Source organism: Arachis ipaensis, chromosome B6, assembly GCF_059453495.1.
Source record: "Arachis ipaensis isolate K30076 ecotype BB chromosome B6, ASM5945349v1, whole genome shotgun sequence".
Classification (NCBI taxonomy): Eukaryota; Viridiplantae; Streptophyta; class Magnoliopsida; order Fabales; family Fabaceae; genus Arachis; species Arachis ipaensis.
The window spans coordinates 1234707-1306795 of record NC_142441.1 but is presented as its reverse complement, the minus strand read 5'-3'; the positions used below and the strand labels follow the sequence as shown (position 1 = coordinate 1306795).

General features: G+C 31.3%; 6 protein-coding genes and 1 non-coding gene across 9 annotated transcripts; 4 read left to right on the top strand and 3 right to left on the bottom strand.

Annotated features, from left to right (window-relative positions):
• Positions 1-910: 910 nt before the first annotated feature.
• Positions 911-1894, bottom strand: LOC148554397 (uncharacterized). The gene has a single exon (XM_088492218.1). It carries the CDS (start codon positions 1892-1894, stop codon positions 911-913), a length of 984 nt encoding a protein of 327 aa, XP_088348344.1.
• Positions 1895-3977: 2083 nt separating this feature from the next.
• Positions 3978-4051, top strand: TRNAT-AGU (transfer RNA threonine (anticodon AGU)). The gene has a single exon. It is a non-coding gene; the product is annotated as a tRNA-Thr (tRNA).
• Positions 4052-5739: 1688 nt separating this feature from the next.
• Positions 5740-9100, bottom strand: LOC107645255 (Galactose oxidase/kelch repeat superfamily protein). The gene is made up of 2 exons (XM_016349243.3): positions 7944-9100; positions 5740-6314 (listed from the first exon to the last, which is right to left on the bottom strand). The coding sequence occupies exons 1-2, from the start codon at positions 8909-8911 to the stop codon at positions 6023-6025; spliced, it is 1260 nt and encodes a 419-aa protein (XP_016204729.3). The 5' UTR covers positions 8912-9100; the 3' UTR covers positions 5740-6022.
• Positions 9101-24164: 15064 nt separating this feature from the next.
• LOC107647878 (uncharacterized) lies at positions 24165-24877 on the top strand. The gene has a single exon (XM_016351926.3). It carries the CDS (start codon positions 24179-24181, stop codon positions 24653-24655), a length of 477 nt encoding a protein of 158 aa, XP_016207412.1. The 5' UTR covers positions 24165-24178; the 3' UTR covers positions 24656-24877.
• A 1608-nt stretch (positions 24878-26485) lies between these two features.
• Positions 26486-29672, bottom strand: LOC107645256 (bet1-like SNARE 1-1). Of its 2 annotated transcripts, none has more exons than XM_016349245.3 (6): positions 29584-29672; positions 29384-29443; positions 27501-27654; positions 27060-27116; positions 26927-26986; positions 26486-26699 (listed from the first exon to the last, which is right to left on the bottom strand). In XM_016349245.3, the coding sequence occupies exons 2-6, from the start codon at positions 29395-29397 to the stop codon at positions 26610-26612; spliced, it is 375 nt and encodes a 124-aa protein (XP_016204731.1). In that variant the 5' UTR covers positions 29398-29443; positions 29584-29672; the 3' UTR covers positions 26486-26609. The 2 variants fall into 2 exon arrangements, with proteins under 2 accessions (XP_016204731.1, XP_016204732.1); XM_016349246.3 differs by having other exon boundaries at positions 29384-29503; positions 29584-29617.
• Positions 29673-53051: 23379 nt separating this feature from the next.
• Positions 53052-60655, top strand: PARP1 (poly(ADP-ribose) polymerase 2). 2 transcript variants are annotated; one of them, XM_016349247.3, is made up of 20 exons: positions 53052-53333; positions 54067-54116; positions 54209-54398; positions 54560-54719; positions 54835-55177; positions 55603-55798; positions 55872-56027; positions 56169-56229; positions 56346-56406; positions 56506-56757; positions 57218-57452; positions 57555-57667; positions 57737-57813; positions 57949-58106; positions 58482-58673; positions 58760-58868; positions 59258-59340; positions 59450-59587; positions 59722-59904; positions 60356-60655. In XM_016349247.3, the coding sequence occupies exons 1-20, from the start codon at positions 53181-53183 to the stop codon at positions 60401-60403; spliced, it is 2958 nt and encodes a 985-aa protein (XP_016204733.1). In that variant the 5' UTR covers positions 53052-53180; the 3' UTR covers positions 60404-60655. The 2 variants fall into 2 exon arrangements, with proteins under 2 accessions (XP_016204733.1, XP_088345592.1); XM_088489466.1 differs by having other exon boundaries at positions 53091-53333; positions 54578-54719.
• Positions 60656-64977: 4322 nt separating this feature from the next.
• On the top strand, positions 64978-66617 carry LOC107645258 (LOB domain-containing protein 16). The gene is made up of 2 exons (XM_016349248.3): positions 64978-65391; positions 66114-66617. Exons 1-2 carry the CDS (start codon positions 65083-65085, stop codon positions 66498-66500), a joined length of 696 nt encoding a protein of 231 aa, XP_016204734.1. The 5' UTR covers positions 64978-65082; the 3' UTR covers positions 66501-66617.
• The last annotated feature ends 5472 nt before the right edge of the window (positions 66618-72089 follow it).

Genomic DNA, 72089 nt, shown 5'->3' with positions numbered 1-72089 from the left:
TTGGAAAGGACCATACAAAATCAAGGAGGTCTTAGGAAAAGGCTATTATAAGGTGACCGACTTAGGCGGCACCGAGTTACCAAGGTCATGGCATGCTTGTAATATGAAAAGGTACTACAGTTAAAAGCAAACCCTACTCCCTGATGTACTCTTTTCCCAGCTTCATGATTTTTTCCCAGAATCAAAGGGTTTTTTCTGAAGAAGGGTTTTTAACGAGGCATCACAGTAGGGGCTAAGGGAAATAAATTAGCAAAAGCCCTTAGTAGCAATAAGGTACCTCCTCAATTAATAAAGAACTCTTTCATTTTAAATATCTCTTTCAAAATTCCCTTTTAAATTTTCTTTCTACGAAACGCGCCGATTTAAGCTCAACAAAACGTAAAAATCCCATGAACCGACCTAGATGGTCGTCAGGATAAAACGACGAGGTACAAGTCGGTGTAAAGAGGCTATAGAAGTCGATCATGATAAACTCGGGATCGGTCCGACTCACAGGGCGGAATGCGAAACCGAGTACAATTAAAATGAATCGCAAAAGTAGCCTAAGTCACGAAAAACTCAATAAAACAAAATTGAGTACTAGGAATACCAAAAGAGATAAGGAAAAACTAAGAAAAAGGCTGCTTTGAGAATCAAGGAAATTCAGAAAAGCAAGCAAGTCCCAAAGAAAAGGTTTTCTCCACAAAAGATCAAAGAGTCAAATAAACCACGAAAAGCATGTGCGCATAAGGTAACTCAAAACCCTTATCCAAAAAGGGCATTTATTTAACGCTAAATTAAACCCCTATTAAAAAGGGGCATCACTGTTTTGTTTACGGCCTTAAAAGGCCAAAATTGTTCAAAACACCAACAAATAAAGTTAAAGAGTTCAAAAAGAGGGGCCCACAAGCCGGGCCCCGATAGCCAAAAATCACTTTTTTAGATCACCACCAGCAGGATCAGGGGGAACGCCAGGGGTAGGAGTTGGAGAGGAAGTCGGAGGAACGGTAGAAGAACTCGGAGCGTCCTTAGAGCGAGGAGGGGACTCTACGATCCTCTGCCCCCGAGTCTTTAAATCAGACTCAGATTCCACTATGGGGACAGGAGGATCCACGATGGCACCATCAATAACAACCTTATCAGGGTCCAAAGGAGAAAGGTCCAAGTCAGGAGCAATAACCCCGACCTGTTCCTTGAAAATCCTCCAGGCTTCATCAGCACCATCCGCAATAGAGTCCTCCAACTCGGTGTAGGCCTTCCGAGCGTTCAGTAAGTCGTTCTTTACAGACACAAGATCAGCAAATAAACTATTGTAGCTGGCTTGCGCTGCCTTCCTCAACTCCACCTCCATGTTGCATTGGGCTTGCAACTTCTGCCCCTTCTCTCGGAGGCTGTTCCTCTCCCCCTCCAGTTTGGCGACTTTCCCCTCCAACTCCTTCTCATGCTCCTGATATATACGGAGCCTACCCTCCAGCTCCTCGACCCTCGAGGTCGTCCCTAAAGAGCTGATGGGAGTCTTCTCAAATATATCCAAGAGTTTGCCACAAACCCCCGCCGTCTTGAGACTCTCCTCAACCACAGTAGTGAGGTAGTGCCGAACAGAAACATCATCCATACTCATACGAGCATGAGGATAGATGTTCTTTCGGACGAACGCAAGAGCGTCCGCCTCACCAGAAGCGCCAGACTCTAAGGTCTTGCGCTTCTTTGGCTCTGGTTCGGGAGTAGGTCGGACGGAAGGGGGTGGCAGAGAGGAAGCAGAGGAAGAAATTACAATAGGCTGAGAAGGAGTCCCAACGTTCCGAGGAGCAGGAGGAGGAGAGACAACCATCCTAACACCTCCAGACCTGGCTCGAGACTTTGCCTTGGCTTCCTGAACCCTCTGGTAAGACTCTTGAGCGTTTTTCTTTGCCATCTCTACAAAAAACAAATTGGTAGCCAAAATCAGACAAAGTCGGTAAAAGAAATTGCAAGTCGGAAACAAGCAAGAAACGCAAAAAGCTACCTAATTGTGACTGGACAAAGGACGGCGACCCCTGGAGAAATTTTTTAGTATCCAAGTATGGGGCCCTCCCCCACGCTTCTCGGAGGAACCCCACAATGGCTGCTTCTACCTCAGTTAAATCATCCAGACCATATTTCTCGCAAGGGGAGGCCTCCAGCCAATATAAAGGAAATCGGGGAGAAGAATGATCATCCAGGAAAAAGGGGTGGTGACCCTCTACAGCTTGCACTTTGAAAAAGTAGTTCTTGAAGTCATGAAAGGACTCGTCAAAAAGGGTAAAAAGTCTCCGACCTTGTATGGCTCGGAACGACACCCACTGTTGTTTATTGTTTAGCCCACTGAAGGGTTTTGTCATATGGAAAAGATGGAAGAAAATCTTTAAAGAAGTCGGGAACTCTAAAGCCTGGCTGACAAATTGATAAATTTTCAAAAAACCCCAAGAGTTGGGGTGAAGCTGGGTGGGAGCGACTCGACAGTGACGCAAAACAGATATCTCAAAATTCGAAAAAGGAAGAAAAACACCCAAACGGGTGATCATGCACTCATACATAAAGAAAAAATGAGGGGCCGCCTCATCGACTCTTCCAAAACAAACCCGGTCTTCAGGACCCGGGACTACCAATTCGTATTTTGGTTCGTCATCCTCAGAAGTACAAATTCTGTGATGAGTGCGAAGGTTGGTAATGAACTCAGAATCGACTGAGGGCTCCTCCCCTAAGACCGTGACATCAACCCAGTGAGAGAGAGCATCTACAGAAGCCATTTCTTTTTATAAAAAAGGGGGGTAACAAACCTACAAGGGGAAAAGAAATGTCACCAACACGGTCTCTAAAGGGAGGAGGATGCGAAACTAAAGTCTACCAATCAAATTTATCTACAAAGGCATATTAAAGAACTAACCTTTATCCGGAAATAAGGGTTGGAAGCAAAAAGCCTTTGAAGACGCAAGAACGCAGCACGAACGAAGGCAAGGAAAATTTGAAAGATCGCAGAAACGAAACAACGAAAGAGAGGGAAAATATTTATAAGAACGTTAGGGGCATAACGGTAAAATCGGGGCAATCATTAATGAGGATGCACCGTTACCAAGGCTATTAAATCCCTACGCACACCCCTAACGGACACGACGCTTGATTAGACGTAACTGTCAGAACCAAAAGGTCACGAAAAATCACGTCGGTTCTCAAACCATCACATCGGTCCTCTCACAAATCGGCTACGACCCCGAGTTGAATACTCGAACCCAACTCTTAAAAATAAATTGGGCTCGAGTAGGGGCACTGTTCATACCCTGGCCCAATAAATAGGACCCAGGATCCAAGCAAAGAAGCCCAACCCAAAGGGGTTGGCCCTCCCCCAGTACCGGCCTTCATCCCCAGAAGTCGGTACTGAACACGACCTACTCCAAAGAAGTCGGATACGAGGGTTAGCTGGCAGATAACACTCATTCGAATGAGTAACCGCCCCTAGAAACTCTCTAACCACTTCATAGAGCCATATCTTAACCTCCCTAAGATATGGGAACGGTTATCCACCTAAAAAGGTGGCACTACTTCAGCGGTGGTTATTGGTTCACCACTATAAATATCTTGACATCCCTCAGGTATCACTAAGTCCCAATACATTCTCAACTTGCTCACGCTCTTGCTAACTTAGGCATTGGAGTGTCATTGCAGGTACCACCCCCCATTCTTCCAGACGCACAAGTCGAACGGAGGAACACCGAGTTTCAGGTGCACCAGCTGGCCACCTCCCTCACACGTTTGGGTCAACCAACGTCATCCGGCCCACTAATCTCCGGTTACCCACCGTAACAAATCCAAACTGTAAAATTTGAATTTGATTAAATTGGATTTAAAAATAAAATTAAACTCATAAAATTAACTGCAATGAATTATATATATAATTCAAATTGCATCATGCGAAATTGCGAAGACCCTTGTCAAAGTTTCCACAAGCATGTTTTTTCCTATTAATAAATCAATTCCCATGTGCTCTCGTAGCTCAGTTGGTTAGAGCACCCGTTTAGTAAGCGGGAGGTCTTGAGTTCGACTCTCAACGAGAGCAAACATTGTTTATATTTTAATTTTAAGATCATACTTTCTGATTATTGTTCTAATCACTTAATTGTACTTATTAGCATCTTCTTTAAAACTTTAACTTAAGAAATGTGGTTTTTTGCTTTTTCCTTAGTTGGTAAATTGAAGTCAAGAAATTGGCGAAGTGTCACTTGTAACTTTTGAACTATGAACTAAACTAAGTAACTAAGAGTATAATCCAAGACGAAGATTTCCGCGGCCATATAGAGTCATATGCGATGGCTACTACAAGGTTTAATTTAGTGATGACATCACGTCACAAAAATTCTTGTTGGTCTAACTTGATCAATTTTCTTAGGCTGCGCTGCTACATACAGGTACGTGGAAAACCCAAACATAAATTCAAAGGGAAGAGCTGCTATAATATAACGTGCAATACTTAGAGGCAATGTATCACGTTTTTTATAATATATTTATATACTTACTTTACTTCGTGCTCCATTTTTTAGGAAAAGAGAAAGAAGGCTCTTGGATCCGAAAGAAACCGAACTTTTAAAGGATTTATGCTACGTGTACACTAAAATTAGCTACCAAAGTCAGCCACCAGTATAAAATACATATTAGAATACAAATACACATTGAAAATAAATTAAACCACACATATATTTATACACAAATACATTGGTGGCTGATTTTAGTAGCTGATTTTGGTGTACAAATAGCATATCTCACGTTTCAAATATCTAATTCTTGAGTCTTGACTATACATGTCAAAGGAATGGATGCATCTACAGAGGAAGTTCTAAACCTATTGAACTCAGGAAGAAAGAACCCAAGAATTGAATGAGCTCTGCCTCTTTGACCCATTGCAGCTATATGTTTTGACCAAAACTAACCTCCTTTCTTTTCTTTTTTTTCCATATATAAATAATAAATATTAAATCGATAAACTTGAATAATGTAACTTAGTTATCCTTTGAATTTCCGTTCGGGTCTTCAGTTGTAAACTTTTTGCCTCTTAACTAGCAGCAACATTTAATTAAAAAGTGTACCAACAATTTGAATGATTCAATGTCAGTGAATTGTGGTAGTAGATTGAGCATGCATATTTCGGTGGTTATACAATTTTAACAAGATTTATAAGTTACTAATATATAAAAGAATATGACTTTAATTTTAGTAATATTTTTAAGTATTACTAAAACTAATTAGCTACTATAATTACCGGCCCCATATACTCTACTTATCTACTATTTTAGATTGGGACTTAGCATTGACAGAGTCACATAGACCTATTCCTTTTTATTTGTCTCTCATTTTTCCCAAAGTATTGCAGAGTAGTTTTCTGGTGTACACTAATTTTCACTTGACGATAAGGAGGTAATGTTACATATATGCTTACAAGAAAATAACTTGTATTTATGAAATGTTGAGAAATTTACACTTATTTTTCACCTCAACATATCCTCTAATGAATATGAATATGACGCTGCGATGTGAGGATAATGTGTTGTAATCCCTCAAAAAAGGTGAAAACTCAGGTGAAGTCGACTTTACATGAAGTTGATATCTGAGAACCGTTAGATGAAAATTTAATCATTTCATCTAACGGTTCTCAGATATCAACTTCACGTAAAGTCGACTGTACCTGAGTTTTCACCCTAAAAAAAGGAACATGAAAACATGAAGTGAACAGCATAAAGTCAAGCAACAATCTGAAACATACATCCATTTCATTTATTTACTAGATACAAATAGTCTGTACCTCAGGGTTAACACAATTCAGTAATATATGATACAATATCCCATATATATCCAAATACAGATGGTATGACAGAAGAACCATCCCTGTACTAAATATGTTACTACTAGGTACATAAATATACAAATAGGCCGCCAGCAAAGCAACAAGGTGGATCAAATGATGTAATGCACAAGCAATTTGGTGGAGATTCATAAACTATACAAATAAGATGCAATGCAGTGCAGTTCATAAAGCTCACAGACAAATTGAGCTCAATATAGTAGTATTGATATCAATAGGATAACTGAAAGGTGACTTTGTGACAAGAGACCTCCATGTCTTCTTTTTTGGGTTGTAAATTTGAATGTACAATGTTCCAGCCCTCCTATGCTGTCTGGACCTTCGTGTTTCTGTCATGTCAACGATGCATAAATGTGTCAGTACATACAGCTCTCCATTTACAACTACAACACCGAACGAGGAATTGTACGGCGCTTTTCTTGGAACACGAGATTCACACAGCCAACGATTTGTTGACATATCATATCTGCAAACAGTATTCATCAATAAGGACAAGTCAGTTACAGATTTGTAACTTCAGAAGCTTTGGATCTGTAATTAACATGTACACAAGCGGACATCAAGAATGCTGCATGGAAGAAACAAACTCATGCAATACAAAGATTAATAATGAAGGAAACAAACTCAGAGGCATGGAAATACATTAGGGTACAGTATTTGAATGAAAAATGCAATCATACAAGAATCTTGCAGTATTTTATAACAGACTCTCTTCTGCTCATTCCATCAACAACAACAACAAAGCCTTATCCCACTAGGTAGGCTTCTACTCATTCCATCATCAAAATAAAAATATTTGAATAAATGAAAACTCAAATATGTGGGAAGATAGCAAGAACATTTCCCACTGCATAATAAGGGGTCAGTTAAGCAAGAACATCTCTAATCACTGGCAAAAAGTGAAAAATTATCAATTAAGTGATGAACTATTAATAGTTAAATAGTTTTGAAAGAAACCTTGAAATCCATCAATAATTTCTTAACTGCATTCAACAAAGACGGCCATCATCACCAATCACCCCCTCATTAAACTTCTTCCTAGTGAATAGCCTAAATAGATAGTATTTTTCCAATCCTAATAAGCAAAACTTCAACAATGCAGCAAAATCGGTTGGGTCCCTCCATTAGTATGTGAACCAGCCTATTCCAATATTAGCACCTAAATCAAAATAATAGCATATCAAACACTCTATCTCTATCATGTTCCCTGAAATTTAGGATTCATATGTGGCCCCTAGATACCCTTACAAGGTATAGAGTGGGAATACGAAATAATTTTTTTTTATAAAAAAAACAACTTCTAGGCCGTAGGCTAAAAAATTCATTAATGAGTCCTTTTTTACGTTATTTCGTACTATTTGTATTGTACAATTCCTTTGTTTGTGGGATTATTACCTTTCACATACAAATTGGTGTCTTTTTTTCGATTTTTATTCATTCGGGACTGACGGGGCTAATAGGTTTTTGGTTTACACGTCCTATTGCAGCAAATGCTTGTCTGAGATGGAGTTAAATTAGTAACATCAAACCCCAATACTTTTATTGCATGCTCCCGTCCCCCAGAAACTCAGCTAGCAAAATAGAACTCGGTACTCTTATCTTCCTTACATACTTAACCACCCTATTTGCCAAAGGAACGCTGATTCAATAATACCAATTCGAATATTCTTATTCATGATTTTAAGGGCTTGGAGGCTCTACCTAAATTGGGCATGGTGGGGGGTGATGGATAAATCCCACTCATCTCTGTTCTTCCCTCTCCCCAACAGACCTACCAACATTGTTTGGATGTTCTGTATGTTTATTAGTGGTCACCTAACCAAAACCAAACACTCATCGCAAGAAACAACTCATTGATACTCAATACCTTCGAAATATATGGCCAATACACACATCAATAATTTGATTAATATACAACTATACAGATAAAATCTCAATTAATAATGAACATCAAAGTCAGTTAAGGTAATGCAGAAGCATAAACATCATAACTGCTGATAGCAACTCTATGAAGCTAAACTACCATTCAATTCCTATGATTCATCATAATTCATAACAATCATAAAAATAGAAAACAATGAAGTAAAGAAAGTACCTCAAAATCTCATCTCCATCGAGCATGTAAACACCTGGATAATCACTCTTATCATCATCATCATTCTCAACAACAACAATTTTCCCAGCCCTGACTCTCTCCCCATCACCCCACATATCCCCAACCTCTCTCCAACCACCATCACCATCCAATTCCATCACCGCCGCATCCCTATAATACTCATCCACCGGAAACACTCCCGAAATCGTCCTCGACGCACCGTAACCTCCCATCGCCCAAAATTCCCTCCCTCCACCGCTCACAAAGCCAACGCAACCCGCTCGAAACCCCGGCAGCCCTTCTATAGGGTACCACCGGTCCCTCCGCGCGTCATATCGCTCCGCCGCGCGGATCCTCGTCCCTGCAGCAGCAAACATCGTGTGCCTAGACCCTCCGCCGGCGACAAGAATCTGTCCAGAGCGCGGAACCACGGCGCAGGCGAAGCTGCCGCGCGGAGAGAGCATGGGGGCGCGTGGACGCCACGTGAAGTCGCGGAGGCTGAGGCGAAAGGTAGCGGAGGAAGGGGAAGGGCGGTCGATAGGGAAAGAGCGCGTGTCGAAGAGGGATCCGCCGAGGACGTAGAGGTGGTGGCCGAGAGGGACTGCGGCGAAGTTGCAGAGACCGTAGACCTGAGGGTTGCAGGGCATGGGTGGAAGAGGGCACCATGCGTGGTTCTGCGGGTCGAAGAGAAAGGGGGAAGCGATGGATGGGTCCTGCGGGAAGATGCAGAGGAGGTGGTTGCGGCGGCGGTGGAGGAAAGTGGAGAAGAAAGGCTTGGAGGAGAGGACGCGGTTCCATGACTTACATGTTTGCTTGATACGCGCGTGGTGAGAGTATGGCACCATCGACAGAATCAGGGATCCGACATCGTTCGGGAGGCCCGGGATTAGGGTTAGGGATTGCTGCTCCCTCGCCGTTGATGGTGGTTGTCGCGCTCCAGGAGGCGATTCCGGAGTAGTATCGATCATTTCTTCTTTTTTTTTTTTAATTATTTTTTTGTTATTATTTTTAATATCCTTCCTTTCCTTTTGTGTGGATTTGTTTTTGTGATTACTCACTGACTGTGGTGTGTGTCTGTGCGTTGATGTGGCAACGCTGAGGAGTTTGATGTGTTGTGTTCGTTCTCCTATTTACTTTGTCAAACAAATCTTAGCGATAAAGAAAAAGGCAAATACCTTTTCCTTTCTTCTTTAAACAAACGACGTTGTCAGAAAATAAACACGTTTGTTTACAGAGATAGTACACTGAGATATAAAATTGTGTTTGGCAAAAAAATATAGATAGAAATAATGTATTTAGAGACATTAAATTAGTATATTTTATGTGATAGAAAATATACAAAAATACTAATAAAGAATACAATTTATTTTTTATTTTTTATTTTATTATTTTTGTTAATTTTTCATTTTTTCATCTCAAATTTTTTGAATGAAAAAAAAAATAAATTGAATTTTCATAATTTATTCTAGTTTATTACCAAACAAAATACAAAAACACAAAATTTTATATCTTTGTCCATCAATGTCTTATCTTATCATATTCTCTTATCATATCCTATTCTTAGAAATAAACACAGTCTATGTGTTAAATGTTGATGGCACAAAAAATTATCGTATGAAATTGATAGTAAAAAATTATTAAATAATAATTTAATTAAATTTATTAAATTATTATCGATTAATTTTGCATGTACGTAATTTTTTATTACAAAAAAATTATGGATAGTTAATTTTAGTAAAAATTTATGTGTTCATGAAAAATGATTCAAAATTTATTTATTCTTAATTTTATTTCCTTTCCTTTTATGCATGAAATTGTGAAACAGGATAATAGGTAAAGTGAAGCAGTTGTTGACGTTCTCTTATACTATAATTTCATAACTGATATGCCTTTTTCTTTTTAATAAAAAAAAAACTGTACGAGTGGAGTATATCGGAAAAATAAACATTCACAAAATTAAAAAATACATCCTCATATTATCATTGGTATTACAGTAATGCTAAAAAACTAAATTTTTTAAGTTAACATCAGTAATTTTTTAAAATATTATTAAATTTATCTTAAATTTTAAATTCTTTAGCTTAAACTCTAAACATGAAAAATTTTCCATCCGAATTTAGCTTTGTCCGTCCACAAGGAGGAAGGTAACCGAGCTATAAGCACCTCTACCCTTGACTGTCTTATTGACTGCATCTTTAGAATAGATTTTGTGTATTGAATAATAATTTCTTCTGCATTCACTGGTAGAAAGAAGGAGAGAAAATTTCTCTGTTTCTCCAATTTTAGATCATCCAAGTACAAGCATGCATATGATCATATGACTATATGAGTATAGTATATTTTTTTTTTTTTTTGGGACGAAAGGATATTCGTAATTTCGTATAGTGTGAGTGACACTACCTCTTTTTTTTTTTTTGGTCAGGTAGTGACACTACCTCTTATTTTGGGCTTCACGTACAGTTAGACCAAAAACATATTGAATCGCAGATAGATTTCAGGCCCAAAATAAAATCAGAGGGCAAAGCCTTTTCATTTTTTGTCAACGGGATAAAACGCTTCATCTGAAGTCATCAATCTTGATGATCAAAATATTCACATTTCTCTTTACTGAAGATCGATCCCGTAATATTGATTTTTGTGGTTACATTTGTACCCGTCACATTTTATCAGGTAAATGTGTACCTAGCATAAATGACAACAATTTTCGAGCGTTGACTATTCTCTAAGTACATGCAACATAGTGTAAGTAAGTAACGGCTAGTTTGGATAACTAACTTAATTAAGTTTTTTTTGATAAAATAACTTAAATAATAAATGACTCTGTTAAAAATAATTTATAAATAAGTTATTTTGTGTTTGTATTTTTAACTCTAAAAATACTTATTTTATAGAAATATAATGAAAAGTATAAGTATTATGAGAGGTTTTTAACTTCTCTATAAGCTCCAAAATAGCTTCTTAAAAGGTTGTAATTTGGTTTTGAAAATTGCACCAGACATTAATACTACTACTTTTCATAAGTCAAAAATTAAAAAAAGCTACTTCCAGAATTTCCCAAACAGACCCTAAGTATTACCTATTCTCTTATTACAGTAACAAATTATAAGTGTATGAAATAATTAAGTGTATGAATTACCAGGCTAATTTTTTTTATATTGATTAAATATATTTGTATACATTGTTATTGAAAAATTAGGTGTTTTTTTATATGGTGTTTTATTCAAATCGGACAGTTCGATTTGTTTGATAAAAAAAAATATAAATCGGAAGGTCCGATTTACTTAAAGAAAAAATTAAACTCCAAATCGGAGGATCCAATTTGTATTTTTTATTTTTTTTACTTGTTAAAATAAAAATCGGACGGTCTGATTTTAACATTAAAATTTTTTTTATTTTCAAAATCACAAATTGAACCGTCCGATTTTGTGATTGTTTATTTAAAAAACAAAACAATGCAAACAAATCAGTGTCTCCAATTTGTGTCATCCCATAGCCAAATAAAACACCTCTTTCCTCACACCATATTGTCATACACGTTTCTCTCTTCCACACGAAAAATCAAAAGCTCTGCATTACCGCTCTGCATTACCATGGTAGTGCTGTGGATTCGAGACTTAGGCTTGGTTTGGTAAAGCTTTTTGAATAGGTGCTTGTGCTTTTTTAAAAGTTCAAGCTTCTCATTTTGTGTTTGGTAAATAAAAAAGATTATGTGCTTGTGCTTGCAGCTTTTAAAAGATCGGGGTACTTTTGAAAGCACTTAGGATAGAGTTTTTTAAAATTGGCTTGTGTTTTTCAAAATTTAAAAGTCTAATATGACCTCATATGTTAAATAATTTTTAAATTTAATATTTGTGTTTATGTCTATTATAGTATTTTTAAATTTTAAAAGCTATTTTACCAAACACAATTAATATTGCTTATGCTTATTAAAAACTATGTTTTATTTAATTTACCAAATATAAATGCTACAACTTTTAAAAAGTCATCTTTTAAAAGTTAACTTTTATAAACTACTTTTAAAAAGTAAAAATTTTACCAAACTAAGCCTGAATAAGACGACGACCACCCATCACCACTTCTACCCATCACCACTTCTAGAAAGAAGAAAAGGAAAATAAAATGACAAAGGAGAGAGAGAGTGTGTGCAGTGAGTTGTTTTGTGTTGAAATTTAGTGATCGATCGAGACTATTAGATTTTATTGATGGTAACTGATATATCATATATAACTTTATTTTATAAGCGATTTCTTTGAAGAAAGTTCATATATTTTTTTTCGAAAAAAGTATAGGTAATTAACAACATTTTTGAACAATGTGTGAATAATGTAAATTAATAAGGTTAAAAGAGTAAATTAATCTTAAATTTAACAATTCCGCTATGTTACCAACAATATTTTTGCCAATTTCTGTCAACTCTTATTTATGATTGTGTTTAACAGAAGTGTCTTTATAGATGTGTCTAACAAAAATATTTTGTTTATGACTGTGTCTAATGAAAGTGTCTTTATATATATATTTTCTAGATACGTCTTCTTATACATGTGTTTAAAATATAATAATTAATTATTATTGACAATAAATTGACAAATAATATATTAATACCCTATACTTTTTCTAAATTTAATTGTTTACCCCCTTTCTCTCATAACGGGAGCATAACGAAGCTTGTTAGCTTTAATTTCCTCACCTAAATTTATTATATAAAAAGATATGAGCATATATATTGCATTTACGAGATTTAACAAGAAGATTTAAAACTAATACTAACAGAAAATATATAAGAAAAAAAACTCTTAACTGCGCCTGTAATATATAGTAGTTGAGTGCAATGGTAGTAGAAGTATTATCTGCAAATAGCTTTAACGTTAGATGCTGGTTGAGACGAAAAAATAAAAAGGGAAATAGCACTTTTTTTCACACATTCAGCTTTCCGATCCATCCATTATTTCTTCTACCTGATAACTAAGCAACCATCCAAATAACATATAGCTATATATGTAGCTTTGATATGAAGTACCCTTCCTCAGATCTACTTCCCTTTCTCTCTCATCAGCACGCATCCGTCTGTCAAAGGTTAGCTTCAATATCGAACATTACACATCATATATATATAGTTCTTAACTGGATCTCCTTCTTATGCACGTTTTCTTACAGAATAATGTTGTTATATTGTTTTTGCTTGACACAGCATGTGAGTGGAATAAGAAGAGAGAAGCTCCATGGAAGGGAAGTATTATGTGGCAAGAAACAACAAGAAGCAGCACAAAGAGGACAACAATAACAATAATAATACAAGCTTTGAAATGGAGGAGCAGCATCGTAGTAGTATTTGTTCATCATCGTGGCCTGCGAGGAACTATGGGTGTAGCTTTTGCAAGAGAGAGTTCAAATCCGCACAAGCATTGGGTGGACACATGAATGTTCATAGAAGAGATAGGGCAAGATTGAGATCATCATCATCATCATCATCAATATGGCTTTCTGATAAACCTAATAAACCTAACCCTAGCAGCATCCTAAAGCCTAATAATAACAAGCACCCAATAATACCTTCCTCTTCATCTCTTTATTATAGCCCTAGTAGCATTACTTTGTGCTCTTATTCTTCTTCAGCTTCCACAAGTAGCTGCGATAAGAAACCAACACTCATCACATCACACCTTCTTCCTCCCCCTCAAACGATCAGTAACAACACCACAGTCACAGCAAGGTGGAGTAGTAATGCTATAATGGAAGATGATGATGAGCACAACCACAACATCGCCTTGGAATTGGGAATAGGCTTGCTTAAGCACCCAACTAACAACTTAGATTTGGAGCTTCGATTAGGCCAATGATCTATTGTTTTTAAAATTTCTATATAAGCACACTACTATGGATGCTTTTTCACCTTCAATTAAAAAGAAAAAACTTGATACATAGTTATTTAATTTAGTAACCTATATATATTATTAGGTGAAAACTCAGGTGAAGTCGACTTAACGTGAACTTGATATCTGAAAGCCGTTAGATAAAAGTCAAATCATCTAATGGCTCTCAAATATCGACTTCACGTGAAGTCGACTGCATCTGAGTTTTCAACATATTATTAGTATTAACTAAAAATTTTTAGTGAGTGGTTTCTTCTAGTTCCTTGGGTTTGTGGAACTCGGACAATCTTGCTACTTATATTTTCTTTCTTTCCTTAGCTTCTTTTCTACATTATTTCTAGAGCATGTACTCTAGAGTGTTGATCCGGTAGTAGCTGTTTGATGTAATGGACAAGCTAAGAGATCAGATTGATTGAAATTGAAGGGTAGCCATTGATGGAATTCGGGGGATTCTTGATCACATTTTCAACATTGCTAGCTAGCTGTATAGTTCTCATCAATTAGTTGAAATAGTCAGATTATTCTTATCTTGATGCTCTATCTCTGTCTTCGTCAGTACCAAACTCTTCTCCTTATACATATATATTAACTAACCTGAAAAGATGTTTATACATTTTTTTATATACATCTCTATTATATAAATTTTTATAATATAATGTCTTTTCTTACAATTTATTAATTTTTTTTAATATTTAAAAAAATAACAATGTTAGGAACCAATAGGGTACCAGTAAAAAATTAGTCAAATGTTATGCTAGGTATTAGGATGTTTCTTCTACTAAGTATCAGAATGTTTCTTTTTCATACTAAATAGATATTTTTTATATATTTTATAAATTTTTTTATATACTAAGAATCGGAATTGTTAGAAGTTTCGTGATCTGCGCCCCTATTTCTCAAAATTTTAATTTGGGGTGAGAAGTAATTAATATCAAATATTATAAATTAAAAACAAATAAAATTAATTAAATATAACTATAAATTAGTTAAATTATTTACTTTTTGATTGACCTATTTTTTTTTTTACCAAAGATAAGAGATTCGAACCCACAATCCCTTAATTGAGTATAAGGAGACTATACCATTTGAGCTTCCATATATTTTTTCTAAAATTATATATATATATATATAATATTTTCTTTAACTAATTAAGCGCCTCTGACAAACAATCAAAACACACTTCTTGTTCCCTTTGACCAAATATATATATACATATATGAATATTTGGTATATATTTCCTATAAAATACTATAATACGAGTAGGTTATAATAATTAGCTTCCACAATTAAGCCTCCCATATATATATTATGATTGAACTTCTTCAATTTTCATCAATAGCTAACTTCCACTTGCAAGTTGCATATTCCCAAGACTTGTAAATAACATGCATATATCTATAGTACCATTTGTTAAGCAGGCTAGCAAGGGGTATTGAATGGACTTTGCTGAATTTGAAAAGCTCCGTGCTCTTCTTGTTCAGATACCAAAAAATATATACAGCCAGAAACAAACTTATATGAGATTACGTAAGCATAATAATATATGTATCTATATATATATAGGAGTAGAACGAAAAGGAAGACCACCCAGAAAATGTCAGGGGACTCAGGAGGGACATTCAACATGTTATGAATTTTATGTCTTTTTCAGAGATAAACTGTCAATCAGATCAAACAAGATAGAGAGAGAAATCAAAGGTGTGTTCGAAAAATATTTATATTATTAAAATATTAATACAAAATTTACTTTTACTCTTTTAACTAATATTTTTAGAATATCTATTAACTAAAATTATATTGTTATAGCACGTATTAATTAGAGAAAAAAGTTTAAAGGTAAATAAAATTTATTATCTTTTGTCAACATTTTTAATTGTCAGTCTAATTTTTTTAATCTACTAATTTAACAACATATTTTTAGCTCATAATTTTAAATATTGATGATTAACTAATAACTGCTAGCAAAAAATAATAAATTATACTGATCTTTTAATATTTATTTTAATTAAATAAATAATACAACGTGTATTATTAGTATTATACAAAAAGAATATTTAAAGAGTACATGATGTGGTTTAGCTTGAGAGAGGGATAGATTGATGTATTGTAAACTGTAAAGCAAAATTGGTTTGGTTAGGTTGTGAATTTGATTCAAAGTGGTTTTGGAGTAGCTGGTGTGTAATATAAAAGAATGAGTCCTGCCCAAAACTCATCCCAAAAGTTTAAACTGATTTTAGGGTTCACCAAAAATTAAACTCTTGACCTTTCAGATCTAAAATTCTAATACTATATCATGATATCACTCATCCCAAAGAGACTTATACTGATAAAAAAAAGTAACACTAATAGTTATATCTCTAATACTATCTAAACCTTCATTGTACGCATTATACAAATATTCAATTGACTCTCCATACTTTCCCTCAAACAATAATGGGTGGAGCTTGGGGTTTCCCAACATAAGATATTGCATGTTCCCTATGTAAAAAATGTGTGTGGCCTACATAGCATGATGGCCTTTCCCTAAAAACAAACACAATGCATGTTGTCAGTGCCAACCAAAACAAGAAATGCTTCTTTCCCTTTCCCTTTCTCTCTCTGTGGAAGGAGTGAGGAAAATAAATGGACATATGGGTGTACAACACAAGCTGGTAAAAAGTGCACTTCTTGTGAAAGAAGAAGGAATGGGTTAAAGACTTAAAAGTAAGTAGGTAAGTAAGCCCAGTCGCCGCACGTCACTTTCTTTTATTTACTTTTCCACCCTAAACCCTAACTATTTGCTTACATCAAATTAAAATCTTAAAAGCTATTTTCAAATTGAAATCTAGCCATTACATTACGGAATCGCCAAACATGTACGTCTCATTACAACATTCTCTCCTGGGTGGAATCTCGGATGAAAATTTAGTTAAATCAGTCAAATTATTTAACAACTTTTGATTATTAATTTCATGTGAAATTGACTGCATCTAAATTTTCAGCTAGTTCCTTTCAACTAGGGATCTAAATTTTTTTCAACCAACAAAAGAACAAAAAGTACTTATATATCTATCAAGACTTTTTCTTTTCTTATTTTGGTCGTATAATATGTATGTTGTTTACTATGGTTTCTGGTCAGATGTTAGATAATTGATTTAGGTTTATTTTTGGGCTGCCGCTGCTAATTGGACAGGCCCTCTCCGTAATGCACGAATGAGACTATGGTTTTAAATTGGGCCTCATGATCTTATGCCCAAAATTATAGAGGATTGCAAGGAGAAAAAAATGAAGTGAAAAACTTTTCATTCCTCTTGTTGCAACCTCTTGGGCCTTGGTACCTTTTCAGTATCTTTCTCCGTCCATCTTCAAAGGGATTATATATATATATATATTTATCAAAGATAGGAGATTCGAATCTACAACCTCTTAGATGAGTATAAAATACTATGTCATTTCAGTTATAACTCATTGTCGTACCCTTTTTCTGTATACATCATCTTCAATGGACAAACTTTATTTTCTATTTTACTGACATAAATGAAAAAATAAAAACATATCAATGAATTACTCCACAGAAATAAAATTTATTTTTATAATTACTTTTTTTTAATAGTAGATTATATTTCATTAATTATTGAAAAATAAAATACAAAGATGTCCAAAAGTGGTGATTTTCCAAAAAATACTACACTGAAGATATTCATCAAACGATGCTTGGTCGAAAAACGAAAAAAAATCTTAAAGAAGAAATAATGATAAATCAAATTGAATGAAACTAAGAGTTTGTCTCATGGAGAAGACGACTTAAACTGTGAGTTCTTTGGATTTCACGGAGCAACTTGACAAAGCTTGCTAGAATGGCAGATGACATTGAAGTAGAACCTTCAAAAATCAACTGGTTGCGAACTTTCCAGCAGTTCCAGCAAATAATGACAAGTAATTGAGGATTATAGTAAGCATTCTTCAACGGATTAAGCATCTCTATTGATGCAGTCCAGCATGTCCAAAAGTCGTTAAGACTCTGAGGGGGAAGACAGTCACAAAAATAACTCTAAAACCATACATCTTTAATTCTAGAGCAATCGATCAAATAATGAGTGACTATTTCTGTTGCTTCATGACGGCAGGGACATATTGATTTATTTTTATAATTACTACCACATGCATCAAGACACAAATGCATATGCATATGCATGTGAAAATTAAATAAGTGCAAAAAAATGTCGAATATGAAGTAAAAGAGATTGAAGAGCTTAATCATCGCAATTCCTAATTAGACTGCTTTCTTACTAACAACGCCAAGCAAGCAAACAAATTTGTTGATAAGCATCAAAAGGAAAAGACAGCTCAATTCGATAGAGAAACCCATTAAATCACTTGCGTTATTGTCTTTCGTTTTCTTCCCTTTCTCCTTGTCTTATTCATCTATTCTTTCTGCAAACAAGTTTCTTGCTTGCTAAGTCAGAAAACTATTATTTATCATAACCCCATTTTTGTTTCATATATACACCCCTCATATCATTCATCAATTATTTATAAAAGTAATCGAATGATTAAATGGCAATACGTTATTATGTCATTTCATTATGGAAAATAGCATGCGTTGATCACTACATATTTAATGGGTATATATTTTAATTTTTTTTTTAAAAAAGTAGAACCAACTCCAAATCAGCCAAGAATGAAACAACTTAATTAATTATAAATATAATAATTAGTTTTATTTATTTATGATTTAAAATATTATTTATTAAATATTTCACCATATTTAAATTAGAAGGAGATACGTTCAGTATCATTGCAACTTGAATCACAGAAACTTATTCAATTAGCTCCCGTCTATTCACCCTCCTTTCCTCTCCAAATGACTAAAATATGATAAATCAGAAAATAGATTCAGAATCATCCAATTTACAAAGAAAAGAAACATCATAATGCCTAACATAAGCATCATCCACGTAAAAGTTTTGCATTCACTCAGAAGTATTTGGCTAATTTTTTGCTAATACATTCTTGGTTTCCTAGCATTGTTTTTTTTTTTATCGATCTAGCCATAAGCCATGAAGCAATATTCAAATGTCTTTTGCCAACAACTAATTAATTAATTAAAATCGTTACATAAATAATTCTACAGTCAATTCAAATTCTTTTGGTGAGTCGTATTTAACAAAAAAATTAAAGGATCAACATAACGAAAGGTGGTGCATGCATGCTACATTAATTCGTATCAAATTGCATTTTTACCATTTGTTATATTAAGCAATTATTAGCAATAATTGGCAGGCCAATATATCAATACTGTGCTATTTTGCTTAAAATGAAAGAAACTTTGTCTTTTCACTCTTTTGATATAGTGGGGAGAAAAAACAAATGCAGAGAATTTTCTTGGCACAGTAGTAGAAGTAGAGAGTTAAGAATCCACAAGGAAGTCTATGAATAAAAAATAGATGGAAACTCAGGTGCAGTCGACTTCACGTGAAGTTGATAGTTGAAAGCCGTTAAATGATTTGACTGATTTGACTAAATTTTCATCAAACGACTCTCGACTATCAACTTCATGTGAAGTCGACTGCACCTGAATTTTTACCTAAAAAATAAATGTTACAAAAAATTTAAGATCTGTTTAGTTTCAGAAAATATTTCTTATTTATTTTTAGTATTTTTTTTTAGAATTTGTTTAGTAAAATTAAAAACAATGAACATAATAAAATTTTGTTATTTACATTTTTACGTTTTTTTTAAATCTTAAATACAAAATATAGAAAAAAATACTAATGATTAGAGCATTTTTAATATTAATTTTAAGTTTAATTTTATTTTGGTCTTACTAAATGATTCATTAGCATTTTTAAGACTATATATATATATATAGTAATTTGAAGCTAAGAATAAAATTTATCATTCTAATATTTGGTTTTAATTAAATTAGAATTTTATATTATATTTAGTTATTTTATTAAAATAGTTATATAAATAATAAAATTTTATTGATTTTCAATGATATTGTCTCTTTAAAGTGAGATTGATTTTATTTTATCTGTTAATTTTAATACAAATTTTAATTCTAAATCAATTTATTTTTTAAAATTATTTAAAATGATTCTCTAAATATACTTCATTGAAATTGGTCTAATTAGGTAAAAATTGATAAGAGTGATATAGTCTTAATCTTTTACTAATAAACTGTCAAATGAAAAAATCTTACCTGAAAGATTTTTATTTCATTCAAGGTATATAGTAGTGGGTTGGGTCAAAATAGATTTCTCAAAGTTCTAATATAGTAATAATTGAGATTTGGATTAAATTCAGACAAAAATAAGATTAAATATTCAATTAGAATTCATTATTGAAGCTCTTTACCTTTAATTCCATAATGAATCAGCAATAACGAGGAGAAAGCCATCTGAATAATCCAGACAGCAAAATGTCAAAAGAAAACATTCTTCCTATTACATATATATGTACACATCATATATTGATATATATACCATAGGAAACATTTTAAGTGTATCGGAAAGTACTGGTGTACCGGTTAAAATAACCGTTGATTTTAATTAATATATATTATATATTTTTTTTATGATTTATATCCACGGTTAAAATAATTGGAGTATCGATCTGGTGCATATATATATAAAGTGCAGTGTTTAGAGATGATTCAAACCACATTATAGATTGAGAAAAACTCTTAATAATAATGCATTATATTCCTCCTTGTTTTGTAATGAACAACAAGAAGCGAGAATGCCACCAACTAATCTCATCAATTCCACTTGTAGACCATAGAATATATAGAAAAGAGAAATAAAGATAAAGATGAAGAATGAGAGTGAGAGTGAGAGTAAGAGTTTATTAATTTTGAAAGAAAAAATTTTATTTTAATTATAAAAAAATATCGAATGACATATTTTGATTTGTCAAATTACTAATATAAATTATATATGAGTAAAAATAGTAGAGAGAAATAGAAAAATAGAGAGAGATAAATGAGAGAATTTAGGAAGGAAATTTATTAATTTAAAAAAAAATATTTTCTCTCAATTTTAATAAAGAGTGTCATGTGAGATGTGACACATTTGATTATTAAATTAGATAGTAATATATAATACATAATACAGATATATTTCAATTTTAATTTTAATACAATTGGAGAATGTCATATTGCACATTTTGATTATCAAATTAGTAATTAGTCATTGACATTGATAATGATATATAAAATAGATAAAATGATTGAAGGAATGAGAGAAATAGAGAAAAGAAGAGGGAGAGTGGGAGAATTCTTTAATTTTGGAAGAAAAAATTTGATTTCCATTACAATGAGGGAATAACATGTGGTACATTTTTGTTGTAAAATTAGTAATAGGGGTGTTCATGGATCGGATTCGATCCGCATATCGACGGTGTTTATCCGAATCCGATCCGAAAATTGTGGATATGGATCCAATGCGCAAGGCTTTCGAATCGGATCGGATCAGATCTGCACACTAATCGGATCGGATTGCGGATTTTGTGTTGGTATCCACATATCCGCGTATCCGCAAAAATAAAGAAATAAATAAGTAAATATTCTTTTTATGTTTTATTTCAACTAATAATTATCATATATGTTGTATTATTTTAATTTATTATTTAAGAAAAGTATGTTTAATATTATTTTAAGAGTAAATATATTTAAAAGAATAGAAAAAATGAATTTTATTGATATATTTTTAATAAAAATAAGCTTTTAAAAATATTTTTTTGTGTTTTGCGGATATATCTGATCCGATCCGCAAATGTGCGGATCGGATCGGATCCAACCTTAAAAACTGTGGATATTGGATCCGATCCGATCCGATAATTTTAGTGCGGATCGGATCGAAATTTTGGCCATATCCGATCCGATCCGATCCGTAGTCACCCATAATTAGTAAGGAAGAGTGAAGAATTCTTTAATTTTGGAGGGAATGATTTGATTTCAATTATAATAAAAAAGTGAGATGTGGCATATTTTGATTATAAAATTAGTAAAGATGAGAGGAGAATTTATTAATTTTAGAGAGAAAGATTTGATTCTAATTACAATGAGAAAATGACATGTAGCACATTTTTATTGTAAAATTAGTAAAGAGGAGAAAAAAATTTCTTAATTTTGGAAAAAAAAATTTGATTCTAATCACAATAAAAAAAGAATATGTAACTTATTTTGGTTGTAATAAAATTTTATATATATATATATATATGCGCGCGTGCGCATGTGGGAATGAAGGTTCGTGCATGGTTCCTGGCACAGATGCTATGCTACAAATTAATACAAAATTAGTGGGTGAACTTGTTCCCTCAAAAGCAAAATTGTTTTCTGTACTTTTCCAATGCCTGACTCTTATTTTTATATAAATTATGATCCAAGCGATAAGCTGTTGTTTTTATGTTACATTATTATTATTATTATTACCATTTTTAAAATTTTATACAAAATATTTTGAGAGAATATTCAATTCTGTCCTTGAAAATTATCTCAAAAGGATAATGAGATTTTTAACAAAAAAAAAAATTTTTTTTTTATTTTTATTTTTATGGAACTATCTTGTGCCAAAAAATAAAACATTAATTTTTTTTATAAAAATTAATCAATCCCATAAAAATAAAAAAAAAAAAACCAAAAAAAATATTTTTTTTTTATTAAAAATCTTGTTGTTTTTCGAAATAATTGTCAGTATCGTTTATAATTTTAAATATTTTCCCCAAATTACTTAGGGAAAATTTTTCCCCGAAATCAATCCTTAATTTTTCATTCCATTAGCCACATTCCTAAAAGAAAAATACTTACATCATTTTCTCTATGTAGAGTGTAGACAATCTCTGTTAGCCTTTTTAAAAGAAGAATATGACTCAAACTAATTTATCTAATGAAATTTACTAATTTAATAATTAACATTTGTTGGAAATTTCCCAATTATAGTTCGGGCTAAAATTCTTTGGGCCAAATTTGATTTAGGATATTACCCTAGTTAAAATAATAAACTTCTATTACCAAAAAAAACTTCATACAAATATTTCATCGTATCAGGTTTTCGTACATTTATAGTTAAGCAAATGAGATTTAATTTGTCTAAATATACATTATTTGATTGATTGCTTTCTTTGAAAAAAATTAAAAATATGATACCACCCCCGTTTACAATGTTAATTAGTTGTTATTAATAATGGTGATAAAACCAATCACAATAAAGAAATATAATGAAACCCAAAGTTATGATTTGATTTTCGTTTTTAGTACGACCATAATTATTACCAGTAAGTCTCGACCTTTTATGACAAGACCAATTAATTTTAGACCTTGTTTTTTTTCAAAAAATGTTACTTTTAGAGGAAAAAATAGGGTTAAAAATCTTAAAATAAACATTTTTTAATGAGTTGATCGAATCTTCATGTCGGATCAAAAGAAAAATTTTAAAAATGTATTTTTATTAAAATTTAAAAATAAAATAATGAGTCGTTGATTTAGTCTGTATGCTGTTTAGTCTATTATTTTTTTTGGATTAATCGAATAAAGCTATTTTAATATGAAATAAGCTTAAAAAACAATAATAAATGTACAGTATCATTTTTGTTGAATCATTTTAATATAGAAAAATATTAGATGGTGAATACTTTTGATTTTACTTTACATTTAAATTAATATTAATTAATTATTTATTTATTTTTTATATTGAAAGTGTTTGTCCCGTAATATTTAGCCATAATTAAAGAAAAAATTATAAGATATATAAGTATTTATAAAAATATCTGAAAAATTTTCGTAATTAAAATATTGATATAAATTTAAAAATATAGTAAAGAAAAAAGAGTAAAGGGAAATATTTACATGATGACATCTTCTTATGAAAATGACATTATGAACCTTTAGATGGTTAATCAAATGAAAAAGTATAAAATATTAACATATTATCTGTCAATTTATTGTTAATAATAATTAATTATTATATTTTAAACACATATATAAAGAGACACATCTAGAAAATATATCTATAAAAACACTTCTATTAAACACAGTCATAAAAAAGACATTTTTATTAGACACATCCATAAAAACACTTCCATTAAACACAATTATAAATAAGAGTTGGCAGAAGTTGACAGAAATGCTATTGATAATATAGCGAGATTGTAATCAAATATATTTAGTCAAACATATTAACTCATCTAATGATCCACAATACTATCTTCATGCGAAGATGTCATCATGGGAGTATCACCTTACAGTAATTGATTGGTGGAGATGCATTCGGGGCCGGCAATGCCTGTGCCCTTTGTTTGTCTCATCCACCTTCTCCTTTTCTATATTATACATACCATTCTTCTTCCTTTCTCAGATCTCTCTCTCTCTCTCAAATAGCTTCCATGGAAGAAGAGGATACGGATCCATCGCCCCCGGAAACTGCTGGCAGATCGTACGAGTGTGTCTTCTGCAAGAGAGGCTTCACAACTGCACAAGCCTTAGGTGGACACATGAACATTCATAGAAAGGACAAGGCCAATAACAGAACTAAACCTACTACTACTTTTCTTATTCCTTCTTCTTTGATAAGTTCTTCTTCAACTCAACTTCATAATTCCGATCATCATCTCGGCTTCTATTACTTTTCATCATCAACTTCCAGACGGAATACCTATGAGGTTCATTCTGATTGTTCTTCTTCCAATCAAGGTTATTTTCCTCCACCAAAGGAGAGAAACTTGAGTTCTTGCAATAATAATAATAATAATAATCCATCATCGTCATCATGTGTTGCTCAAGTTAAAGACAAGGTACAAGATAACAGTGATGAAGGTGGCGGCCTTGATTTAGAGCTCAGACTTGGTCATCATCATCCTTAATTAATTAATAACTAGCATGCATATTATATTATTGTTATGTCATACATAGCTTGAAGCTTCTTCAATGGAGAAATAATGATGGCTTAATTATTGCTCTGGATCCATCCATTTTCTGATGAGAAATAAGGCAGCAGGTACTACTGAACTTATTACCTTTTTATCCACAAAAATTGTGTAGCCACATCATATTCTAGGGTTTCTATTCTTATATATACCAGAAGCTCCTAATTCATATATATTATGTGAATTAATTAATTATTGTAATTTTTTTTCTAAATAAATCTATATATTACATATGCATATACTTCCAAGAAGTGTGTCAATAGAATATGAAGGTCCTGTATGTATATATGTCCTTTAATTTAAGGTGAAAACTCAGGTGAAGTCAACTACACGTGAAGTTGATACTTGAGGTTGAGAGCCATTAGATGATTTGACTTATTTGACTAAATTTTCATCTAACGACTTCACGCAGTCAATGTAAAAAATAATTATTTTCACTAATATAACATTACGTGATTAAATGCACATGTAAAATGATTTTATACTGACAGTATATCAAAATTAAATTCTAACAAAATATGTTAAAAGTTATCACACTAAATTTTAACATAGATAAAGTTCTTTAGTAGTGAATACATCTAACTATCCAAGTAATAAGTATAAAATGTTGCTAGACTTGTGTTACGTTTTTTTTTTTTTGGTAAAATACTTATATTAACCAAACCAAACCAATGCTAATATTAAATCATCCAAATCAAATAATATTACATAGATGTCTCTAATCATATTTTTATATAAATTAAATTAAACTAATTCGAATTACACAATATAATAATAAATCAAAACACATGAGTTCAAATTACATGAGAACATTATTTTAAATATAAATTGAATTGATTAAATTCGAATTATACATTATAATACTAAATCGAATCAATGTGATTCTGATTCGATTTATTCCTTATAACAGATTATTGATATTTACTACTTTTAAGTTAATCTTTATTAATGAATGAGAGTCTGGATGAAGTTTAAGGACGATTAAAGTGTGACATATCTCACAAGCAAATGGTTAGAGGTTGAAAAGAATATTCACTTTCTTTTTTTTTTTTTTTTTGTCAACTTACATTAAGAAACGCTCGAACTCCAGACCTCTCATTCGAGAAAAGAGGCATGTTTGGATTATAGCTCATTTTGTGATTTTGGTCGCTGCCTAAGCCTTTTTTACCTCCCGATCTTTCTTTCACTGTTTCTGAGAATCCCTTTCTCTTTTCTCTCTGTTTATTCTTCTTTTCAAAGACAAAAAAATTTAGGTGCATCAGATATAGTATTTTTGGTTTGGATTGAAGATTGTTTTTTTGCCTGAAACGGTATTGGAAGAATAAGTTTGATGGTGATTTGATATATATGGTAAAAAAAATGATCACGACAAAAACAAAAAGGACTTTGCACTTTTCTTTTTCTTTGTATCTAATATCTATATGTCAAAAAAGAGCTGAAGACAATTTTGTTTGTTTCTGATTCAAATTGTGTCTTTTTTATTCCAACTCTCCGAATTTTTGTCACGGAACGAAACTCAAATGGAGTCTTAGGATTCATTGCCTCAACAAAAACTATCATCAATTTCAAACGGCTTACCGGGGTAGAACAACGCCAATTATTGGAAATTTGGAATAACGCCCAACTTAATTACCCGCTGCTTCCAAGTCCAAAAAAAAAAAAAATTACCCGCTGCTTTAATTCATATCGTGAAGAAGTATATTTAAATCAAGGTGAATGGGTACACCCCTAAGGCATGTACATAAGTACATAACTAATCGGGTTCAATGCCTGTTTAAACTTAAAAAGCTTTATACATGATAGAATATCTTACAGGGCGCAGCATTAATTACAGTGATAAGAGTTACCTCCTTTCGGGTCTAACCAAGTTGACAATTGAATGAAATATCAGTTACCTAGTTAGGTAATACACTATAAGAAAAAGCACAACAAATGATGCTACAAGTGTAAACATTCTCCTGCTGGATTTTGTCTCGAATACCTGAAAGATGACACAAGATCACCAGAATAGACATGGGGGGTTAAAAAATTGATCCGAACAAAGGAAACAACTCCACCTACCCCATCCATTATCTTATCTTTATCCCCAAGATCCCAACAAAAATGAAAACAAGCAGAGCAGAAATAATAGAAAGGAAAGGATAAAATTAATAATAATAATAAAAAAGACGCTCTCCAAAGGGGACTACAATTACTTGTTCAACATACCATTTTAAATTTGTCCATAGTGCCTGAAAGGATTCCCCTTGATGAATCCATATCATTCCCCTAAAATCAGTGCCACAAGATTACTAAAACATCAGAAAAGACCAAATAATTTCAATAGTTTCAGCAAACATACCATACGATCCAGCATGCGATTATGACTATCCACCTCCTCGTGTATATCGCCTGATAACTGTTACAATCACACCAATTGGAAAAAAAGGGGGCTATTTTAGACCATTGTGAAAACCTGCTATTTAAATATGTATGAAATAAAATTCCAATTTCCACATATTTTAAAACTCAAGAACAACCAGTGGTAACATCATTAAGGAATCAGAAATTATAAGCACCGGCAATCAGTGAAGATGGCGTCCAAGAATAGAAAACTAAAATCGCAAAAAAAAGGAGCATTTTTTATTTCTTAATATTCAAAATTTCTAATTTCAAATTCCAGAAGATTGTAGTTTGTGTAGTACAAACTACATTCAACAAGCAAAAGATATAACAAAAATTTTAAAAGAAAATTATCAAACTAGAAATGTGTAGGGCATGTTGCTAGCAATAATAAACTTACCCTTTTCAGGAGATTGACTCTATCTTGCAATCCATCCATTGCTTGCTCATTATCATGCTCATCAATTTCATGGGAAGAAGAGTAGAGAGATTGAGCTCTGATGCCCCCCTCCTCAATGCCATCAAAAAGCGCAACTCTGTTGTTCCGATTGTCTCTGGAAAAAAAATGTAAAATCCCAAAATGGTCAAGCAACACGCACAAGCAAGATAAATTTTCCTATCTAAACATTCGAATAGTTTTAAACTGAAGAAATCAGACAAGAGACATTTCCATATTCCAAAATAGTCATGCAACACACACACAAACAAGATGCATTTCCCTTCCTAAATATTTGAACAGTTTTATAATGGCCAGAAATCAGACATGAGAGATCTCCACATTGTATAAAGTATCATAATAATTATATAATGTCTCAGGCATCAGCATTTGTAACATCTGAACTCTGCCGGAAAAGATACAAACACCTACGTACTTCTAAAATCTAAATAATCTGAACTCGGTAGAGAAGAGTAGAAACAGTAGCTATGCCTACATAAAGTGTAATACTTATGTACTATTATCCTTGACTTTTTATACTTTCATTCAAGTGGCCATAATGTAATGTAATATCAGTAAAACAAAACAGTTTAGCTTCTAATTTTACAAACAGAGATGGTGAAAAAATGTTATACAATGATGGTAGACCAAAATTAAGATATTCAAAATATTAGTCTTATAACCAGAAGCTAAATAAATAAGCAATATGACATATCTAACACAGCTTCACTATATGATAAAACACGGTAATAAAGGAACTATTTAGAGTGTGACTGCATTATGGCGCTACAAATATAAAAGCAAAGGCATAATTATCAGCCTAAGTAACCATATGTTACCCGAGTTACCGACCAGTACAGATTACAGAAGAATTGATAGTGCAGTGGAAACTCAAATAAACTGCATGTCATGTTGCGTACACTGGAAAAGCCAATAGCCCAATACCTAGAGGAGATAAGAGACATACAACATAACTCAAAATGAGAAGAGATCATACACTACATTGGTCCTCCTTGTCATGTTGCATAGTATAGAAGTTAGATCCACCTTGTCTTCCATAAGTGGCAGAATCAAATCTCGGAAGCATGTTCGTTTCCAAACAGCTGCTTAACTTCTCTACCAGTTTCATTGAAATTATTTCATGATCGTATGGCAGGAGCATTATTATTGACTTAGTTTATTAATTAATTTTGCGACACATTTTCAGCACAAGTCATGTGCATAATGCCTCAATGCGAACAGTTAATAAGCTAGTAACAACTGATCTTTTTTTTTTTAAAAAAAGGAATTTTAACTAAATTTTATGTTAATGTAATTTGAAATCTCATACTCAACCTAATTTTTTGAGTTAGATTCAAACTAAGGTTTGAGATCAATAAATCAAAACAGAATCTCCTCCAGACACCACAGCTGACAGCTCATATCTGTTACAGGTAACTCGCCATCATTCAAAATTCAGATAAAAGGTATTCTAGTTGGACGACGCAAGGGCCCGTGAATTGCGCAATCTGGAAAACTAAAAGCATCGAGTCTCTAATCTATAACAGAGCACTGAGAGCAGTTCCCCTGCTTATTCGGTCCGCACAATTTCACCTCTATCAAGCAAATACGATTTCGAAATCACTCCAGAAACGAAACGAAATCACAGCTTTAAAGCTGCTATTCGCAAATCAATTATCGCAATCAAATCTATACCAGATAAAGAAATACAGATCTCCAAAAACGACGCCGAATCAACGGATCTGAAGTGTGCCACGAAGCAAACAAGTACAGAAGTACTGCTCTAGCCTAGCATAAATGAAATTCAGTAATACTAAAAGTCTGAAACACAAGATCTAAACACTAACCGTCGAGGATTCATGGCTCACGAGATCGCAGATTCGTCGGCGAGTACTCGATCGTCCAATCTGCGTTCCCAGAAACAAAATCATCGCAATTAATCCACCGAAAAAATCCTCACGATATAGCTAATACATAAGAAAGAAAAAATCGGAAGGTGAATAAACAGAAGCAACGAGGAAATTGGTGAGTTGAGTAGAGGAACAACCTTGGTGTGTAGCTGAGTAGATGGATGAACGCAACAAGGAACCGAATAAGTAATAAGGTTTGTTTTATAGAGGATTATTGCAATATAGTTTTATCAATTTTGGAAGAGGAATATTAGGGGTGAGGAACTTTTGTGATTTGTAGCCATCAAATAGTCATCAATGATGATTTTAATGGTGTGAGATTGGTGTGAACTTTCATCCAATAGCTCACTTTTCTTTGCTAATTACATGCTGGCCAGAATTTAACAAAGTTGCTGGTCCCTAGACTTTTTCATTTTGGAATTAGGTGTCTATATTTTTTTTAATAAAATTTTATATTATTTTTAATTTTATAATTAAATTATTTTAATAAAAATATTAAAATTAATAGAATATTTTTTTAAATAATATATAATAAAAAAATTAATTTTTAATTATATATTTTCAATTCATTATAAAAATATTTTGTTAATTTTACTAGACTAGTACTTCAAATTCTGAATTATTAATTTATTTTTTTTTAATAAGAGAGCTCAAATACAATAAAGTGGAGCGATAAACAAGCCAGCAATTCAACATGAAGAAGTAAAGAAAAACAAAAATCTCTTTAATGTCATCTCTATCATTGCCATCAACAACAAAAAGATCCAAACTACTCCATTCTCTAAAATTGTTTAAAGATTTCTGAAATACCACCTCTGCACTTCCATCCTTATTATTAAAAATCCGTCTGTTTCTCTCTAGCCAAACGTTCTAAATAACCGAAAAAAAGCAAATGAGCTACTTGTTGCGCTCTACCTTCATGTTAGCAACACATGTCCAACTCTCAAAGTGTTCTTTTAGTGAGCTCAGAATAGACCACGATCTCCCAAGTTCAGATAGTCATTGACACCACACCTGCCAAGTAAACTCACAACCCAGGAATAAATGGTGAATATGTTCAACTTCTTTGTTACACAAAACGCACATGTTGTCACCTTGACTAATAATTCTCAATCTATGCAGTCTTTCTTTAGTATTTACTCTTCCTATCAAAGTAAACTAAATAAATAATTCCACTCGTGGCAGTACCAAACCTTTCCATAGGATTCTTGTGAAACTGTAGCTGTTTATATCCTCAGGGAGAGATTCTGATTGTACTACCTGCACAAAAGAATTAGTTGAAAATATACATTCCTTGTCAAACTTCCAAAAAATGCTGCCTTGCTTATCATGTGCTAGCTTTACAGGCCTTAAAGACTCATGCAAAAGATCCACTAATTCCAACTCTCATTAGTATAAATCTCGTATCCACTGAAAATTTCAAATCCACTCTAACTCATCCCAAAACCCACAATCTCCTATGACAGATTCTTTTTGGTTTGAAATGGAAAAAAACTTTAGAAAACTCATCTTTAATAGACCACTTTGTAGCCAAACATCTTCCCAAAATCGAGTCATTCTTCCATCACCCACCTCCATAGCCAACCCCGCAATCATCTTATCTTTCACAGTACTATCCTTGAACTACAGCTGACAGATATCCTTCCATGGACCCCCTCTAGTAGGTAATATTTGAGCTGATAACATCACATTTGGGTTCAAATCATAACAAAAACATACCACCTTCTTCCATAATGGACATTTTTCTTTTGAAAAACACCACCACCACTTGAATAGGAGGACAGCGTTTCTAACCACGGCATCACCTACCCTCAATCTCCCAACTTTTTTAGGGGTCTGAACCACCTCCCACTTAACTAGCGCCAGACCATTCCTGCCTTCCTCCTTGCTCCACAAGAATCTTCTCTGCAATGATATCAATTTTTCTGTCACTGCCTTCGACATCTTATACAGGCTCAAGTAGTACACCGGCAAGCTATTTAATATAAACTTAATAAGGACCATCTTACCCACTTTATTGAGCACATTTTTCCTTCCACAGGCTGAGCTTCTCCTCTACCTTGTCAATTATCGGTTTTCAAGTTCTATCCAGTCTTGGGATTAGACTTGATTTATCAAAGTTAATGGTTAATCCCGACATCATCTCAAAGTACCTTAGCAACCTGGCATAGTTTCTGATGGTCTCCTCTTCTGTTGGACACAACAATATAGTGTCATCTGCAAACTAGCAGCGGCACAAGACATCTGTTTCTGACTGCCTCCCCTACCATCTTATGCAGAACATCAACTAGAACAAATAGAAACGGAGATAGAGGATTACCTTGTCTCAAATTCCTCTCCATCTTAAAAGGTTTAGATGGTGAGCCATTTACCAGGATTGACATGGACGCGGTGCCAACACACTCCTTAACTCATTCCCTCCATCTCCAACCAAAGCCCATCTTCTGTAGCACAATGTTCACAAAGCTCCATTTAACCCGATCATAAGCCTTCTGAAAGTCTAGTTTAATGATTGCCGCTTTCTTTCTTTTCGTCTTCAGCCATTGCATTGTTTCGCAAGCAATAAGTGCCCCCATCATATATTTTTCGACCCTTCACAAAAGCGCTCTGCGTCTCCTCCAGTAGACCTGGCATGACTGATCTCATCCTCCTGACCATCACTTTGGAAATCACTTTGTATACGCAGCCTACCATGCTGATCGGTCGGAGGTCCTTAATCTCCTTGACTCCAGTGTACTTAGGTGCAAGAGACACCCAAATAATATTGGAGTCAAAAGGCAACCTTGAAGATCGAAAGAAATCCATAACAGCTTTGGTAAACTCTGTACCAATCTCATCTCAGCACTTCTTAATGAAATTCATGTTATACCCATCACTTCCTGGAGCCTTGGAAGATTCGCAATCCCAAACTGCCTCTCTAATCTCCTCCGATGTCGGTAATCTCTCCAAAGCTATGGACTCTTCTTCATCAATCTGATTTACCAGTCCGTCCCTAAATCCCACCACCGGTGATACAAATCTTTATAGAAATCTCTAATAGCAATCTTGATCCGAGCTTGATTTCTTATCAACCTTCCGTTAATATCAGGACATCAATTCTATTGTTCCTCCTTCTTGCTGACGCCATATAATTTATCAATTTAGTGGTTCAATTAAAATAATTGAATCATAATAAAATAATGTATAAAACTATAAATAAATATACAAAATATAAATATATTTTAGTACCAATCTTAAAATTACATAAACTAAAAGTATAACACTAAACAAAGTTTTATAATCTCATATAACTACAACACAAAATTAAATCGAAACAAAAAAAAAGTCAAATATCAAAGATTAAATCAATATTTATATACGTATAAAATCTATAATATTATATATTATATATTACAAAATAATAAAAAATAAGCAAAAAAATTATTAGTTTAGTTGTATCTTAGTTCTTAGTTTTTTATTTTTTATTTGAAAAATGTGTATAGTATATATTTTATTGTTTAATATATATTTAGTTTAAATTAAATATATTATATTAATATCTAAAGGATATGTATAATTATCATGAATACAAATTATGTGCTAATTAAACCTAATCTAAATTCCATTTTTTATAAAATAATGAAGATAAAATAGACATTTTAATAGACTTGTAAATTATATGTTCTATTTATGTCTTAATTAAAAGTCAAAATATAAAAATAATATTTTTTATTTATATATTTTTTGTATATTTATGTCTATATCTTGATAATTATGAGATAAATACTCAAATATAACCTATATTTTATAAAAAACTATTGCCAGTTGTATAGTTAAAATAAGATTTTAGTTATATCTATAAATTATATTTGTTTGATATAAATAGTTTAACTCCTATTTACAATATTATGTTAGTGTAATAATAAGAAGTAACTATTAATTTTTTGTGAGACTTAAATAAATTAAGCAAAAAATAACCAAAAAACAAACAAACTGCTTAAATAGAGGGATAATTTCGTTTAAAACTACTCTTAAATTCCTCCTAAAGAGAAGAAAGCTCCACATGATGAAGTTATAATCTCATTGTCATCTTTGTCATATGTCTGCCACTGTATTTGCATCTCTCATAATCAAACAGAAGTCAACACGCCAATTCTAATGCATGATATCCTTTATTTTGAACACTAATGGATCCATAAATCCAAAACCATCTTCGTGATTAGTAACAAGATTAAACGCTTTAACACAATCCGTCTCACAAATAGCATATCGTTGACCCACATCCAGATTAAGAGATATCCTTTCCAAATAGTAAATAATTCTCTTTGAAAAATACTATTACTCCCAATCATTCTCAGACACTCCATTTGCCAACTTCCATTACAAATGATAAATTAGCCTTCGAAAAATTTAAAAATTTAACAAAATTGTCTAAACATTAATTGATCACGTCTTCGTTAATCGAAAATACTTACATGACTAAAAGAATTGACACTTGGCACCACGTCATCCTCTACTTCACCACCGCTACTAATCCTCGCCTTAATGTATTCAACATTTCTCCTTCTTTTTCTCTTTTTTTATTTTATTTTTCTTCTTCACCATCACCATTAACTCTATCATAAAAAATGATAATATTTTCTCAAAAAATAATTCATCATCTCATTAGATTCATCCATCATCAAATAATTAAAAAAAAATATTATTAAAAAATATCAATTAAAAAACTAGAGAAAGAGAATAAAAAATAGAGAAAAAAAAAAAGAGAAAGAAAAAAGAGAAAAACGATGAAAAAAAAAATAGTGTTGTCGCCGCTGCTGTTAGATTTCATCTTTCGCCTCAGATTCACGTTTCAGATCCATGTCCAACTCATATCAAGCCATGACCCCTCTCTCTAGCACCATATAAAATAGGCTCGGTAACATAAACACACATCATGCGGTGCAAAGTGAAAGAAAAAAAAAAGAATTGAGATGGAGGGAGGGAGAGGGAGAGAGAGTCTAAGACCTCCTCCTCCACTTATACAAGTTAGACTTTTTTCTTGGTCATCTAAGGAGATTGATGAAGAAAAAGAGGATGAATAAAATTGAGAGAGATAACGAGAGGGAGAACGGCCATAACTACGTCATAGAGGAATGACATAACGCTAGTGTCGGCAAGGAAGAAAAGCACGGCATCAATAAAGAGGCCTGTAGTGGAGATATGAAGAATGAAAAAAGTAGGAGAAGGGGTAAAGAAAAGAAATAGAGCAAGATTTTTACATAATCAATAATGCCAGGCCTGTAATGGAGATATGGAGAATAAAGAAAGGTGACATAAGGGGTAGAGAAAAGAAATGGAGTAAGATTTTTACATAATCAATAATGCCATGTAATTATGAGGTTAGCCAAGTATACATTTTTCGTTAATGAAGACGTGATCAATTAACGTTTGGACTTTTTTGTCAAACTTTTAAATTTTTTGAAACTAATTTATTTTTTACATATTTCAGTCTTTTTTATGAGCGTTTGAATAATTCAAATACCAAATTAGTAATTATTTCTAATAATAATAATTATTATTATTTTAAATTTAGTTAAAATAATAAATATATTATATTAAAACTAAAAAAAAGTCATAAATTTAACTTTTGGAGTTAACAAATTATTTTTTTTATAAATTATATTTAATACAAAATAATTTTAAAAAAAATTGTATACCAACTCTATTTTATATTCTTATTATATAATAATAGAACAAGTGAACAACTATGTTATATCTTATATGTAATATGTACATAAAAAACTTAGTTATCAATGTAGAATATATATTAAAATATAAAATACGCATTAAAAATGAGTTAAATAAGACATACATAAACAATTTATTTAATGATTGACATTTGATATACATATAACATTTTTTTTATAAAAAGTTTAATTTTAATACTTTGACGATACAAAATATTTTACATAATTATCCAATCATATTCATTTTTGTAAATAACTATTCATGCAATAAATATTAAGAGTTGTGATTTGTATAATTAGATGCACTATTTTATAGCATCAAAATTAAATTATTTTTAAATTAAAATAGATATAAATTGAATATGTTAAGAGTCACTTTACAAAAAAAATTTGTATACCAACATTTTTTCAACTAAATTATCAAAATCATTTTTAAAAGATCATTTGTTCGGTAAATTAGTCTATAGAAATATTTTTTTAATCAAATTTGTCTTTTAAAAATCTTAAGTTAGTTATATTAGTTATTTTGTCACTTCCAATGTTAGTAGCATCAAAATTTATTGATATGATGTGGCACATTAAGTAATATCACATTGAAAATATAATATATATGGTAGTCTTAATTAGCTCCTAACATGATAAGATCATGCTATTAGATCAAATCAATTTTGGGCCTTGAGGTATTGAAATTCTTAAATTTAGGATTAATTTAGTCTAATTTTATAAACTTATCATGTTAGTAGCTAATTAGGACAGTTAGCTAACATGTCATATTAGCAAACTATAACGCGCCATGAGCAATAAAGTGTCGACATGACTAACGTAATTAACTTAAAATTTTTAAAGGATGAATTTAATTAAAAAAATATTTCAAAAACTAATTTAAAAAATAAATAATTTTTCAAAACAAATTTGACCATTTATTTTCTTCTATTTCCATTATATATAATAGATTATCCAATCAATCAAACCGAAAATATATTTATAGAAAAAATTACTCTAAAAAATAAGTAAAAAGATTTAATTATTAAAAGTAACCTAATTTTATCAAAATTATTAAAAAAGATTATTTAATAAAATATTTAGAAAGAATGACAAATTTGTTTTATTAAAAAAGTAAATAACTATTTCTAGCTATAAAAAATTTAGACAAATTTAGACGCCGACAAAATTAATAACATAACGAAAAAACGAAATAAAAATCATATCCATAAAAAATGAGTTTTATTTGACAAAAATAAGCGATCATTAAATTTAGAACCAATTCTGTTAAAAAAATTTTAAATTACAAAATTATCGTTTTTATCATCTTCAACATATTCCTTCGTCCATTCTAATTTTTAACCCTTTAACTTCTCCCATCACCATTACTCAACTTCATATCACAGTACAATAGCCCCTACAAAAAAAATGTGACACACTCCAAAACAAACCACCACTACCATGCTACCCACATCTTAGTTTGAATTTTCGATTTTCAATTATATCCATTGTAACTATATCGTTTATCTCATTCTGAAAATAATACACCAATCAAGTTTATCACTTTTTATTTTGCTTTGCAATTGTACATGATCCCACTTCATATACTACTTACTACTGTATTGATGTGCTAGCCCGTTTTTAGTATTTTTTTGTTGAGTTCTAAAGATGAGAACGAACACATCAAATCCTTAGTTTCATGATTTTAGCAAACTGAATGATGCGGTTCACTAATTGGAGAATGTTGGAGGTGCCCCTAAAGCGTAACCAAAGCAGCGACCATGGAGGGTTGTGGGTGGTTATTTTTTGGACCTCTTAGGTCCTGACAAAAAAGAAAAGACGCCCTTCAAACCAAAGAAAAATGGAGGAAACAGATCTGACTCCAAAAGAAAAAACTCACCAGATATGAACTGTGGCGGCAAAAGGTTGTAGCGATGGCAAAAGGTTGTGGCAGTGGTAGCTAAAGAGTGAATGTAGAAGTGTAAGAGAAAGTATTGAGAAATAATGAACTAAATAATTTGAATAATTGAGTAAAAAAAGAATAAATTATCATTTGTACCTATAAAAAATACTGACAAATTTATCCATATAATAATAAAACAACAATTGTAACTATGAAAGATGATTTTTGTGTGCTAAGAGTACCCTAACAAACCAATTACGTAACCAAGTTCGAGTACTCTTTGCACATAGAGGCCATCTTTTGTGGTTACAATTATCGTTTTATTCTTATGTGAGTACATTTGTCGGCGTCTATATCTTTCATAAGTACAAATGGTAATTTATTCGTAAAAAAAATTAAGATTAAAATCATAATATAAATAAGATTATGAATTAATTATTTTTAAATTTTAAAATTTAAAAAATAAGAATTTGTAATTAAACCAAATGTGCAGTTACTTTCAATATCACACTAACATCTCATTTTCTATTTGCAATCTCTGATTTATAGAATCACTCCAATGTTGCTGTACTTTTCCACTATTCAATCCAACACTACCCAATCGACGCCGTCCTCCTCCCGCCAACACCGCCCAGCCTCTCCGCATTTCATTTGCGGTGGAGGGCTGCCATAAGTTGAGCATAAGCTATGTAAGCAAAACCATAAGCCATGGTCTGGAGAGTGGCATCATGAAGTTCCTCATCTGAGGTGGTAGTGACATCTGTGGAGAAGAACACTCTGAAGCCTCTAACAGATGCTTCTCGCGCATTGGTCTCCCAGCACAGGTTGGTCATCACACCCGTCACTATCACTTCCTTAATTCCCATCTCCACCGGCTTCTCTTCCAACCCACTCTTCCTGAATGCACCATATGTGTTCTTCTCCACTACCATATCTTTCCCTGCACCGTTCCATGTATTCAATCATAAACCCTATATCATCCTAATTTAATTACTCAACCAAGCTTACCAGGTTTGCGGTGGAGGGCTGCCATAAGGTGAGCATCGAGAGTATGGTTCAGGATGTTTAATTCACTAGGTAAGTAGATAGTTATTTTAATTCTTAATTAGACATTGTCTTGTTCAATTCAGTTTAAATATATACAATTAACAAATGCTGAATAATCATTTCACTAGGTACGTAGATGATTATTTTAATAACTATGTAGATGGTTGCTTGATGACAATCCGACGACGAAGATGGAGAGGGAGCTATAGGGGTGGACGATGATGGTTGGTGAGAAAGCTTCTAACGCGGGAGAGGTGAGATGATTGATGAAGGTGGGGTAATAGATGGTTTGGAGGAGAAAGAAGGTGATTAGGTGAATTCTTTTGGTAAAATAATTTGGGGAGTTTTTTTTTCTTATATTGGGCCAAATTCAGAACCCATTATTCACATTATTTAGATACCTCGTTGTTTCCCTAACGGAGTTCAAAGTGTAAATATTAACTGAGTTAACAGTTAAGTTGTTTAAATACCTCATTGTCTCCTTAACGGAGTTCAAAGCGTAAATATTAACTGAGTTAAGTCTAAATTTGATGTTTGATATTTTTATCGAACAAAATTTAATTTTGATGGGTATAATGTTAGTTTCAATTTTTTGTGATTAATTTTATTAGTATCTAAATCTTTAATTGTTAGAAATAATTATTTATTTTTATTAAAAAGATAAATATACTCTTAAATTAATTTTTTATTTATTTATCTCTCAAAGACATATTTTTTTTAATTGAACCTTTTCTTTCCATCTTTATTTTTCTCTTTCTTCTTATTCTTTTTTTTTTTTCTAATTCAATTATTCTCCACGAACGAGTCATTTTTTGATACAAATATATACAAGTTATTTATATTCACACGTGTATGTTCTTCTTCATGTCGTTACTGCACGTTCTTTATTTTTCTCTTTTGTTATCGTAGTCACCAACACCACCACCTCCTCCTCCTCCTCCTCATCTTCCTCCTTTTTTCATTGGAATTTCTTTTTCTCCTTCTTTTTCTTCCATCATCAGTTATCTCGTTGTTGAAAATAATGAATAATTCAAGTTCAGATTATCAATTGAATCAGAACGAAATTGATTATTATTTTGAATTCAATCAAGTGACTGAGGTGTGGTTCGATTCTAGTTAATTTTTTTGTTAGTAGTTTATGATTCTGTAGGTGAATAATATTTTATCGTTGATGGTTTGAATTGAATGTAATGTAAAAGTTCTGCATTAAAGAAAATATTTTTCTGTATTTGCAGCAAATTTGGATGTAACACGAAAATATTTGGGTGTAACACAAAGATATTTGAGTGTATTGTTTAAAAATTTTCGATGTATGTGTGCTGATAAGTTCTGCATAATTCAAAACTACTCTTCTTCTCCCTCCTCCCCGTCTTGTTCTGCTTCTTCTTCTTCTTTTTCATAATAATAATAATCATCATCATCATCTTTCTTTTTCTTATTCATATTTTTTTTCTTGTTTTATCTTCTCAAATTTCTTCTTATTTTATTCTTTTAACAAGAATAAAAATAAAAAATAAACAAAGAAGAAGAAGAAGAAGAAGAAGAAGAAGAAGAAGAAGAAGAAATACATAATGCTGCAAAATTACTTGAAAGAGGATGAACTTACATTCATTTAACTAAAAGAAAGAAAGAAATAAGAAAAAAATACAGTATTAGAGGAAACACTTTTCTGTATTTGCAACTAATTTGGGTGTAACACAAAGATCTTTGGATGTAACACAAAGATATTTGAGTGTATTGTTTAAGAATTTTCGGTGTATGTGTGCTGATTTAAGTTCTACATAATTCAAAACTCTTCCTCTTCCTCCTCCTCATCTTCTGCTACTTCTTCTTCTTTTTTTCATTATCATCACCATCTTCTTTTTCTTCTTTTCTTATTCATCTTTTCTTTTTTATTTTACCTTCTCAAGTTTTTTCTTGTTTTACTCTTTTAACAAGAATAAAAATAAAAAAAAAATCAAACAAAAGAAGAAGAAACACATAATGTTACAAAATTACTTGGAAGATGATGAAATTACATTCATTCAACTAAAAGAAATAAAGAAATAAGAAAAAAGGAAGAAGAAAAAAATGCAACATTAAAGGAAATATTTTTCTATATTTGCAGTAAATTTGGGTGTAACACGAAGATATTTGGGTGTAACATGAAGATATTCGAGTCTATTATTTAAGAGTTTTTGGTGTATGTGTGCTGATAAGTTCTGCATAATTTAAAACTCTTCCTCTTCCTCCTCATCATCTTCTGCTGCTCCTTTTTCTTCATCTTCTTATTTCATATTTTCATAATTCTTCTTGGGAGAAAAAAATCAAACAAAGAAGAAAAAAAAACATAATGTTGCAAAATCAATAGAAAGAGAAAGAGGGAAAAAAATGCAGCAACAACAACAGTAATAAAAAAATGACGATGATGAAACACGCGAAAAAAAGGAGAAGAAACACAAAAAAAAAAGATAAAGGAGGAGGAGGAGGAGGAGGAACACAGGATACAAAGAGGAACAATATAATTTTACACATACATTATGTAAGCGACTTGTATGACTTGTATGTCAAAAAAATTTGTATATATAACAGTACTATTTCTAATTATATTTTTATGCATCAAATTAATTTCAGAATCTTACTTTATTTTTTATTTAAATTTTATTGTATTTTATTTTATACTTTTACTTACTTTAATTTGTACCGTCAAATCCAATACAATAATATATATATTATGAAAAAGTATCGAGAAGCAACATTCAACCAGTCAAGTTTTAACAACTTCAATTAATAAATATTTATTTATTTTTTTTAAATTAAGAATCCATTAATTAATTAATCCAAATTTAAAAAATAAGAATTCATAACCACACCTTCGTCATTCTATATTTACTATATGTGAATTCAGTGAAACCAGTGAGTCTTTCCCCCTCCCCCGAACGTGAACTCGAACACCCTTCTCTCCCGGACTTGAACCCGAGCACCCTTCTCCCCCCCTCCCCCGAGACGGGAACCACGACAAAACTCTGGCCGCCCCACATATCCGGCCGTATATGCCACCTGAATTCACCCCAAACACCTGCCGCAACGCAACTGGAAGTAGCCCCCAACGCCATCCGTACCATCTCAGCCCGCGACGTGAGGCTATTCTCAACCCTGTTCATCAAGACCGCACTCACCTTCCTGTACTAAGCCCCATCTTTAATGGAGGCCACATCCCAAACCACGGACAAAAATTTCGCATCCCTGACTTCGTCGTCAATGGAAGATACAATTGGAGACACATCCACTTTAAAAGATACCTCCATTAAGAGACACATCCACAAAGACAGTCGAAGTAATAAACAAAGGACATACCCATTAAAAGACACTTCTAATAAAAGACACATCCAACAGACACATCCAATGCATGGAGCAGAGCACGGGAGGCACCGTCACGTTGTCGAGCGGAAAAGGGGACGCCACTTCAATGGAGCTGCAACCGAGACCTGCAGCAGTAGTGGTGCAATGGGATGACCTTCCGAGTCCCACAGTTGCTCGTAGATGAAACAGTGGGATGACGTTGACTAGGGTTGACGCCGGCGACAATGAGCTGTAGTAGTAGTGGTGCAATGGGGTGTCCTTCCGATATCTACGGTTGCTTGCGGATGGAAATGGGGCGGCACGACTGGGTTTGACGCTACGGAAGAAAACACATCTGAAGAAGAAGGGTGGGAGGCGTTGCCATTGAGGTTTGTGGGATGAGCCTCAGGTGCGATGGTGAAAGTTAGGATTAATCAGGTTTACTATAGGTAGTTGGGGTTAATTTAGGTTACTATGGTTAATTGAGGATGTTGCTTTTCTGATGAAATGGGTTCTGGGGTCCAACCCAATAGGAGTTGGCAGGAGTTGGCTATATCCCTCTTAGTTACCTAGCGAAGTTCTATTTTTATTTTTATTATTTTTTAGAAATTATAGAAAGAACTCAATTCAATTCTAATGTACCAATTTTGTAAAGTTTATATCAATCGTCATTGCTAAATTCTATAATTAAATTCAATTTTACACGGTTAATAATAAAGAAAAAAATTCACACTATCTAACAACAATATCAAAATTAACTCCTTACAAAAAGAAACAATAAAATCAACTTGGAAAGGCTATTTTTTATATGAAAATGATGTGTGTGTTACGTTAGGTTATGGAGGTTAGGGGGTAATACACTGTTGTGACGGCGCTATTTTTTTGAACTGACAGTAAAAAAATCGGATCGTCTGATTTCTTTGAGGGGAGAGAGAGGAACACAAATCGGACAGTCCGATTTATAAGGAGCAAGCAACGACAAACATTTTGCATGTAGAAATCGGACCCACCGATTTCATGCATATGACTTTTTTTAAATTTCCTTAGAACGCTAATTGGATGGTCCGATTTGAGTTCTGTAAGAAATTCAAACGGTAAAAAGGTAGTTGGACCGTTCGATTTGTTTGGTTATATATACATTAGCTTAGCCGAAGTCTCCACTTCTTCTTCATCTCTGAATTTTCAGCTTCTGAAACTCGTTTTTTCTGTTCTTCCTCTCCATTGTTTCAAAAAAAAAATACCAAGGTTGAGAGTGTTCAATGTGAGTATATTATCATGGATGATAGAGTTATGTTAAAAGTATATTATCATGGCCATATTTTTTTACAAACATATGAATGATTGAAATTTGTATGTGAGAATCCATTAGATATTGTTATTCCATTCACATTGTCATTTGAAGAACTAAAGGGTGATTTGTGAGAAAATGAAGTATCAAATATCTAGGAGAGTGTCATGTATTTTGTACTGATATCCTATATCTGTGTTTGGCGGGTTTGTTCAATTTCAAACCAAATATATAACCGATGAAGCGAGCATGCAAGAAATGTTTTCAGTATATATTGAAACTCGATCCCGAGTATCGTTCATCGAGCTGTATATTGAGTTCGAGCAATCTGAAGTAGACCAAGATGTTGAATTGTAAGATTATAATAGTGAAAGCAAGGAGGAGTTTGAAAGCAACTATGAGGTCATTGATCCGAGTGTAGACGAAGATCAGCTGACGACATTATGGAGGTAGATGTGGCGGATGTAGCAAATGCACTGACAAACCAGCATTCGTTTGAGGAGCCTACTTTCATGCACTCGTTGGACTTGGATGCCATGCATGCACCGGAATTTCCTCAATATATAAATGCAGGTATGTAATTTGCACATTTGTATGATAGATTTATATCATCCTCATCCTCATCCTCATCCTCATCCGGATAGTCTACTAGGTAGTCATCAGCCTCATTCTCAACTACTTTATTGCTCTCCTGAATTAGATCCATTGGAATACGCCGTGGGGTCCCGCTTTGTATGATCCCTCCCATGGCATAATCACTTTTACTCGAGTCAACAGATAGTCTACCTCTAGAATTTCCAGAGGAAGTGCAATGTTGAGGCCTCGAATCCAATGACCTCCTACTTGAAGCAATACTACTCGGATGCGCCCTCTGGTTGGTGAAAATGTCTCCGTAATTACTTGAAAGTGGGTGACCTTGCACCGGAGTCATGAAGCTAAGCAGCTGGCAAACGAAGCTTGATCCCCTGAGTCAAATTGTGGAACACTCCAATATTATTGATGTAATGGACTAATGGTGTAAAATAATCTGTGAAATGCGTGTGAGGAATATATGGTGTAAAATGCTCAGGATCTTGTTGTGCTTGTGTCTGTGAATGTGGTGGTGGCGGTGGCGATGGCGATGGCGGTGGTTGCTACTATTGATTATTCTGATTATGCACAAGATTGCCTTCCTGATTCTCTTAAAATACGATGTCTGACAAATGCAAGTGGGTCCCATATGTACTTCGATACCAATACATGTAAATTTTCAAAGGATGCCGTGAAGGCACCATGGGTTCAGCAAGAACATGATTATACCGATTCGTCCATTGCATCACCCAAAAAGTGACGGACCAATCTTGATTCTTAGGACCAGTCGGTACTTCGCCGTGTGCTTCACCTAGATCCCACTCCTGATGAGAACACCTTAGGACAAACCAAACCGTCTCACCATTCTATTGCATGCATGCCACTCAACGCATTCGAAAGATATTAACGGCACCATGGCACTCCAAATAATCGAATGTTGACGGATGTCAACGGGAATCACGTCTGCCTCAATACGATCAACACCATAAGCCTCCCAAACAAAATGGACATATTGAAAGTAAAAGAGAATTACACACCAAACAATAGTACAGTTAAATAAAAACAGATACTTATTTATTACAATATACTTGTCTTTCTTGCAGATTATCCAACGACCTCCTAAAGTAAGCAAGAGAATGAAATCTGTAAGGCCAATTAGCACGCTCCCAATTACGCCACCTGACATTAGACAATTCTTTAATTAACTTTTATTGTAAAAATTAAAATACAATGTGCTACACTTTTTCGAAGCAGATAGTAATTAATTTTACCTGTTTATAATTAGAAGGAGTCGAAGATTGTCGGGAATCGGCGCTAGAAATGGTAGACGGATCCAAGCCCAGGTAAACAAAAGTGTCAGTGGACCATCGATCTTCTTGCAGTCGACACGAGATGCCCTACACAATACTCTATACAAGTGTGCCAGGTATGCTGATCTCCAACTAAATTGTATCATCCCAGGAAAGTTACGGAGCAACGACAGAAACTTCCAGTGAACCGCTACTCCAGACTTGTCTCCATACAGAATGGTCCCAAATCATAACATTATGTGGTACTTTATGTACTTCTGAATGTGAATATCATCAATCAAGACTAAACGATCTTTCAATCTCCGAAACCAGGTCAACTTTACGAATCTTCTTCTACAATATGTCTTCCTAGGTGTAAGCACCAAACTAGTACAAGCATTCGACCTCTAAGGCCTCATAACTACTCAGGGTTGGTCCTATAACTGGAAGACCATTTGTTGGAAGACCAAGAATTATCGCCACATCCTCCAATGTCACAGCACACTCACCAACTGAAAAATAAAATGTGTGACTCTCAGAGTGTCATCTCTCGATTAGAGCATTGATACTGGCATTGGATGATAACAATATGGGAAACGTTATAAAAATCAGTCTCCCATAAATACCCCTCAACAATTTAGTTGTACAAATCCGAGGGCATTAAGTGGTCACATGTCAACATCCATAAACCCTATAAAACATAACCACATATCACATTAAACAAAGATAAGCATAATTAGTTAATAAGTAAAACTTAACAATATCACATTTTTATTATACATAACCAATATAATATAATTATATTAACAATTATATTATTAACTGTTTGAAACATACTAAATCTATTTTATTAAAATTTAACATTTATATTTAATAACTTCTAACAATAATTAATAAATTTTAAATGAATCTAAAATATAAATCGAGTTATTATTATTAGATACATTTTCTACAGTCTAAAATTTATTTATTTTATAATAACAGAATAATTTATTAACTCTAAAATCTATTTATAAAACTAGAATAATTTTAATAATCATAAATTATTTATTAAATTCATATATATTTTTTTAACACCAAATTTATATATCACCAAAACCTATAATATTATATATATACCAAATTTTTATAATAATTATAAATAATTTATTGAATTCATATTTTAAATTTAGTGTTACTAACATAATTCATTACTTGAATTACACTACCATAAATTATTATTAGGGTTAAGTACGATTTTGATCCCTAAGGTAGGGGCTGAAAATTTATTTCGTCCCCAACCTTTTTTTCGCTACAAATTGATTCCAAAGGTTTAACTAAGTTTTAAAATCGTCCTTCGAACGAAAATACCCTTCCCCCTTCTTCCCCAAAATCAACCAACGTCAACCAGAAACAGAACAGAAGCCTAAGCTGAACCAGAACCAACCACCACCACCACCATTATCATCATGGTCATCATCTTCATCATCAGAACTTCTCCAAAATCAACCAGAAGCAGAATAGAAACCCAAGCTGAACCAAAACCCACCACCACCACCACCATTATCATCATGGTCGTCATCATCATCATCAGAAGAACAATAATGGAATCATAAGAAGAAATATACGAAGAAGAACGACAACAACAATGATAATGGAATCATAAGAAGAATAACAAAACTCAAAATCCACCACCACCATCTCCACCCAGAACTCAGATAACTAGAACAATCAAAACTCAGAATCATCAACAAAATTCAAAACTAAAATTCTTCCTCTTTCATTAACAAAAATCATATGCAATTACAATAATAAAAAATTCTCAAATTCATCTTCAATTACAAAAACCAAAAATTCATAAATATAATTACCAAAATAAGCGACGAGACGAGGTGCGACGGCAAGGAGGAGGTGCGGCGAGACGAGGGCGACGGCGAGGCGATCATGACGGCGAAGGCGAGGCGATGACGTCGGCGAGGGCGAGGAGCAGCGACGTCCACCCTCACGGTGAGATCCAGCGGCGAGGACTGAACGACGAGGAGCAGGAGCGGCGGTGGCCTTTCTCCTTCCCCTTCCCCTTCCCCTTCCCTTCCCTTGCCTCTCTTCTCCCTAAACCAAAACCCAATCCCCTCCAGCGGATACCCTCCCCCTTTTCCTTAACTCGTGTTTCTTTTCTTTCTTTTTTTATTTTTTTAGTTAAGAGTATATCTATACCAATATATAAAGGCAATACTAGAGTTTGGTGTCCAATTTTTATAGACACCATTTGCCCTCAAATAATTCATTTTACAAATCAAATTTATGGATAAAATAGTAATAATACATTTTTGTTTATAATTAAAAAAAATCATTAACCCATTAAATAACTGCTGCAATCGTGAGAAAAATAAATAACTGCTCCACTTACAAATATTTCTCACTGTTGTCGATTCTTTTTTCTGCATCTTGCTGCTATCTTTTGGTTCTGACATGTATTTACTAAGAAAGGACACCTGCAAATCATCGTGAGAGAATTTGACAAGGAAGTTGATACAATTTCTATGCCAATTCCATTGCCAAATACAGGTACCTTTTGAGTAATAATAGACGTTATGAGTACTAATTTTTAATTTTTAAAAAAAAATTCAAAGGACAAGTACTCTTTATCTTATTCCATTTTTACATCTAAAGTTTGTATTTTTTTTGTATAATTATAGATCGAGCACTACTACTCAAATATATTCTATAGTATTAAAATTTATCTATAAATATATTCTATATTTATTAAAATTTATCAATATTTTTTTTGCATTGTTTGATACGTATTATCAAAGTCTATGTTTATTAATTGATACGTATTATTAAAGTCTATGTTTATAATTTTCTAAACTATCTAAACTATTAATTATGTAGAGTATTAAATTTGACATTTATTTATAAAGAGTACTAAAATTGACATTTACTAATTTTTTAAATTATTGTAAAAAGATTAATTAATTTAATATTATTCATCTGTCATATGATTGGCATATAAAAGATGTAAAAAAATTTATATTTACCAATGGTAGAATGAAAAATCTCTACGTATATTTTGTTAATTTTTTTCTTTATTTTTAATATGTTCTATATTAAAAAATATTATTTTTTATTAATTATTAGATTCACATATAACACAATAAATATAATAAATATAGTGAGATACAATAAATATAGTAAGATACGAATTTGTTAATTGATTTTTTAAATAATCTGGCAACTTAAGATAAGAACTTTGTTAATTGATTTTGTTAATCTCTTTCTTATTTTTAAATATCTGTTTCACTTTCAATCATGCTCTTGCAACCTTATGTTCTGACAATTATAATTGGAAAATTCAACGAATCAGCAATCATATTATATCAACTAATATAATTCCTATTCCAAATCCATTGTCAAGTACATAATTAACTACACTTAGACAAATGATAAGAGCCACCCATCATCATCATCATCATCATTTTGTTTCAGGTAACATAAAACTTAACATGTCTTATGATAATTCAATTTTTGCTTAAAATCTGTATTCTACTCTTTGAAAATTCTAGAATTGAAAGCGCATGATAATGAAATTGGTACAAATAACAGACGTCATAGTAACATAATTGGTTGGTATTCTATAACAAAATTAATTAAATTAATATACACTATTTATATATTTTTGATGCTTATTATTTAACTTAAAAAAAATTACATATATAACAGAGCACTCCTTACTAAAAAATACAAAAAGTTACTAGAATTTGGTGTCCAATTTTTTTTAGACTTCGTATATCCTTACATAATTTATTTTATAAAATAAATTTAGTGGACAAAATAATAATTTTTTTAATATTTCATCTTTATCATATAGTATATAAATAATTAAAAAATTAAAATAAACAATGTATTCATAAAACTAATAATAACAAATAGAATAAAGAGAAAAAATATTAACATATCGCTTATTTTTTTGCCATGTGTATTTTTAAATTTGAGTGATTAAATATATTTTACAAAGTAATAACTATAAAATAAAAATAAATTTTTTGCTCTAAATTATTAAAAGAAGTATTGAGTTCTCTTTAACTAAAACTTTTATTATAAATTTATTACAAAAAAATATATTTATGTTTCAAATTAATGTAGATGCTTGGGATAAAATATTAAAAATAAAAAAAAGATGCATTTGCATTCTCATATTAAAAAAATAAATAAAGTCATTTTAAATACAAAAATACTACGTTATAAGATAATTATAAAAAGTTGTCAAACATAATAATTTTATTATCAAAATAATATTTATATATTGTGTTAAATTAATGTAACATAATGATTTTTAATATACTTTAATTTAATTTTTTTAGTTTTTATTTTAATTTATATATTTTCATATTTTAAAATTTTGGTAATAATATATATTTTTTATAATTTAAAAATAAAACCAGGAGAATTCTGACTTAAATACAAACATAATGATAGAAGAAGAATACAAGAATATTGATATTTCATCTCATGTATTTAAATACATGGCATAAATAAAAATTAATCCTTCTTATTATAAAATTATTTTTCATTTAAAAATTTAACAAATGCCAAAATTTGATCACGGTAAAATGGGTCATAATTTTATAAAAAATCTAAATACTATATTAAATATTACAAACAGTGATTGGATAAATAATTTTCAAATTCTAAAATTAAAAACATAGATAACGCTCTACATATTTATATGAGTTACTGAATCAATTTTTATTGAATAACTATCTTAAATATCAATTATAAAAAAATGCTACTATATCAACCAATAATATTAATAATCATGAGACACGTAACATTATTTATTATTAAAAATATATTAATTTAATAATATTAAATATGTAATAAATTTCTAATGTGAAATATTAAAATATAAACACAAAAAATAAAGATAAATTAGAGTATAACAAATAAACTATTTTTTAAAAAATATTTCTGCAATCTTAACGGACAAAATACTCATCATATTGTTAATTTATCATAATAAATTTAAAAAATAAATTTAAAAATGTCACAAATTAATGGACGATATTCAAACTTTGAAAAAAATCAATGAAAAAAATATAATAGAAGAATATTATTTTTAAAATATTCTCTGTTTCAGAATAAAATTAAACAAATTTAAAATAATTAAAATTACCTTTATACGCGACATAAAAGTTAACTTTAATCATGATAACTAATTTTAATCTTATGAATTCAAATTATGCTTATTATCTGTATTACTCTTTAAAAATATAGGTCTGGAATCACATTATAATGAAGTTGTTCAAGTAAAAGATGTGGTGATGTCCTAACTGGTTAGTACCCTATATATTCAAAACATGTAATAACGTCGTTTTAAGTCATTTTGCCTATACATTAAATCTTAATATAGAAGATTAACAAAATTAATTAACTTAATTTACGCGATTTGATTTGATTTCTGAGAACTAATTTTTAATTCTTTTAAGATAATCTACAACATATTAAGTTTGTATTTTTTTTGTATTAGTGTAGGTCGAGACATACACCACTGCTACTAATTCAATGCCTCAATCAATCTCTTATAATGAACCAGTTACAAATAATACTAAAAGCCATGCAAATATGAAGTTAGTACTCACATACTCTACTTATATTTTTAATATTTTATCTTCATCGCATAATATTCATTTAAAATATTTTTTGTATTGAATAAATTAAGAAGTTTGATATTGTGCACTATTATATAAAATGCCTAATGTTAAACAAAATTATGAAGTCTATAATAAAAAAATAAAACAAATAATTAACAAATACTATAAATTTTAAATAGGCAATACATTCGTAAGACTAATAATAACAATAACTTTGTAATAAAATTTTGGTAACAACATATATCTTTTAAAATTAAATAGTAAAATTAGAAAAGATCTACCTTAAACACAAAATAACAACTATTGTAAAATAGTACAAAAATATGTCTTATTTTATCTCATGTATTTATTAATGTATTGTATAAATTATATAGATCCTTTTTATTATAGAATCTTTACCCAATTAAAAATTTAATAGATAGTAAAATTTGGTCATGGCAAAATGTGTTCTAATTTTTTAAAAAATATCAAAATACTATATTAAATATTATAAGTCAATAGGTAACTAAACTAAAAATCCTCAAATTAAAAATATAGATAACATTGTATATATTTTTATGAGTTATCGGACAAATTTTTATTGAATAACTAATTTAAGTACAAACTAAAAAAATGCTACTACAAATATTATTTAATGGCAATAACCGTAATACACATAACATTATTTAGTGATGAAAAATAAATCTTAATTAAATTACAGTAACTAAATAATAAGTCCTTGATGATAAAAAATTATCAAATTAAAATTTAATAATGTATGGAATATAACATAAACACCCAAAAAAAAAAAAAACAAAATAAAGTACAATGAATAAACTAATTTTTAAAAATATTTTCGCAATTTTAGAGGACAAAAACTTCATCATATCGTTATTTTGTCATAACAAATTTAAAAAATTAAATTAAAAATATTATAAATTAATAGACGACATTCAAAACTTTTAAAGAAATACAATAGAAGCATTATCATTCTGAAAATACTTTTTGTATATTTTAGAATAGTTGAGAATAAAAATTTACTCTATCGAATATTTCACCTCATATATTACCTAGAACTTTAACTATGACGATTTTATATTATCTCTTTATTGTGTGGTTTTATAATTTAACATTTTAAAGTGTTTTATAGTAATTTTAATTTCAACAAAATATGATATAAATAAGATCACGTCAATATTAAAATAAAAAAATATTTATCTAATAAATTTGAAAAGTAAATAATATATTAACAGAAAAATAAAATTAATTTCTTAAAAACAATAGAAAAGCGGCTGAACAGGCACGTTAGTGCCTGTTGAGCCGCTAGTTTGGAATAAAAATAAAAAATTTGGTAAAAAAAACGATTTTAAAACTTAGTTAAACTTTTGGGACTATTTTGTAGCAAAAAAAGGCCAATAACAAAATAATTTTTCAGCCACTACTTTAAAGACCAAAATTGCAGTTAACATTTATTATTATTATTATTATTATAATAATAATAATAATAATAATAATAATAATAATAATAATAATAATAATAATAATAATAATAATAATAATAATATACCAGAATTATTATTGACTAAGAATAATTAATTATTATATTTATAAAATTTTAAAACTTTCATTTTCAGTACAATACAATAAAAAAATTTATTAATTGAATATCTAACTAACAACACACAATAGTAATTTGTTAATCCTTAATTAAATATCTAAACACTATATTTATAATAATAATTAATTCAATAATTATGCAAAAATTTTTAAATTTGTTTTCTTATACTGAATATTTCTAACAATAAATAATAATATCATACATACTTAATATAATATTTCTACTTAAATCTATCACTACTATTTTTATTAAATTAAAATATTTAATAATAAAAAATTACATAATATAAATGACCAAGATAATTAATAATATAAAACTCTGGTTAATTAATTTTTTTTATTTTGGATCTTTTAGCTATTGTTTCTGAATTTGTTAATGGTGTTTTTTGCTGATCTAACAATGGAAAAAATGAAGAGAGAAGTGAAGTTGGAGGTATGTGTTTCAAATAGTGAGAATGATGAGAGTAAAACTGTAAAGTGATGGGTGGTTGAGAGATTAACGAAGCTTAAGGAGAGCCAAAGTTGGGAAGCGCTGCATGCAAGCCACGAGTTATCGGTACGCAAATCGAACGGTTCCATTTGTGTATCATTCAATTAGTATAATCGGATCGTCTGATTATTTTTTTTTATCAGACCGTTCGATTTGTTTAACACTTTCATCCTAAGGGCATTAATCACCCTACACTCCAATAATCTTGCTATACACGAGCTATTACCTCATATAAAATTAAAAAGTTCACTTGGAAACAGAACTTTTTTTTTTATAATATTAAATTTGTATTGGTGTAATTCATCAAAATGTCAAAAAAATTATATTTAATATGGTTATGGGAATGTTTTCAACTTTTTTAATTAAAAAAAATAAAAAACATCAAAACGTCAATGACGTTTTTCTATTCTCAATTTAAAAAAAATTACTTCATTCAAAACGATTATGTCGTTTTGTAAAAAATATATATTTTTTATTTTTCAAATGAAAATGGCATTGTCCTTTTGTATTTAATAAATTTAAAAATAATTTTTATATACAAAACGTAAGTGACGTTTTGTGTCTTTTAAAAGGTAAAAAATTATTCTATACAAAAGTAAAACTCACATACATTAAAATATTGGAGCACATCACACAATTTGTTCCAATATAAAAAAAAATCAGTCCTTGAAAACATGTATAAATAATTATAACTAATAATAATAATAATAATAATAATAATAATAATAATAATATCTGTAAGCAAGCGAATACAAAAATGCTAAGTATACAAATACTTATTTATGATTTTTATACGGATTAATAAGCATTGAAAGCGTTTCGGGGAAGCCAATGAAATGAGTGAGTAGTGAAAAAGGGAGAGGAAGGATCGTGTGTGAGAGAGAGAGTGTGTGAGGGTGAGAAGTTGAGAATGGCGACGCCTCAGAAGGAGCAGAAGCCATGGAAAGCGGAGTATGCCAAGTCAGGGAGATCATCATGCAGGACGTGTAAGGCTCCCATCGACAAGGAGCAATTCCGCCTCGGCAAGATGGTCCAATCCACCAAGTTCGACGGCATCATGGCGGTATTACTCTTCCCATTCCTCTCTTTTTTAAGTTTTTTCATTTCTTCTCATACCCTAACCCCGCTTCCCTTTTAATCCATCATCTTTCTTCCTTTGAGAAACAGTGGCAAAGGGCACTGTCTAAGGTCTAATGAGCTTTAACTTTTCTGTTCTTAACTTTCATTCCTTTGTTTCTTTAACTCTGCTTCTACTGCATTCTTTAGAAAAATGCTCTTCCTTTTTTTTTTTTGGTAAAAGAGGTTGAGTATTTAGAAATTGTGGCTTTTACTTTAGAGAACTTCCTGGAAGAAAAAAAGAAGGTATAAATTCCTTCACTTGAAAAGTTTTGTTGCTTGGTTAAGAGTGCATCCTAAGAACATTTTTGGCTATGTAAAGGCTTCAATCTTTATTTGAACTGCAAAAGCTTTGACCTTGGTTAAGAGTGCATCCTAAGAACTACTGGGATATCTTCTTAGTTTTTGTTTCTACAATCAATTCAGAAACTATTTCTAACAAGATCTTGAAATTTATAATTATCACATCATATGAGCATAAATAACATACACATTATTATTTTAATAAAATAACTTACATATCTCACCTAAACAATACTCCAACAATAAATTCAAAGAGCTGAAAAGAAAGTAGTCTTGTTATTTAAAATCTTTAGTGCATTTGAATTAACTTGGTAGTAGGTAGTAAGTAGTGAGAGTTACAACATTTGGTGTTTTGATCTGTATTCTTTTTCTATCAGATGTGGAACCATGCGGATTGCATATTGAGGAAATCCAACCAGATAAAATTGTATGAAATTTTCTACTTATTTCCATTATAAATATGGATCTGTGTGATGATTTGACATCAACAAGGATTTGCTTGTAACACTTTTCTTCTAGAGTTGATGATGTTGAAGACCTAGAGACTCTTCGCTGGGAAGATCAGCAGAAGGTCAGAAGATATGTAGAAGCTGGTGCATCAACAACAACGAAGTCAAAATCTGTCAAGGATACCGAGTGTGGTATTGAAGTTTCACAGAATGCTCGTGCTACATGCAAACATTGTAGTAAAAAGATCACCAAAGGAGAGGTTGGCTTTTAATTTTTCATTCTATGTCATAGTATTTCATATGCTGGCTGCTAGAGTGTGTATGTCATTGGGCTTATGGATTTTGTGGAGGGAAAACATATTTCATGTGTAATTGGGTCTAGAATCTTTCTCCTCGCTGACTGACTTCAATATTATTTGAGGTTCGGATATCTATCAAGCCTGATGGAGGGGGTGCTAAAGGTTTGGCTTGGCATCATGCCAAGTGTTTCATAGAATCATCACCATCAATTCAAGTGGATAAGTTGTCGGGATGGAATAATCTTCCACCTTCTGAACAATCAGCTGTCAGTGCCTTGGCAGGTATAGTCTATACCACCGTATAGGGATCATTATGTTCAAGACAGGATGTTTCTTGACATAGTGGTTGCCTCTGCTGTTTTCTTTTGTAGTTGGCTTCTCACTCGTTTTCTTTCAGGCGATAGTGGTCCAAAAGTTGAGTCCGAAGATACTAAAGAATCCATAAGACGAACCAATTCAAAAGGTGGCACAAAACGTGGGAAGGATGCTGAGGGTGGGCAGAAGTCAAAAGTTGCCAAGGTAAAGGGAGACGAGTCTGCTAGCAGCGTGGCATCAGTGAAAAATTCTAGTGATTTGGATAAGGTAAATGATCTAGAGAATAGATTGGAGGCACAGAGCAAAGAACTCTGGGCTCTAAAGGATGATCTTAAAAAGCACGTGACAACACCAGAGTTGCGTGAAATGCTAGAAGCCAATAATCAAGATTCAACTGGATCAGAACTTGATTTACGTGATCGCTGGTAATTTTCTTTTCTTGCACTTTTTGTGTTGATCTTTTAACCACCTTTTGCCTCCTTATTGCTTTTGCTTTGTGATGCTCAAGGTTCTCTATTCAATATGATATCCACCTTTTATTCTAAGTTACCAAGGATTTAACCGATAGTAGATATCAGATATAGTTATCTATTTGCTGGGTGGGTGTAAACTGTTAAATGCATTATAACTTGTCCTGAGCTCTATTATAGTTTTAATGGAAAAATTAGAATTTATTAATCTAAATAAACAACAATAATACAAGCATGTTACCACTATACTATTTTCTTTATGGAAGATATTTTTTTACATACATTTTTGTCTTTTTCCACTCCCTTTGTGATGTATTTTGGAAATGATTTACATGATCTTTTCAATCAACGTCTATTTTCGATATTATTGTGATTTTCAGTGCTGATGGAATGATGTTTGGAGCACTTGGTAGCTGCCCAACATGCTCTGGCAATCTGCACTATTCTGGAGGAATGTACCGGTGCAGTGGATACATTTCTGAGTGGAGTAAATGTTCGTACTCTACCTGTGAATCAAAACGTCTTGAAGGGAAGTGGAAAATCCCAGAGGAAACAGACAACCAGTACCTTAAAAAGGTGTGTAAGGAAAATTGATTGACACAAACCAAAACTGTCAGTTCTGACTGAAGTATTTGCATGTCATTTTCAGTGGTTCAAATCTCAAAAAGGGAAGAAACCAGTTAGGATATTGCCTGCACCGTCAGCAAGGGAAAGTCAAGCTGTTGCTTCTCAGAATCAATCTTCAAATGGTGGAAGTTTGGGAGATTTGAAAGTTGCCATGTGTGGATTTCCTAAAGAAACTATTGTATAACTTCTTTCCTTTGTCATCTGTGTTTTTGAGTCCATAAGTTGAAGTTCCCCTCTCCCTCAAAATCATTTTGAGAATCTGTCATGTCTTAGTTTTGTGGCATGTTTACAAATGATCTTATAAGAGCTGATCATGCAGGCGGAATGGAAATGCAAAATTGAAGGCTTTGGTGGGGAGCTTCATGCAAAAGTGAAGAAAGGTAGCTGCTGGATATGAAAATTCCAGAAGAATATATATCTCTTTTGTTAAGGAAGGATTTGGAGAAGCATACATTTCTATTCTTCATCTATATCATTTTGACCTATTTACTTGCAGAAACTAACTGCTTGGTTGTTAGCGGATTGCTCAATGATGAAGTTGAGATGAGGAAGGCAAGGTAGGGGTGCATTCAAATTGCGAATCTCAAATACCCATTTTTTCCTAGCTTTTTGTTCTGAGTTATTCAAACCTAACTGACTTAAGAGTTCTTCTATAGGAGGATGAAAATACCAATAGTAAGAGAGGACTATTTGGTTGATTCTATTGAGAAAAAGAAGAAGCTTCCCTTTGATATGTACAAAGTTGAAATGATTGGAGAGTCTTCTAGCATTGTCACAATTAAAGTGAAGGGGCAAAGTGCTGTCCATGAGGCTTCTGGCCTACAGGATTCTGGCCACATACTTGAGGAAAGAGAAACCATTTATAACACAACTTTGAATAAGTCTGATTTATCTACTGGTGTTAACAGGTGAGTTCATTGTATTTTTACCTTTCTTGTTCAGCTTTTAGCCTAGAGTCTGTTTCCTCGCCCTAAGCTAGGATTAGCAGCAGCTTGTTATCTGCTATTGATGTTAAAAATTGAAGCTAAAGGTATGCATCTTGATATTGTTATACTATGTTTGATGTTGAGGGAAGCGTTAAGAAAGTTGGAATAGAATTGGAAGTTACGACAGAGCTAGGTCTCTTGAACAACTAACCTTATCATACACATTTTCACCCAACATAGGTGAAATTACACTGCTTTTGCTCAATTCCTAGAGGTTTACTCACTTTTCTCTGTCAAGTTCTCTTGTATTAGATGCCTATTACAAAGATCCTTGTTATAATACTTTTCCCCCATCCCATCCCCTCACATTTTAGTAAAAAAAGATTAAAAAATCCATTATTGACACTTCCATCATCATCTTCTAACTTTTTCTTATGTAAAGCTACTATATTCTCCAAATCATTGAAGAAGACAAGGGTTCAGCATGCTATGTGTTTCGTAAATGGGGCCGAGTGGGAAATGACAAGATTGGAGGAACCAAACTGGATGAAATGTTGAAATCAGATGCAATCAAGGAATTCAAACGATTATTTTATGAGAAGACTGGAAATACTTGGGAGGCTTGGGAGCAAAAGACTATTCAGAAGCAACCTGGAAAGTTCTTCCCATTGGATATTGTACTTATTCTAACCTAACTATATAAATTTTATTTGATTTTGATCAGTTTCACCTATAAGGCAATTATTCAACTCATGGCTATTTCAAATGTCACTTTGTAGGATTATGGAGTTAACAAACAGGTTTCAAAGAAAAACAGAAATGACGAGGACAGCAAACTACCACCTGCATTAAAAGAATTGATGAAAATGCTCTTCAACGTGGAAACATACAGGTTTTGATCTAATACCACTTCGTTTTATTGGCAAATATCTTATTCAATACTAATTCTTGGGTTTTATAGAGCTGCCATGATGGAATTTGATATTAATATGTCCGAAATGCCACTTGGGAAACTGAGCAAAAGTAATATTCAAAAAGGTATCTACATGTTCATTCCTCTATCTCAATTAGCTATAGAAGTTTACTATTTTCTTTTATTGGCAGCATGAAGCAATCATGCTGTGTTAAAGTAATAAATGTTTGATTTTATGTTATTTTGGTTCTTCTTTCCAGGGTTTGAAGCATTAACAGATATACAGAATCTCCTAACTAAGAATTCTGACCCATCAGTCCGGGAAAGCTTGCTTATTGATGCCAGCAATCGGTTCTTTACTTTGATCCCATCTATTCATCCACATATTATTAGGGATGACGATGATTTTAAGTCAAAGGTGTGTATTACCTTCCGAATGATATTCCAGGTTGTATTTGATAATAAATACATGAAACATGAAGTCAGATTGATGCTTTGATTTTTGTCAGTTTTGTTCTTGCAATTGTGTGGCACAAGGATGTTGATAAAGTTATGCCTGAATATAGTTAAAAAATGATGTCATTTTTATTTTCTTGTTTTCTTAAAACTCAGTCATGATTTTTGATATATAAAGCTTAATGGATAAAATATTAATGCAAGAAATGTAAAGCCTTTTTTTGGTTAAGAAAAGAATTTTTTTTGTGTTTGAATTTGATCAGCACTTTTCTGACTCTTTTTTCCATGTGGATTGGCACATGTGAATCTTGTTATATTTTGAATAATTTTGTTGCAGGTGAAAATGTTAGAAGCTCTTCAAAACATTGAAATAGCTTCTAGATTAGTTGGATTTGATGCTAACAGTGATGACTCCATTGATGATAAGTATAAGAAGCTCCAGTGTGTCATGTCTCCTCTACCTCATGATAGTGAAGATTATCGATTGATTGAGAAGTATCTCCATACTACTCATGCTCCCACACATACGGTATGTTTCTGTGTATTTAATTTCAAGTATGAGCTCTTTCATTTCTTTTACTATATAACATCCTTATTTGTATTCCTTCTATACAGGAATGGAGTCTTGAGCTAGAAGAAGTTTTTTCCCTTGAAAGGCAAGGAGAATTTGATAAGTATGCTCCCTATAGGGAGAAACTTGGTAACAAAATGCTACTATGGCACGGTAGGTTTTGATTATTATTTGACCAGTATTGTGCTGTTTCTAATATCCAATACGACACAAGAGTAGGAAAGTTGAACAAAATGAATACAAATCAGATTTCTTAATAGAAAAAGTGAAGAGAAAACCTCTCAATCTATGAATCTTGGAATTCTGCTCCTAAACTTGATTAATCCATGGGAAGGCCCATGATATTACTACACAGGAGTTCTAAAAGCCTAAACTTCTAGGTTATAATTTCTTTAATCTCTCTGTTGAAATACCTCCAGTTTGGGTAAATTACAATCGTTTGTATGACTTATTTATTTTTTGCAATGTGCATACTACATTATGAACAGTAATATGTATAAAATTGGAGTTAAGACACCTATAACAATTTTTCTCTGTTTCAGGTTCTAGGGTGACAAATTTTGTGGGTATTCTTAGCCAAGGACTTAGAATTGCACCTCCGGAGGCCCCGGTGACTGGCTACATGGTTCGATTGATTACCCCTCATTCATACTTATCTTGTTTTTATAATTTTATGCATTTCATACGTAATTACTTATGCACTGGTGGCAAAATCTGAATATTTTGCATTGCAGTTTGGCAAAGGTATTTACTTTGCTGACTTGGTCAGCAAGAGTGCTCAGTATTGTTTCACTGAAAAGAAAAATCCTGTTGGTCTAATGCTTTTGAGTGAAGTTGCCCTTGGAAATGTCTATGAGCTCAAGAAAGCTAAGGTCAGTCTGGTTTGATTCAAGTTGTGTATATTGGCTTTTTAATGAGTTCATGCACATTAAACACTAAATTTCTGCCAAATTGATTTGCAAAAATGTTCATTTTATATTGAACGGCTCCTTCATCTATCAAACAGTACATGGATAAGCCTCCCGAAGGAAAGCACTCTACTAAAGGCCTTGGCAAGAAAGTGCCTAATGAATCAGAACATGTTAAGTGGAGGGACGATGTCACGGTTCCCTGTGGCAAGCCTGTGCCATCAAATGTCAAGACTTCTGAGCTCATGTACAATGAGTATATTGTGTATAACACTTCTCAAGTAAGTTTCATGATTGGTTGGTCTATTTTTTGCCTTACCATGTCAATGAAGTAAGTGTTTTAAGTTAGAATACTTGTTTAAATTGTATCACAATTAAATCAGGAAATTACTATCGTGACCATTATTGATTTGTAATTTTGATATATTTATGCTGATTAAATGGGACTTATAGGTATAGCTCTCTAATGATTGTCAACTTAGTAATGAAAACTAAGTATTGTTAGCCAACTTGTGGAAACTGTAAAGCACACAAATTTTCAGCACAATGATATGATGTTTGAGTTTGTGGCTGAGTATAATTATTCTCTAGCTGCTAATTTAGGTGCATTTTGATGACCATATCATAAAGCTTTTCAAGACAAACCCTAGTGCTTTTTCCGAAAAACGGTTTGATGGTTTGTAAATCACTTATGCAGTTATGCATGTGACTGAATGTGTACGATTTGTGCAGGTTAAGTTGCAATATTTGTTGAAGGTGAGGTTCCATCACAAGAGATGAAGAATTGAAGATTGTTGGAGTAAACTAGGCAGCATTTTGAGTAGGAGTTGAACATAGTTCTTCTAGAAGTCTTTAGAATTCCTGTTGGTAAAGGTCTCATTTTGGGTTTCCTGTGGAGATCTTTCTTCTTCCTTTCCGGTGTTTGTAATGGGAACTACTCAACATTTACAGCATTGGTCTCTTATGGTATTAAGTGATCTGGTAATGTCTATAACTAAACCACCATTTTAATATCAGACTTTAGCTTGTTTATCGGCGAGCTCTTACCTTTTAGAGTATAATGGCATGTTTGGTTGTGATAAGAATGAAATGGAAATTTTCATGATGAGTTTGATGTGTAAAACTAGACACAGTTTATCCATGAAAATTTCATCCCATGTTTAGAGCTCCTAACAAAACGTACCCCTGCCTTTTAAGTTTTATGTGATGCATGAGTGTGGTTGCTTGTTTAAGGGTCTTCTCGTGTGCTATGCATATATTAAGTTTACCTTAGATGAGTACCCTAAGATTAATCATTTTAATGATATGTATGCATAACTAACATCAGAGTTGTATGCCACTTGTTGAAGGGAAGGGCTTCAAAATGGTTCATATTCATATAATGTGTCTTTTGTGGTTTGAAAGAAACAAAAACCCTTGAATCCAGAGAAGAAAAAGTATGGCCGCTAGCTTAACTGATGGGGTAATGCAAAAAATTCAATAAACTAATGAAACAAGCACAAATCACAATGGTGGTTATGGGAGTTAACTGGTTTGCACAATATTTTATGTGGTCTGCATGTGATAAGGTGATGCTGTTAATTGTCTCACCATAAAATGTTGATTAATGACACTGATGGTTTGGTGTATTTAAAATTGTTGCATGCTACTTGGTGCCAATCAAATTATTGTTTCGTAGAAACAGCCACTTCTCATTGTTAAGGATGACGAACTGCAATAATGTCTTCAGTTTTATTCTGCCTGCTATATTCATATAACAGTCACCATTATATAATATGTATTTTATTGTTTTCTCTTGTTAAGGGTTGTGAGTTGTGACCTCTATTACATCACTACGTGTTACCCGCAATAACACAGATTTTCATTTGAATCTTAAACCATTTTGGTTTTTATCTCTTGGAGCATGCTCTGTAATTTTTATTTTGCAGGGAAAGGAAGTAAAGGGTTTCAAGTGTCGCTTTTTATTTTTATTATGGAGAAGGGATTGGGGTAGGACGGGATATGGAGAGCATGTGAGCTTTACCAGCTTGTAAGATCAGTTAAGAACAAATCGGACGGTCCAAAATTTCCATAAATCGGACCCTGAGTTGTTCAAATTCGTCCAAAAAAATCTTATAATAATTCCGAATTGTTTTTTCTATTACTCAAAAAAAAAATAAAACAACACAGACGGTCTGATTTACACCGTCTAAAATTCAAAATTTTCCTCCTTGCAAATCAGACCACTTATATTTTACTTTACAAACAATTCGCATGGTCCGAATTGTTAACATCAAAATTCACAAAAAGCTGCCTCACATTGTGGTGTAGCACCTGCATATCCCTTAACGGAGCACTACACACTCATATGTTTATAACCAAAAAAATCAACCTTCAAGTGTAAAGTGAATTAAGATATTCTCTTCTAAAACCTATATTTGCAAATTGCAAACAAACCTTTATATATTTGATTTTAGATTTTGATGATGACCCGTAGATATCTAAATATTAGATGAGTGTATGACATCATCTTGTACGAGTAAACGGAACTGTAGAAGATTTGAATTTCATGATTCACCAAAGCTACTTGCAGATCATATCATGTAGTAATTGTTGGTAAATCATAAGAGAGTCAGAGAAAATATGCCTTAAAAGTCAAATGAAAGCTTCTCTTCAATGAATAGGAAACTGCAACGGTTGAATGAAGTCATGAAAGCAAGCATAACCTTTACTTCTCTAGACCAAAGAAAAACGAAATTACTTAAATATCTGTTCTTCATTTATTTATTTTAAATTTTAACATACTGAGGAATCTGGTTTGCAAGCCAGAAAGAATAAGAGTGAAAGGAACATATGATATGGTGTATTATGGGTTTTACTAAATAAAATTGTTTAAATAAAAGAGAGTTTCTGTATCTTTGTACAATCTTACTCTCTATTAGGTCTTATTAAAGCTATTTGTTAAAGTTATTTATACTATAAATATTTTTTTAATAAATGTACTACTAAATAATTTTTTAAAATGATCTTTTTAAAAATTTTTACATTAAAGATATTAACAAATATCTTTTTTAGCAAAATGCTAATAATAATAAATTTAACCAAAGACTAAACTATCATCAATTATATCCCTGAACTTTTTTTATACTAATTTAATTGTTGAAAAATACACATGACACTAGTTTAGCTCTTAAAAGATATATGGAAGTAAACTAACATTATTTAATTTCATTAGTTATGATATTTCTCATTATTTTCTGTACTCTTTTTCGCCTATGCTATTACAATTGACAATGTATAATTTTAACTATAATAACCCACAGAAATTGATAAAAGAATTAGTTAAGATAGATCCAAGTCCAAAATGTTTAGAAACATGTTTTATTGGTGAGTCAGTGAAGAGCACTGATTAAAGAGTATTACATGTCTCCGGAAATGCTGAAACATGTACTCCATATAATTGTAACTATATAATTTTTTGATCTTGGTTTAATAATTACAAAAATAAAAAATTACTACATGAGAAAAGTATTTCCATTTGAGTATACTAAAACATGTCATTGTAATAAAAATAAACTAGAAGGGTCCCCATAAACAGAAAGCTGTGGGGGCATAGGGTAACCGGCAGGTGGCAGTGTACTAACTCAGCGTTGTAAAGTGACAAACTTCAGCAGTTCCCAGGTGCGGCGTTCGGCGCAAAATTGGAACCCAACTCCAACTACTCTTAAGAAATTCATTTATCTATCATATCTTTCATTACATATTGCCAGTAACGTATTTAATTTAAGGGGTACTCTATTATACATAATTTAAGGGTACTCTAAATACAGATTGAAATTGTATAAAGAAAAAATTAAATTTTTTTATAGTTATTTTTTATTATTTTATTAATGTTCAAAATGTGAATTTTAATATTTTTAATTTCTCTTTCATCACATAAAAAAAATCTGTAAACTTACATTTTTATCATATAATTCACCTTAATTTAATTAATTACTGCTCGTTAACTAAACCAAAACCAAAACATTTTTATAGGAGATACTGAAATAAGTAAATAACCATAAAACAAAATACTTAGATTATTTTATTGTTTCTAATAATAACAAATAAAAAAGTAGAAAACTTTTATTTTAGAATAAAAACATTTTGTTTTTTTTATTTATCTCTCTCTTTTTTTTAAAAAAAAATAATTTGTATCTCTCTTTTTTAAAAAAAAATAATTTGTATTTCTCAAAGTTAAACTATGTCTACTAGTTAAGACAAGTTGAAAATATAAGTAAAAAAACAAGTAATTTGCATTGTGTCGTGTCTATTTCTATATTCTAAGAAAATTAAACAAAAATATATGTATTTTAGAATGTAATGCTTTAATTTATAAGTATTTTTAATTTCAAACAAGTGGTATGTTGTATGTATACTTAGTCCTCCTAGACATGATTCAATAGGGGGATACAAGAGTAATGTTACATAGTCAAATATCACAAATAATAAATAAAATTATATATTTAATAACATTTACTTATAAAATAACATGAATCATTCTTTTTAATTAATCGACACAATTAATTTTTTTATAAATATTTTTTTACTTAATTACACCAAAAATCAATTTAAATTTATGAAAATCAAATCTCACAAATCTCTCCATAATTATTAGCTTATTATATCTACAATTATATAATCTTTATTTTAAATAAAAGTCTTAAATTCTTAAATCCAAAATCTGAAATTTGTTAGTCTCAATTTATTGAAGATAAAAAAAAAAGAAAAATTTTTTGTTTATGACCGGTAAAATAAATAATAACAAATTAATTTTAATTCATAGATTATACGTGGATGTTATATGTTTAAAGTTATGAATATTATACATATACAATTTATATTTTTAATAAAATTGCTAATAGTAGATAATAATATGTTCGCCATAACAGTTGGTAAAGCAATTTAAATATTATTAATGTATTTTTTATTCAATTATTATTATTTGACAGAGTGCAAAAAAAAAACATGAGAATAGAAAAATAATAAATATAATTAAAAAAAATTATAAAAGAAAATTTTTGGCTGCTATTTTTGTTGTGACTAAACATTTGGGGTGATACAAATACTACATACTGCTAAGTACCGAATTGGTTGATACATGAACATGAAACTTAAAAGAGAAGGTACACGAAATAATTAATGAAGCAATGCAAGTTACATTAACCTTACCCTCCTCATAGAAAATATTGCATCAACCATTAAGCAATGTTCCCCTGGAACCCTGCATTATGAACCCTCCTTTGTCCCCCATTCACATTTTCTCATATAATATAAATATAACACCCTCCTTTATTCCATTGTCCCACACACAATTCATCAATTTCCCCTAACAAAAACAACGTAACCATCTCTTTCTCAATCCCTCTCCAACCAAATATATATATATAGCATAGTCCTCAGAGATTAATTTGCTTAATTGCAAAATATATATATAAGTAATGGCTTGTTCAAGTGGAAATGGAACAAGTAGTGGTGGGTCAGGTTCACCGTGTGGGGCGTGCAAGTTTCTGAGGAGGAAGTGTGCTGCAGATTGCATATTTGCACCATACTTCTGCTCAGAACAAGGGCCTGCAAGATTTGCAGCCATACATAAGGTGTTTGGTGCAAGCAACGTTTCCAAGCTCTTGCTTCATATTCCCGCTCATGATCGCTGTGAGGCTGTTGTCACCATTGCTTATGAGGCTCAAGCTCGTATCAGAGACCCCGTTTATGGTTGCGTCTCTCACATTTTCGCATTACAACAACAGGTACTTCAACTTTCTTTTCGAACTTTATCTTTTGCGTAATGCTAGGTATACAAAAAAACAGTCATAACTTGCTTTATTTAGCATTCATTAAGAAAGAATGCTAAATAATAATGAATGCTAAATAAAGCAAGTTATGGCTGATTTTCTTTGGTTACCAAACATTTTCGTTATTCTTTTATCATTCAGTATCTTTAACTTAATTACTTTTACTTATAATATATTCTTCCAGTTTATTTCCTTTTTGGTAAAAATTCAGGTGAAGTCAACTTTACGTGAAGTTGATATATAAGAGCCGTTAGATGAAAATTTAGTTAAATTAGTCAAATCATTTAACGGCTCTTAGGTATCAACTTCACGTGAAGTTGACTGCACCTGAATTTTCATCTCTTTTTTTTCTTCTTAAGACTTAGTAGTCACGCTGGCTGATGCATGTTCATCAAGTTCTATTTAGAAATCTAGAATTATATATATATATATATATATATATATATATATTGGAAATTTGGAAAATGAGTGAGGTCATTCAATAACTCCACTCCTGTCTTTTTCTCTTGCTAAAGCTATACATACATGTTGTGTTTTGGCTTCTATGATGCTTCAAGAGCCAGTCAAAGCTAAAAATATTTTTAATTAAATATTTATTTACAGTTGTAGTGAAGGTGATGTATGTGATAAAATAATAATTAAAATTTATGATTTTCTTTGTTGGTACATATGTATAGGTAGCATGCTTGCAGGCACAATTGATGCAAGTGAAGGCTCAGCTGGCACAGAATCAAATGGAATCTTGTAGGAACATAGAGAATCAATGGCCAGGGAATGTTGGTGGAGCCATCAACAACAATAATAACAATCCATTTGGTCACACCAATTACATGAACCCTCCTATATCTCCTCAGAGTTCACTTGAATCAATTGATCATCACAGCAGCAGCATCATTGATGGAGTTGCAAATAATAATATGCATGACACAAGACCAGAGGATTTCAACTCATTCCAACAACAACAACAACAAGCTTCTTCTAAGAGAAGATCATATAACAACAACAACAACAACAATGACCTGGGTGAGCTGCAAGAGTTGGCACTTAGGATGATGAGGAACTAATTATTATTAGCATTAGCCTTTCTAATAACACTACTACCTAGTCTCATCTTAATTTCTTTTCTTATCATCCAACACTATTGTTATTTGAACATAGTTATATCCTATTTTGTACTAAAATTTACCTCTTATCTTATAATGAATGGGTATGTCTGTTCAAAATATAATGATAATAATTATGTTTATTTTTTTCTTCAAGGATGATAGTTTCCTAAATGAGGGATATATATTTCTATTAGTGTTGCAAGCGTGAGGAGTGCATAAAATTAGTTCCGCATCAAAAAAAGTAAGGAAGAGTGATGAGTTTATAAAATGAGAGATCCATTAAATTGACACTTTAAGATTTTGAGTTAAATGTTTCTTATGTTCTCTTAGCTTGGACCAAAAAGGAATAGCCTAATAGGGTTTGTCTTTAATTGTAATGCATTCTTAGCCGGTCAAACTTCAATAATGTACCTTTGAATTATGAGTTGTCCTTCATCTTCTTCTTTCTTTGTGATTTTTATTTTTATGGATGATGGCAGAGTAGGAGTTTTTTTTTGTTCTGATGGGAATCCCCATATATCCATCATCATGATCATGCATGGTTCATTTGGATTTGTTACTCTTAAAGGACAAACACATATACTAGTCTCTCATGTCCTTATCTTACTTTACTGAATGAATAATCCCATTCATTTTGGCCACATTTATTTATATAAAATAATTACATATGATAAGCCTTGGATGTTTTTCTTATTTTATTTATGATAAAAACAAAGTCAAAAAGTGATCAAGTTGCCCCATTTTCAATATGTTCTCGGATCCAAATGGCAATGTTCCGATCCCTTGGGCTTATCGATGAGACATGGTTTCAAGATTTTGTTTCAGCAAGGTCAAGGCAGGGGCGATATTTATAAGACTTGGACGATGCTATTATTTCATCATAGTTTATGCCATGCACAAGCCTATCTAGCTAGGTTTAAGGGTTAGTATCTAATGGACCCCACTTCCCTAGGTTAATATTATTTTAACATCAAGATTTACCCAACATTAGTTACATTACTCTGCTAATTAATCTAGCTGACCCTAATGAGATGTGCATTATTTTTATTAAATTCTGCTTCTAACATTTAATAGACCAAAAATAAAATAAAATATGAATAGACAATATTTTTCAATAGTAAGACTATTTGCACTAGTGATTTTGTATTCATACAATAAGCAAAGTATCTTCTTATCTAGATTGATCGAATGCGTGCATGGCCTACTTTTTTATTTAGTTTTATTTTAACTCTAGCTTATTGTAAGTAACATCAAAGGAGGGCCTAATCCTATATATAACAAGAGAAATGTTATTTGTACACCAAAATCAACCATCAGTCACCAATATATATAAATACATGTATAATTTAATTTATTTTTAATATGCATTTATATTTTAGCATGTATTTTGTGCTTGTTTGGGCGTCATTATTTTGATAAAAAAAGATTTTTTTTAATGAAAAAGATCTTTTTTTATTTTTTAGCCTATTTGGCAATTGGCAAATTTCGAGTAGTAAAAGTAAAAGTACTAGAAAAATCAGAAAAATATCTTTTTTGAGAAGCTGTAATTTACATTTTTTTAAAAGATCTTTTTTCCTTAAAAAAAAAAGATATTTTTTATGTAATAAATAAACAAAAAAATACTTTTATATTATTATATCCAAACATAATTGATAGATAAAAAGATCTTTTTGTATGAGATATCCAAACATAAAATTATTTTTACTTTTCTATAAGATCTTTTTAAAAAAGATAATTCGAAAAAAGATCTTTTCTTAAAAATTCACCTAAACAAACCCAATTTATACTGGTGACTAATTTTAGTGTATACGTAACATAACGCATATAATAAATAGAGCAATATTTGCCCAGTGAACATATTATAATATAGTATTATTACTTCATTAGAAGAGCACTGTGTTTTGGTTTAATTTGGTAGAGGCATTAATTAAATTGACTCAATATAACTCAAGACATTTAATTAGCTAGTTGGACACAATTATTGGTGGTGTTGACACGACCACGTACGGTGAATAAAAGACTTGTGATTATATAATTAAAACAGAAGAAATCAAGGAAACGGATCATTAAAGCGTACTACATCCAATCGAATTGGTCCTTCAGAATAAGCCAAGTGATATTATTGTGATCGATTAATTGCTCGTCTATGTTGACTACATATATGTATATTATGAAATCATTTTTATAATTTTCCATTGCGTGTCACTCAAATATTATTGGTGAATTATACTGTTAATAAGTTAATCGATAAAGCAAGTTACCTAAGCATGCATCCATCGTCCACCACATTATTATACATAGAATTTTTAAATATGGCAAAAATAATTTGTTATTCTTATAGACCTAGCTATATTAGGAGGCATATATAGACAATATTATATTATAATGAGTGTGAACAAAAATTAAAGGAGAAGAAATTAAAATATGTCTCTTCCTCTCTCTCTCATATATATATATATATATATATATATATATATATATGGGCGGATTTAGAGAGAGACCAATAAAGACTATAAACTCTCAGAAAATTTTAAAATTTTTATATATTATATGATGATGCATTTAATTTTAAAATTGAGTTATTAATTTAATGATTAATTAAAATATTTGTTATTTCATAACTTAAGTTCAAATCTCAATTATTATATTTTGAATATTAATAGTATATTATATTTTTTAGGCCAATTATTTTTTATTAATAAATCTTTTTTAATTGTTCCTTCTATTTTTTATTTTTTTATTAACCATTTGTTTTGATGAATTTTTTTTTTTATTGTTCATTCTATTTTTTTTTAATTTTTTCCTTAACTTTTAAATCTATTATCGTATAAAAAAATACTTTAATTTTTATAACAAATTCTAATTAAATACTAAAAAAAATATATACATAAAAATTAAATTATTTCAACATTTATTTATTTTTTCATGATATTCAAATAATAACATATTAAATAAATTATATATTAGTACGAATATTTCATATATTTTATTCACTAATTTATTTTAAATGCATATATCAAAAATATCATAATAACTAATCTATATTATTCATGTTATATTTTTTATAATAAAAACAAATAAAAATTTTAATTATTATAAATGATATCAAATATAAAATTATTATTTTTTAGTAGAATTTTTTATTTTAATATAGCACTTATTAATATTTTTTATTATAAATAATAATAAAAAATAATATCATCAATTATATAATACAATATTTAATTATATAAATATTTAATTTTGACCTCTTTTCAAAAGATTTTTGGATTCGCCCATATATATATATATATATTTGTTATAGGTGTTGAATGCATGGGAGCTAGTGGTGGTTGAAAGAAAGTCACCGAAGCGGTTTCCCTCAGGGGAGCCTACAGGTGAAGTTTGGTAAAATAAGACTCTGTAGTGTGCATACCCCAAAATAAAATAAAAAATATTTTGCAACTTCTTGTTGCATTGTTATATATAAATGATTATAAATTGAATTCATCAGTTATGTCACTTAAAAATATTTTTGTGGTATATAAGTGGTAAAGAGTAATAATAATTTTCATGTTCAAATCCCTAAAAAAAAATAAAAAGATAGGAGTAAGTAAATAAGTAAATAAAAACAGGAATTGCAGGCTATTGTCGCCCTCTCCAAGCTAAGGTTCAACAAATTGTTACATGTTTATTGGTGCATTTTAGGTGAAGTGAAAAAAGGGTGAAGAGATCCAGATTTTCTTTAATAGCTAGTTAGATATTTATCTATGAGAATGTATTATTTTATTTTTATTAATTTTTTTAAAAGTAGATATATACTCCTCTTTATTATAAAATTATCCATGTTTATTTGCAAAATGTTTGGGAATTATATGTTGAAAATTATAGAAAACTAATTTCTTTTGTTTGCATTCATTAATTATTATTGGAATAAATAATATAATATAATAAATATTACACATATAAAATTATAAATACTAAGTTAAATAAAATTATTTTCTTTCTAGTATTACTATTTATTGGTAGAGTATTAAATTAATAGATTGTGCATGTGCTATAATTATTAATATTTGGGTGACACATCTATATATCTTAATTATGAATAGTGTAACTTAAAAAATGTATCTTGTATCTTGTTTTAGTTCTTAAACTATTAGAACACTAATATTTAAAAAATACTTAAAATTATTCTTGAATTATATTTTTTTAAGGGTAAAGTATATTTTTTGTCCCTAAAGTTTGACAAAAATTTCAAAAATACTCCTAAGTTTTATTTTGTTTCAATTTTATCCCAAAAATTTTTGATTTGCATCAAATATACTACTGATGACTAATTTTTTAAAAAATTAAAGATCAATTCAACAACAATTTCATAAAAACAACCCTCAACACAAACAAATCAAGCATAATTTTCATGCATTATTGTTAGATTGATCTTAATTGTTTTGAAAATTTAGTCGTCGAGGATATATTTGATGCAAATCGAAAACTTTTAGGACAAAATTGAAACAAAATAAAACTTAGGGGTATTTTTGAAATTTTTGCCAAACTTCAAGGACAAAAAGTATACTTTACCTTTTTTTAATTTTTGATCTCTTGTTATAAAATTTGTGGCGGAGATGACTTAAATTTTAGAGTGGTATCCGCTAGGGAGCCAATGAAATATTTGTACAATGTATATAATGGGCTATGAGTTCACGAAGGATCGAACTCTTCACCTTTCGAATCTAGAGCTCTGATACTATGTCATGAAACTACTCACCCAAAAGCTTAAGCTGATAAGAAAAGGTAACACTAATGGTTATATCTCTAATACTGAATCGGACATCCCTAAATTGTACACATTGTACAGATATTCCATTGGTTGAAGATGAGTTTGATGGGCACCAGAAAGAGACAGGGAAAGGTGGACATGAAGGAGCGCTGCCGCCGGGGTTTGTGGAAGGCGGTCTGTTGTTGTTAGTTGTATGGGGCTGCGCTGGGTGTGCACTGGAGAGTATGAGTGTATGTGTTCAATAAAATGTACCATCATTCAATTCATACATACATTATAATGAGTAACTATTATTTAAAACAAATCTCTCCTTAAACACTGTTAATTATTGCTAACCGTTAATCAACACCTCGCATTCACGTGCAATATGTTTTATGGGAAACATACAAATTTTAAAAAATTATATTAGTAATAATAATAATCTTAACTTATACTCTAAAAATACACTTTCAATAAATTTTTTAAATATTTTTTGTGAAGTTAGCAATTGAAAAATGATTGATCGGCAACATGAGTGTTAAATTAAAATAGACACTTATTATAACAATAATTTGCAGTAATTTATATTTTCATAATTTTTTATTTAATTAATAAATATCTTAAAGAATATTGGCTTAGAGAATGCATGAAAAATAAAATATCTTGATTACTCAATGCCTAAAAAGGATAAAAAGATTGTTTTCTAATAAAACTTTCTAGAAAACCCTCATCTTGTAAGTGAATTTTACGTGTCTTGCGCTATTTTTATTAATTGTAATAATTTTTTAGGCTGGATTAAGTGTAATAATTTA

What these genes read in the sequence shown, in the direction of transcription:
- LOC148554397 (XM_088492218.1), bottom strand. Translation starts at nt 1,894, where the DNA reads ATGGCAAAGAAAAACGCTCAAGAGTCTTACCAGAGGGTTCAGGAAGCC.
- LOC107645255 (XM_016349243.3), bottom strand. Translation starts at nt 8,911, where the DNA reads ATGATCGATACTACTCCGGAATCGCCTCCTGGAGCGCGACAACCACCA. An exon ending in GATGGAGATGAGATTTTGAG is followed by an intron (nt 6,315 to 7,943) that starts GTACTTTCTTTA and finishes TACTGTTTGCAG; the next exon opens with ATATGATATGTCAACAAATC.
- LOC107647878 (XM_016351926.3), top strand. Translation starts at nt 24,179, where the DNA reads ATGGAAGAAGAGGATACGGATCCATCGCCCCCGGAAACTGCTGGCAGA.
- LOC107645256 (XM_016349245.3), bottom strand. An exon ending in ATCGCATGCTGGATCGTATG is followed by an intron (nt 26,987 to 27,059) that starts GTATGTTTGCTG and finishes CACTGATTTTAG; the next exon opens with GGGAATGATATGGATTCATC. An exon ending in CTATGGACAAATTTAAAATG is followed by an intron (nt 26,700 to 26,926) that starts GTATGTTGAACA and finishes GTCATCTTTCAG; the next exon opens with GTATTCGAGACAAAATCCAG.
- PARP1 (XM_016349247.3), top strand. Translation starts at nt 53,181, where the DNA reads ATGGCGACGCCTCAGAAGGAGCAGAAGCCATGGAAAGCGGAGTATGCC. An exon ending in GATTTCCTAAAGAAACTATT is followed by an intron (nt 56,028 to 56,168) that starts GTATAACTTCTT and finishes CTGATCATGCAG; the next exon opens with GCGGAATGGAAATGCAAAAT. An exon ending in TTGTGTATAACACTTCTCAA is followed by an intron (nt 59,905 to 60,355) that starts GTAAGTTTCATG and finishes CGATTTGTGCAG; the next exon opens with GTTAAGTTGCAATATTTGTT.
- LOC107645258 (XM_016349248.3), top strand. Translation starts at nt 65,083, where the DNA reads ATGGCTTGTTCAAGTGGAAATGGAACAAGTAGTGGTGGGTCAGGTTCA. An exon ending in TTTTCGCATTACAACAACAG is followed by an intron (nt 65,392 to 66,113) that starts GTACTTCAACTT and finishes ACATATGTATAG; the next exon opens with GTAGCATGCTTGCAGGCACA.